This window comes from Zingiber officinale, chromosome 9A (genome assembly GCF_018446385.1).
Source record: "Zingiber officinale cultivar Zhangliang chromosome 9A, Zo_v1.1, whole genome shotgun sequence".
NCBI classification, from domain to species: Eukaryota; Viridiplantae; Streptophyta; class Magnoliopsida; order Zingiberales; family Zingiberaceae; genus Zingiber; species Zingiber officinale.
Window position 1 is genome coordinate 117,637,408 of NC_056002.1, and position 72,089 is coordinate 117,709,496.

The following is a 72,089-nucleotide window of genomic DNA, read 5'->3' on the forward strand; positions in this document are numbered from 1 at the left end:
GTCCTTTTAAATTTTACTAATAAAATTAAATATTTCTAATAATACTTTTAATATTTGTTTTTTAATATTTATTTTCTAAAAAAAATATTAAGATCTTAATTTTTTTTTTTTTTTGCCTCAAGAATAATTAAGACGGCCTACTACTATAGCAAATGCACAATCGATATTAATACGAGGGATATGGTCTGAATGCTGAGAGAATGCTTACGAAAATTCAAACTCATATATTCCGATCTGAGGGTGGTCATCATGTTGAACGACTTAATATAATTTACCTTTATATAAAAAAAAACTCAGTTTGCGCACGATCCAATAATAGAAATAAATTCTTTAATTAGACTTTAATATCCTGTTTATTTACCAGGACGGATTCAAAAAATAAGTAAAATTTTTCACAGGAAAAATTTCCTTCCGTTTATTTCACGTAAAAGGATTGATTTTATATTCCTTTTGTTATTTACTTTATCTAAAATAATGAACGGATATATTTATAAATTCATCAATTGATTCATTTAGGAATAAAATTTTATCCACCCCAAATTTTGAGGACCGAACACTTCATTCCGTCCTTCCTCGTCACGCACTACCCTCATATATGTGCCTCGGTTGCACTGAGTGACAACTAGATCACCATCCAGATCACCGCGCACGGGTTGTCTTCCCTCAACCACTGACTAGATCATCGCCTTCAACCTCCACCACGCCCTCCCCCGGAGCTATCGCTTGCTCGGGGGGCATCGACAGGGCGATCGGCTGCCTGCTTTGGGTGCAAAAAAGATGCTGAAAGCTGTCTCCCGATCGTCCTCCGCCTCCCGCCGCTCTCCCAGCCGATGCAAGGTTGTCACCCCGTTCTTCTGCCGCCCTGAAGTCGATCATGGCTCCTTATGGAGCCACTACCACGACTCGTCCTTCTCCTCGGGCCTGTGACCCGACGACGAGCACGCTTCCTCCGCAACTTCGGCGGTTCACAAGGAGTTGGATTTGTTCTTCAAGTTGGTCCCGCCTAAGATGAGAGATTGTTGGATTCCCAAGATTATTTTTGGTGTGATCAAATAAATTAGGTTAGATCCTGTTTTGTTTTAATCTCTGTGTCTAAGTGTGCAAGAACTTAGGAGCACATAAAGTCGAGCAGAAGACGCGACTAGTGAGAAGGACGGCACGGGAGAGAGCCGACGGGCTCGGTGCGTCTGAGGGACGAGGTGCCGCAGAAGAGTACACCGGTGGACGAGAAGAACGTACGCGGCATTCGAGGGACAAGAAACAAGAGCGGAAGCCTGCTCGAGAAAAAGACCAGAAATTGAGTTTGAGTGAGTCCTATTTCGATTGGCCGCAATCACCTAAGCGAACAGAGTAGCGGAACATTCAAAGGAAAGCTGAAGTAATTTATACGCTGCAGGTAGAAAGCACCCTCTATAGAGGGTGCCCTCCATGATTGAGGGCACCCTCCATAGAGGGCGCTCTCCATGATGTAGAGGGCGCCCTCCATAGCATTGAGGGCGCCCTCCATGCCTATTGAGGGCGCCCTTGACCTGGCCAAAGTGGTCGTTCGCAGTGGATAAAGTTTTATTTGTACTGCCTCGCTGGAGGCACCCTCCAATCCCTTGGGAGGCGCCCTCAAGCTATATATAGAATTTCCATGTATTATAAAAAGACTCCTGGAGCTAGGAAATAATCAATCAACTCAAGTATTCAATTCCTAGCAATAGTCTGAGTGTTCAAAGATTGTAAGAGGCTTCTCCGCCTACACGAAGGAGTTTTTTTAGTGATGTCATTGCCTTGGATTAACAACCACCCCGGTTACAACCAAGTAAAATTCTGAGTCTCTTCTTTCAGTTTTTGTATTATTTATTTTTATTATACTATTGCTGCTAACCCGAGTCCAAAGAACGAGAAAGGTCTTGATTTTTTTTTTCAGGCTATTCAACCCTTTTTTTAGCCGGCCTACCCGGACCTACAAGTGGTATCAGAGCGAAGGACGCTTCAGGAGGACTAACCGCTGAACGAAGCACACGAGATGACCAGATCAAGCATTCACCCACCAAAGTTTGAAGGGGACTTTACCAACTGGAAAAAGAAGATAGAGGTATTTTTTAAGATTGATTTTGATTTATTTTTGATAATGGAGGTTGGTTTTTCAGCACCCAAAGGTAAAGATAAATTCCACTGGACAAAGAAGGAATAAGCCGACATCGTGGCAAATGACAAAACTGAATTTCATCTGATAAGCGTCCTACCGTCACAAGAAGTCAATCAGATCGGAGCTTATGAGTCCACCAAAGAGCTATGGGAAAAATTCCTGGAACTTCACGAAGGGACTTCGGAGGCAAAACTTACGAAACGAGACTTACTTCGCAACCAGATCAACAACCTTCGATTAGAAGGAGACGAGACTGTAGCACATCTTCACTCAAGGATCAAGGAATTAATCAACGGTCTTTCGAATCTTGGAGAATAGGTAAGCAACCGAGATTCGCTAAGGTACACACTTAATGCTTTCCCTAGAAATAAAGAATGGGCATCATTAGTGGATGCCTATTATATCTCTAAGGACCTTTAATTTGTTACTTTAGATGAATTATTCTCTACTTTTGAAGTTCATGAAACAAGATGTGCAGATTCAAAGAAGAAGTCAAAACACAATATTGCTCTTAAAGCAAAAATGGACGAACAAGAGTCAGAATCCTCCTTCGATGATGATGAAACAGCGTTGATGGTATGTAAATTTAAAAAATTATTTAAATCTAAACAATTTAACTGGTATGTAAATTTAAAAAATTATTTAAATCTAAACAATTTAACCAAGTGCAGGGTAGAAGAAGAAGGAAAATAAAATACTATCACTGCGATGAAGAAGGCCATGTAAAAGACAACTACCCTAAATTGAAGAAGAAGGACAAAGGCAAAGACAAGAAGCCCGTCCAAACAAACAAACACAAGACCCTAAAGACGACGTGGGACGAAACGTCGTATGAATCAGAGGTCGAAGCTTTCTCTGGACTTGCGTTATGGCAAGTTACCAAGAAGACAAACACGAAGCAAGCTCGTCCGAAATGAGCATCGAGAGCATCGATGAAGGGGGAGCGTCAATAGAAGAAAGCAGCAGTTCAAGGGGAGCTATGGACAACGAGATCGACAAGGTAAGTAAGGTACGGTCTCTCCCACCTGACAAATTGTTTAAATTTGTGAAGTTATTGACTAAAGAATGTTGCAAGTTAGAAAAAGAAAACATAGATCTGAAAATACAATTGTCCAAAGCATGCCCACTAGATTTATATGACAATATGTAAATAGAAAATGATAAATTAAAAACAAAGATAGAAAATCTAAAAAATCATGCATATTCTGAAAATATTAGTAAATATAGAAATCTAAACTGGTATCTTAGATTTCATAAAAGTCAAATTAGGAAAATTTCAAAAAGTTATATTTCCCATAAATTTCAAATTAACCCAGTAGGAAGGAACCTATATTGGATTCCTAAAGAAGATTTGAATTAAAATTTCCATTAGGCTTTCAGATAGTAGATTAAATGTTTAAATTCATTAAGCGACTTTGTCTAGAAGTGGTTGATGATCCAATAACTAAGAAGACCTAGTGCCTCGCTACAGTTTGGAAGTCAATTTCTGAATTGAATATTTAATTGACAAACTGATAAGTATAAAATAGTTAATTAAATAAAATACTTTCAATTTTTGTCAATGATTCAACATTGATTAAAATATTTTTTACTTAACTTGTTTACTTCACTTAGAATTTTTTTTTTAAAAAATTCCTGTTAAAATTATTTTTTTACCCTTAGATTTTATTGAGTACCCCAATTTTGTGTGATCAAAGGGAGAGAAGGTAATATAAAATCTAGGGGAGATAGTTCAAAATTTTAAATTTTGAAAATCTTTGCACCTTATTGCATAATTGCAACTTTATTTACTTAATATTACAATTATATTTCTTTACCTTATGATTGTTTTACCATAACTTAACTTGGGTTGCTCATATCAAAAAAGGGGGAGATTGTTGGATACCCAAGGTTATTTTTGGTATAATCAACTAAGTTATGTTAAGTTCTGTTTTGATTTAATCTCTGTATCTAAATGTGCAGAAACTTAGGAGTACAGGAAGTCGAGCAGAAGACGCGGCTAGCGAGAAGGACGACACGGGAGAGAACCGACGGACTCGGTGCGTCTGAGGGACAAGGTGCTGCGGAAGAATACACCGGTGGACGAGAAGAACGTACGTGGCGTTTGAGGGACGGGAAGCGAGAGCAGATATCTGCTCGAGGAGAAGGTCAGAAATTGGATTCGGGGGAGCTCTATTTCGGTTGGTCGTAATCACCTAAGTGAACGGAGCAGCGGAAGATCTAAAAGAAAGTTGGAGCCATTTATACGCTGCAAGTAGAGGATGCCCTCCATGATTGAGGGTGCCCTATGATATAGAGGGCGTCCTCCATAGCATTGAGAACACCCTCCATGCCTATTGAGGGCGCCCTCGACCTGGCCAAAGTGGTTGTTCGCAACGGATAAAGTTTTATCTGTACCGCCTCGCTGGCACCCTCCATACCCTTGGGAGGCGCCCTCAAGCTATAGATAGAATTTCTATAAGCTATAAAAAGGTCCCTGGAACTAGGAAATAATCAATCAACTTAAGCATTTAATTCCTAGCAATAATCTAAGTGTTCAAAGATTGTAAGAGGCTTCTCCGCCTACACGAAGGAGTTTTTTTAGTACTGTCATTGTCTAGGATTAACAACCACTCCGGTTGTAACCAAGTAAAATTTTGAGTCTCTTCTTTCAATTTTTGTGTTGCTTATTTTTATTATACTATTGTTGCTAACCCGAGTCCAAAGAACGAGAAAGGTCTTAATTTATTTTTTCAAGCTATTCGAACCTCCTTCTAACCAGCCTATCCGAACCTATAGAGATGTAGTGCGGCACCAAGAGATTTGGAAACTCATTGAGGTGGTTATAGATTTGGGCAAGAAGCCCATCGTGCAGTTCCTGTCAAGGGATTGGATCATGTCCGAACATCTCGTTGTCGTTGGCGTCAAAGGCCTTCGCCAAGCAATTTGTAATTTAATTTTTGCTTTTCCTACTTTCTTCCTTCCTTCCCGAGAGATTTTTTTTCTCTTCCTTTCCATTCTTAGTCTTTTCTTTTCACTCACCATAGGGATTTTTTTTCCCTTGTTGATTTCTATCCTTCCTTAATCAATCCCTTGAGTAAACATAACATAAGGATGTATTTAATTAGAAGTTATTTTTGATAATCTTAATTAATTATCATTCAAAGGTTATTAAGGAAATTTCTATTTAATTTAGGTAATCAGTAATAATCTATACTCAGAAAAGGGACAGGCAATCAGAATAAGAAAATCAGATTTTTTTGGATTTCTAAGTTAATAAAATTTTTTAACCAAAAACATCAGTAAAATTTTTTATAATGAAAATTTCATTTGAATTATAAAAAAAAAATATGTTATATATATATATATAGGAAAGTTAAAAATATACTAAAAAAACGTTAAAATAATGTAAAGTAAAAAAAACAACGTAAAGTTAAAAAAGCCCAAAAAAAATACACTAGAAAAACGTAAACTTCAAACAAATAAACATAAAGTTCAAAAAATAAAAACGTAAAGTAAAAAAAAAATCCTCCTTAAACGTTTCCCTTGCTTTCTGACTCAATCCGCACCCACCAACACGTGTCCGTAGGGCCCCGACTCACGCCGTTTTCGCAGGCCTCGCACGGGGACGGAACCGCTGGGTGTCTTCGCGGAGCCGTGTCACCGAATGCACGGGCGCCACCGGCACCTTCGGCAGCCATGTCACATTAGTATGAATTGTCTAAATTACCCCCCTCTGGGTTTCTCCGATGAGGGCGTTTTGGGGAGTTCGTGAGACACGTGTCGCTTCCCAGTGCGGGAGGAGCAGTTCGCGCGAGAGGCCCATTTAAGGCGGGCGGGCGGAGCGGAGCGCAGTCCCTCGTACCATCGACTGCAAGCGCGAGATAGAGAGCGGGGATTCGAGGAACCAATCTCGATCCATTTTTCCGTTCTCTTTCGATTCATCCAGCGAGCAGGTCCGGATCATTAGGGATTTATCATCGGATCGAGTTGGAAGAATAATGGCGAAGCAGAGGAGCGGCTGCTCCTTCCTCTACCAACTCCTCCTCTTTGCAGGTGCATTCTTCTTCTTCTTCTTCTTCTTCTTCTTCTTCCATATCCTCATATCTATCTCTTAATCGGGTCAACTGTTGAATCCAGATCATTTCATTATTTTTATTTTTTTAAAAACTTCTTGAATCTAGGGGTTTTTTTTTTTCCTGGAAAAATCTCGAATCTAGGTTATTGCTGGTATTGCTGAAGCAGAGAATTACGATGGCAGCGTATTTTTGTGATTCTGTCCAAAAAATGAGCGGAAAAATAGGTTTTGGGGATTTTGAGATTCTTCTTCCGAGTGCATGGAAGGGGTTTCTTTCTAGTTGAGAGAAGAGATTAAATTAATAGGTGAGCAGACAAAAACCACATGGTCTTGGGTGTGCCGACTAACGTAGGCGTGTGTAGACCAGGTTGGCAAGAGTACTTTTAATGAATACCAAATTCTTGGTGGCCCCTTTGTAAGATCCAAGTATGAGATTTAGTTGGTTGGTTTTAGTGTTAGTTTGATTTTGATTTTGATTGTAGTATATCTGCAGCTTTTTGTTTAATGATCCCATGCTTACTGTGGTAGTTGAACATGTATCAACTTTCCGATTGAGGTTAGCATTTTAAATTTGTGGAAGGAGCAGGATGTGTGCTTATATTTAAATTCTACTTCTGTACTCTTGGGCACCGCCCCATTCACATGGCCATGTGGCGGATTCCATGTCACCAATGAACAAGATGAATGATGCTTTCAAAATTTAACTGAAATACTAAATGATTATTGAGAATGGTTTGCTGGAAGAGAGATTAAACAAACCCGATCCGACTTGCACATTGCATGCATAGTAAGTGATTACATTGTAGACGATCTTTGTTTGGAGCTAGAGCATCGTTTTCCGGTTGGTCGTTAAGGGAGAATCTCTTTTCAAGGGTGTAAAGTTATGGCTCTTCACATGGTGGCAAATAGCCCTTTTTCTCTTCATTGGAGGCCGAAAGCAAGAAATTCTGGTATCACATTGTTGATTGGCAGAGGAGAGATATTGCAATAGTCCCATGGTTGACCATGTACACCATAGAAGCTCTTTGTCGTTGGAGTAAACGACAACCCACTGACGGAGCTTAAAAAAACTTTTTTTATTATTATTATTTTGGTAAATATTTCTGAATGTAGTCATATCTGTTTCTTTAGTATTTTTTGCCCTTAGCTCTTGTAAACAGAGCTTTTTCATCATACTGGTGAATGCATAACACAGCTAGATGGAAGCATAGTGTTTGCCTTTTCCTAATAGCTCAAGTTTTCAAATGTTAGTAGCCCTGTCAAGGTTCGGAATGCAACTGAATATTCATCATTTTTTGTTGAGTTTTCTTATGATTTGTAATTCCGTCTTGATTTCTTTATATCACATTGTTAGACTGGGGGGCATGAGCCATTCCTTTCAGCTGGAAATTTTCCTTATTCTCAATACACCAATTGGCATCGTTTCAGAATCTCCTTTCTTGGTTGTCCTTTTCATTATTTATTTTCCCATGAAAAGAAATCTGAAAGATCGATAATTTGCTTTGTTCTCTCTTTATGAACTGTGATATGGAATGGCATTCATCTTTACAGGTCAAGTTATCCAAATTCTTGGCATCACGGTAGGTATCAATTACGGGCAGATCGCCAACAATCTTCCCTCTCCAAATCGAGTTGCAAGCCTACTGCATTCCCTCAGTGTCAGCAGAGTAAAGCTTTATGATGCTGATCAGAATGTTCTTAGCGCATTCATCAATACTGACATCGAGTTTGTAATAGGAATTGGCAACGAGAATGTATCAACAATGACTGATCCCGCAAAAGCACTTGGATGGCTCCAACAGCATGTCCTGCCTTACCTTCCCTATACTAAGATCACCTGTATAACTGTCGGAAATGAAATCTTCAAAGGAAATGACACTGTTCTCATGGCAAATCTTCTGCCAGCCATGCAATCAGTCTATCAAGGCCTGGTTTCCCTTGGATTGGATAAACAAGTGAATGTTACAAGTTCTCATTCCCTCGATATGTTAGGGAACTCCTACCCTCCTTCAGCTGGCTCATTCCGGCAAGACCTAGCAGTGTATATCCAGCCGATCCTTAACTTCCATTCAATGACGAAATCACCCTTCCTCATCAATGCTTATCCTTATTTTGCATACAAAGCAAACCCTGGAACTGTCTCCTTAGACTATGCCCTCTTCGAGCCCAATGAGGGAGTTACTGATCCAGTCACAAATCTGAACTACGACAACATGCTATATGCGCAGATTGATGCGGTTTATTCTGCTGTCAGAGCATTAGGACACTCTGATATAGAAGTCAGGATTTCCGAGACTGGGTGGCCATCTAGAGGGGACTCTGATGAGGTAGGGGCAACACCAGAAAATGCTGCAAAGTACAACGGTAATCTGCTGCAGAGGACAGCGATGAAACAAGGAACTCCGATGAATCCTACTGTTCCTGTAGATATATATGTCTTTGCATTGTTTAATGAAGACTTAAAGCCCGGACCAACTTCAGAAAGAAATTACGGACTATTTTATCCTGATGGAACTCCTGTTTATAACATTGGTTTGAATGGATATCTTCCACCCATGTTGTCTTCAAGCTTCAAGGTAAATAATCTAACCTTTTTGCTTAAGTATTGAAATGTACTAAACTTTCATATAAAAGTCATCAAGCCAATTATTTTCATTCTTCATAAGAATGATAAGATTATGATAATAGTAGCTAAACAGTTGATATATTGCTACTTCATCTGTATCCATATCTCGCCTTGCAGATGGTGCCTGCTTTGAGCATTTTTGGAATTGCCACTGCAATTTCGATCCTAACCTGACAGTAGTCTCTACCGACATCAACCGAAGTGGATCGACAGGTATGTAGCTGAGTTGGTACCGATGGAATACCGATGTGACGCTACAGGATAGAACCACCAATGCACTTCTCGCTGTTCGTCGGTGGATTTTGTTTCAACTCAACTCATTTAACCAAGTATCTTCCATGGCATTGTTCAGCACGATTGCGATTCAACTTGCAGTCACTGGGAGATTGGGATGCACCTTGTTAGCATTTGAGATAAGTGGGAGTTCTCATGGTGCCAAAATGGCATGTGGAGAACGTTGCCATGTGTGCTCCATAGCACCAAAAGATATTCTAATAATCCCAGAAAGCCTGTTGCCTTCATTAATTTCTCCCTTTTTATCAATTTATTCTTCTCCTGATATAATTCAGAATAAGAATGGGTTTTCTAATGATCCTGGAACAATCAGATAGTGCATTGTGAATTTTAATTTAACCCAAATATGCAATATATCTAGCATCTGGCTGCAGCACTCCTTGTCGTTCGTGTTTTTTTTTTAATACCAATGCGATTAATTTTAAGATAGATAGTCTAGCTCCATATTTCACATATAAAATAAATTCAGAAAACACGGCTGGCTCGTAATGTGGCGCTTCACGATCATCATAGTTGTACCCTGCGTCAGAATTAAACTTTGGGGCCAGATATTCAAAGCAACGAATTCAACCTGCTGCCTACTGGGCGGACAAATCATTTTTTTTTTCCGGTTTTTATCGAACCAAGTAGAGGTTTCGAAATTACTAAATCCCATAACATAGTTTATAAATGATCAAATACATACCCATTTCTATTTTTACCTTTTATTTGATAGTATTTTACAATATATAAAAAATTAAACGAACATATAAAAATTAATTTCATATCATTCTAAAATCTCTAAATTATTTCGACTAAAATCATTGATAAACCTAGAGACATTAGAATGATATTAATCAGTTCCTATCTTCGTCTAGTTCTTATAAGTGTAAAAATTCTATCAAATATTAATTTGATCAAATATATTAAAAGCAATGATTTTTTAAATACAGTTTCCGAAAACTAAACTGTGTTCAAAAAATCACCGCTCTTAATATATTGACTCAAATTGATATTTAAGGGCATGAATATAATCATAAAAACTAGACGAACTCATGAGACCTAATTTTACTTCATTAAATTGGTTGATGGGCCTAGAGTAGAATGACGTGAAATTTGGTTATATGAGTTCGTCTAGTTCTTATGATTATATTCATGTCCTTAAATATCAATTTAACTCAATATATTGAGAACAGTGATTTTTTGAACATAAATGTATCAAAAAAATTTAATTCGTGTTCAAAAAATCACTGCTCTCAATATATTAGATAAAGTTAATGTTTGAGGACATTTTTACCATTAGGAGAATAAGACAAACATATAAAAACTGATTTCATATAATTCTGAAGTTTCTAGGTTCATTAGCGATGACAATGAGGCGGGGCGGGGACGAGTTTGTCATCCTCATCCCCACCTCATCCCCACTTTTTCGAGTTCCGGGAATCCTCGAACTCGAATCATCGGGGATCAAATCCTCATCCCCGACCTCATCCCCGCTTTCATCCACAAATTAATTTAATATTATTATTATTTTACTATTAATATTAATATTAATATCAGTATTAATAATAATTTTATTATTAATATTTTAAATTTTTTAAATATTAATATTATTATCAATATTATTATTATTATTTTAAAAATAATAATAATAATAATAATAATAATATATTATTATTATTATTATTTTCGGGACAGGTTCGGGGATGGGGACAATATCCCCATACCCGCTCCAAACCCGTCCCATCCCCGAAAAAAATCCCCGAACTCGTCCCCATCCCCGAATAAATCAGGGATCCCTGTCCCCATTTTAGGTTTTCCCCGCGGAGCCTCGAACCCGCAGGAAATATTACCATCCCTAAGGTCCATTAGCCGATTTTGACCGAAACGTATAATCAAGGGAATAAAACGAATGTATAAAAATTGATTTCACGTCATTTCTAGGTCTATCAACCATTTTCAACCGAAATCGATTGATGAACCTAAAGATTTCATAATGACATAAAATCAATTCCTATATATTCATTTATTTCTTTTGATTGTAAAAATACGTTCAAACATTAATTTGACCTAAGATATTGAAAGTAATGATTTTTTAAACATGAATATGTTCGAAAAATTAATTCGTATTCAAAAAATTATTATTTTTAATAGATTGAGTCAAATTGATATTTGAAGATAGTGATATAATAATAAAAATTAGACAAACTCATAAGACTTAGTTTTATATTATTTCAAGTATTGTAGGTCCATCAACCAATTTTAACTTAATGAATTTAAAGTGTTTCGATCAAAATATGTTAATAGACCTAAAGAGCTCAGAATGAACGTGAAATCAAGTTCTATGAGTTCGTCTAGTTCTTATGATTATATTCATGATTTTAAATATCAATTTGACCTAATATATTAAAAGCGATGATTTTTTAAAGAAGACTTAATTTTTCGAACTCATTCATGTTTAAAAAATTATATTTTTTACTCTTAATATATTTGATCAAATTAACTAATAAACCTAATGACTTCAAAATGATGTAAAACTAATTTTTATATATTCGTCTAGTTCTTCTATTATAAAAATACTATCAAATATTAATTTAATTCAATATATTAAAAGTAATAATTTTTTAAATATAAATAAATCAAAATCAACTAAAAAACCAATTCAATAGGAACACTAACACGGGCCAAAATAAAAATGGATATGTGATTTGATGATTTTGCAGTTTGATGGAAAGCTCTATGTTTTTTAGGTAGTGGGTGAAAGATTTAGGTAGGTTTAGAAGACATTAAGGATACGTTTTGGACAAACAAAAGAGTGTGAACACCAACTTAAAAAACAAAACTCAAAAGTACAATTTAGAAAGTTTGCTTTATTTCTTTCCTCGTCTTTATTCTCCTGTAAAAGGAATTATTATGCGAAAGGAATCACAGACTAAGAGCTAATACGCAACTGTTAGTCCTTCGCCCTGCAACTTCAAATACTGAAATATAGGCTCACATAATCTGAAGAAGTTGAAATGCAGTAACGCCCATTCACACAAAAAAGATCGGATACAATGAGAGTTTGACAGGAGAATTAGGTGCATGGCAAAGGTAATTGGATGATGATCATACATTGATCTTACCAACTGAAATAATAATATAATTCTCTTCCAACAGTGCTTCCTATATAGACAGAGAACAACGAATCTGCTCAATGTACAATGTCAGGTAGAGAAATCTAGGTTTTGCTCAGTCAGATCTTTCAAGCTCTCTAAATCTCTCGTCCCAATCTCTACCCTCGTAATCTTGGTCAACAAAATCTTTCTCAGTGGTATAGACAATCCTATCCGGACTAATTGTGGTTTGCTGTGACATATCTCGAGCATTTAACAACTACAAATTCAAGAGAAGCTATATAAAACATCTGATTCATTAGAAAGTGGGAAGGGTTGAGATAGATAGTTCAAACACAGCAATGATAACGAAGAGTCTGTTGCTACCTTCCTTCTTAGAGATGGATCTGGCCTGTCAAGTATTTGAGCCCGCTGTTTCCTGGCTCGGTTTCTCTTCTCAATACCTTGGTTAGTCCTTAGCAGCAGGAACCATCTGATCAAAGGTATAGTGAAAAAAGATGCAGCATATATCTACACAAAGTTATCCATGATTAGAAAATGTTGTGGGGGAAAGTTTTATAAACAAGCTGAGAGTACAAGTGCAATGAAATTATATAAAGAGCGATTATCCTAGAAGAGACAATAGTAATTAATAATTCACAAATTGCACTTCGTGTTGCCCTTTTTTTTCCAAACAAGTCTCTCCCCGCTGAATGAACAGAAATACCCCCATTTTGGAGTCTTGTCTGCCTCCTTCCCAATCTGCTGCTTAAAACATGTTCTACTGTTGTTCAATCCCTGATGTCTCTCAATTTAGGTCACCTACATGTGGCTAGCAGTGGGACTAAGCCCAGACATCTTGAAACCTTTCCCGATGATTCCTTACAATGAAACAAAGGCCAAACAAGGTGTCGTGAACATAAGCAAATCCAATGCAATAGATCCGTGCTTCTGCCACTTCATCCACAACAAATTCACGCTTTCTGCCTACAGCACCACTGGCAGTTCCACACAAGCTAGAGGATGGTCAGTCCAACAAAGTTAAGCTTGCTAGGTAAGAGACTTAGGGATATTTTCATCCATTCAGAGGGGAGGGGCATCATTTTTGAAAAATTAGCATGGGTGTCTTATTGGAAAATTATTGATTACTAGGGGCACTGCTAGGGTAATGGCTCTTATATATATATATATATATACACACACTGCTAGGGTAATGGCTCTTTTATATATATATATAATGCTTTTGTGGGTGCTCGCAATGCATTCCTTTAACGCAATAGGACATATTTGACTCTGATTTTGTTTGATGATAAAAAAAATGTTTAGATATTTGCTATTTAAGTCTTGTGTTTAAAATGGACATCATCTGTATATCAAAAATGGAAATGTGAAACACTTAATTGAGCTTTAACTATTTAACTAATAATGCCTGTATATAGAAAATTTTAACAAATATCTTCATTAATTTTCTATTATCCCGGCAACAAACTGATTGATCCGGTAAGTTATTCAGTGTTCTTATGCTTATGATCTAATTGATATTATATAGATTGTCTATTACTTGTTCATCTCAATATAGTGATATCTGCTGAACCCCTCTACCAGTTTGAAATACCTTGTGCAATTATTACCTAAAGTTCAATATACCTGTTGGTTTACTGATTTATATACCTGAAGCTAACTGAAAAAAACATCCAATCTGACGTTGATAACTGGTAACTACCAACAATATTTCTCTGACAGTATCTTTCACCAATGCAAAGAGAAGTTCACGGAATGAATGAAGATGTTGGAACCAAGTTAAATGTATGTAAGATAGCAAATAAAGACAAACCTGTAGTAAAGGAAATATCTGGGAAACAAAAGAAACCAGCCCCTGAGGTGCAATCGAAACATCCCTTCATATCAAAAAAGCAACTCTCAAATAAACTCATAAGATTATGAATATTATCACTCTAAGATGAAGGATAAGTTTGGTACTTTAGCATGCTACCAAGGACAATAACTCCAAAAAGGTTAAGGGCTCCCAAACCTATAACCATTGCTTTCTCTGAAGCCCCTATTTCACTGCAAAAAAGACAACATCTCTTGCTGCATCACAATCAGATCTATTTCCCAATGCTTAGTTCTGCCTTAACAAAGAACATGGAGGATACTGATGGCTTTTACATACTGATTTAATAGGATAGAAAAGTTTGATTGTAAGAAAACAAATAAAGAAGAACTGAGAAAAAAATCATGAAGCATGCGCTGGTCATGCCAACGTGTTGAATAGTTAAATATCCATAACAAAAACCAATAGAAAGGAATGCTAGTGTCCCAATATTAGAGAGAAAATGCATCTGCTAGAGCATCTTTTTCCCATGTCTCAATAATAACAATTTAGAATGAAATGTCTGTTGTATTGAAATTATAATTTATCAAGTTAAGAGAGAGAAAAGCAATAGTACCATTATGTCAGCTAACACCAGGGTAATTTGACTCCAGAAAACCTGCTAAGGCCTAAGGTTAAAAGTACTTTGTTGCTTATCCAGATTTCAACAGAATGACTTCCTCAACTTTAATCTATGTCAGGTTCAAATTTCTTAGAAAAATGTGGGACTGAATAATATGATGTAAATAAATTGTTTCAAAGATATATAATTATCATAAATAAGCTTAACAAGATACTATGAGAGCAATAAGATACTTATAGATAACTTCAAGTGACACAAATACAGAGAATAAAATATAATACAGGCAACCTGCTGTCAAACCCTTCTGTGCAGGACTAAATGATTTAATAAATCTAAAGTCATCATAGGATAAAGATGGTTACTGATGGAATATTTGATGCCTCAAATAACACAAAACCTAATGAAATTTCATATGAGAAGACAAACCTGAATTTCCATTTCTTTTCCTCAAAATATTTTTCAACACCATTAATCCACTCAGCCCACTTTTTGCCAACATATTCCTTTTTACCAACCTTTAGAGATGAAGCAGTTCGTTGCAATGATGGAAATCGATAAAGAATATTTCCCTGGTGGAATTGTATACTGATAAGAGAAGAGGAACATTCAAAATAGATAACTTTGTATTATTTTTTCATTCGAACAAAATAAAAGAATGTTTTTCTAACAAAATAGGTATGGTGTATATTCAATTCCAAGTTGCCTTGTCAGCAAAACCAAGATCCTAAAAAAGAATTGCAATATTGTCCATTTTTTCCATAAATTTTAAAAACAGAGTTTTTATTCTTCCAGGAGCACTTGACAAATGTTCAAATATCCTCAATTCTTTTGTTTCAGGGGAGGTTCTCTCTTCCAATTTAGGTAGCTGAGAAACTCTTTCCAAATATCTCACCTTCCTACAATAAGGGAAATCTTTTGCATTAGGAAATTTATCTCCATTTTTTTCTCCCTCCAATTCAAATAGAACAAGTATATATTTTGTTCTGACATGCATATATCATTGTTGTTGTTGTTATCATTATTGTTATTATGCTAATAGTTATTATTGTTATTTATTATTAATTTTAATTATTATTGTTATTATAATTATAATTATTATTGTTGTTTTTGTTGTAATAGAATCATCTTTAACACTATGACACAGTAATTAAAATGAGATTGGGGTATAGGACCTCAGAGATATTAGGTGCAAATATATTTTGTGAGGGCTAATTAAAAGAGTAACATATAAGTACAGTCATCAGGTTTACTGTATTTTCTGAACTTTGCAACTATGCATAACACAATATGCATAATAGTGACATTAACAGAATATACTGTAACATTCATTAATCAGAACAATTGCTAAATAACCTGTTTTTGCATAATGAAACTTATTCCAACAATATAATGCCAATGCATACTGTAAAATGTTTCTTTTTTCCATTCTCCAGAAATTCAAAAAATTCAAGGAACTATTACAAATTAAATATGGAAGATTTGGCTGATGCTTTCTTGCAAATAAGATTTCATCTCATGCCAAGTAAAAGCATAGTAAGTAGGTAAGCTAAGCATGCAACTGTAGTTATGCGAAGACAGAAATGAGCCAACCCTGTAAAAGATCCAGTTGTAACAAAGGGTATAAGCTTGTCTTCTAACCCATAAACTTGATCAAGAAGCATTTTGATATGGTTGGGTCATTACAGAGTTGCATAGGCAAATGCAGACTAACATTGTTTAGCTTGGCATAAGACACAAGCACAAGGTCTTCTAGCATGGCCCTGCTAACTCTAACATCACTATCCCCCTTCCGAATGGTACATTTCGTTTGAACACAGTGTTCTATTCTTTAAGAATTCTCATGCGATAATTATTCTTATGTTTGGTTGCAAAAAGAACTTATAACACCAATTCTCATAAAAGTGTTATTCTCTCATGATACTTCATGGCTGTCATCTCTTTTGAAGAGTTAAGTAGGAACATGGTACCCTAAAAAAGTGTTTTTTCGTTAAACCAAAGTGCTTAAATGCCATTTGAATTTGATTCGTGTTCAATTTGGGGTTAGTTACTTCCATGATTTAAAATGTTATATTGTGTCAAACAGACTGTCCTTTTAAAATGTATCATTTTGATAAATTAAGAAAACTCAATACTACATGGCACAACTAATATATCCTATGTCATCGTGTCAAATATGCCAATGGGTATTGTGTCATTCTAACATTTGACACCCTTGGCACTATATCGATATATCAATCATGTTAATAAATATTGTATCATAGTAACATTTGACACCCTTGATATGCTACAAAATTTATCAAGATAAATTAAAATAATGTTTATTTGTTTGTTTTTTTGTAGTTTGTGTTCACACATTGTAGTACAATGTCAAACCAATACCATTTCGAATAGCACACAAAGTCCAAAGTTACGAATATACTTGTGTTCTCTTCCTGTTTACAATAATCATTCCTTCTTTCTCCTTCAAATCTCCATACCATACATCAAAACACTGTCCAGTATCATTCCGATCAAAGTCCAAAACTTCAGCATGACTCAAAATTTTAACCTTGGTTAAGCCAACAATAGTTGAACCACTTGTAAATTGAACAATGTGTATTGGGATAAACCCAAGCATGATTTGGACTTAGATTGAGGATTTATGATTGCACCAATGTTAACCAACCAAAACCAATTCTGGACTAAGTGAGCAGGTAAGGTAACTTGGTTGGTTAAAAGTCCCTCTCTCCTTCCTTATCCACATGATGTATCCCCCTCCCTATGAACAATGGTGCCCCACTCTCCTCTTCTAATCTTGAAACGCCGCATGCAATTTTCCTGTCCTTGTCTCATGTACTCAGCCACACCTGTTCACAGCCTGTCACCCTTGAGTGACACTACAGTTGCATACAACTTCTTGTTTGCCTATTGGTTGCTTTAACATAGTGTGTTGCCTGTGCATCTTTTACCAAAACACATCTCCTGATGCCTTGCTTGTTCCCTGTTGCTCATACCACATTCCACCTACTAACATCACTTGTTGTCTACTTGCCTATAAGTTGCATGTTTGTAAACTGCTTGCTGCCCTAGGACACCACCTATGCATTCTTCCTGCCTCCTACTCTTATGTGCTGCTTGGTGCCTAGCGCATTGCCCATCACCTGCTTGTTCATTGTCAGTCGCCTACCTCACACCTTGTCTATTGATTGTGCAAATTGCCTGATGCCTATGTTCGCTGGTTGTCCTCGTGCACCACCAGCGTGCACTATCTGCTCATATGTTGCTGTTACCGCCATCATTTACTTTAACAAAACAATGTTATTTTGGATAGCTAATCTCTATATGAAAAGTCCTGATTTACTTCATTATTCTATTTGTTTGGCTTGTTCGGGTGCCATTTTGCTCTTCCACCCTTGTTCATCCTAATGTTGACCTTCATGATTTGCATACATATGGAATTCTATGAATAATATTAAGTAACAAGTTTTAAATTATATGATGTTAGACCCTTTTATGTGTATCCATTTATATGGGTTATCGCTCCCACGGATTGGAGTAGTTGGTAACAATATGGGTGGTTGCTCAAATAAGTCTTGGGGTCAATTCCCAACAGGTACAAAATGCCCCATTGGATACCTGACCTCTGTCATGTAAAAAATAACTATGCTAAGGAAAAATGCCTCCCGTGATTTACCTACCCGTATCTAGCCGGGGAGCCGGTGATACTAGACTGGCTAGGGTGAGCGTTATCACCTTTTGCACCAATTTATATGAGTTATTAAACACTGCTTATATGCTATTTTATATGATTGGATTTATATATTGTGTGGTACTATAGATTAATTTAGTTTTTTTTTTTTGATAATCCAGATATCCAGCTCTTGCGATCCAACTAATCCTAGAGGTGAATGGCCCAGCCCCATGAACCGACCACTAGGTAAATCCGGGAAGCACAGATGGGACCTAGAGGGAACCCCAATTTCACTAGTGGTTCAAACTCCGCAGACATTCGGAAATGCCTAGCATGAGATTCGAACACTCTCTGCATTGGAATTCGAACACTCTCTGCATTGGAATGAGCCCCACCTCTTACCACCGCATCATGCCCCGAGGGGCATTAATTTAGTTATTTTGATCTATAATGTGATGTAGTCATTTTGTTATATTAGTGTTGGTACATTGACATCTATGTTAATGTTAGAGTTCATTGTCTTTGGTTGAAACATGGAGGGCAGTACATGAACTAGTATATCTTGAATGATTTACTTGTGAATGATGAGTTATGAAGGATGATGATCTATTGTGCATGAAGCCTTTAGTGGATGTTGATTATTGTGAATAAGACCTTTACAAAGACCCTATAGTGAATACACAGTTTTGGTCTATTAGATTATATTTGAACTATCTTAGCAGCCAGTGTTATATCCTTGAACACATTGGCCATGTAGGAGAGAGTGATGTGCCAAACACATCTCACACAGGTAACCTTTGGCAGTCATACACATGTTGGAGCATAAGCATGTACCATCACCCATCGCACAATGGGAGTGTTGGAGGTAACACCAAAATAATGGTCCAACCATGCTTGGCTTTAATCAGTTGGCAAATATTATGCTGATAGCAGTGTAGATTACCTTAATAGATGCAAAACTCTTAAAGTTAATTGTTGCATTGTTTGTTCAATGTAGTGTGTTGTTCATGGCGTCAGGGGAACATTGATCAAAATCAATCTGCTGGTGGCATTTAGCAGAATCAAGATGAGACAAAAGCAAAAATGAAGTAGCATAATTTTGACCAGAATAAATTCTAGAATAATACTCTCCTAGTTCTAGAATAGGATAAACCAATTTAATATACAGTATCATCTTAACTACATGACTAAAATATAAAGCAGCATACGGTACAGATTCCCAGACCTGGTCATCCACTTCTGGATACCCCTGAAATCTTATTAGCACAGGTAGAACAAACGACTCGTCATCCTGTGATTCACAAATTGAATCCATCAAGTACAGAAAGGAATACAGGAATACAGAGGTTGAATGCATCCACTAAAAATGTGGTTGTTTGCAAATACTATGCACAGATCTGTCAGATGGTTACATAAGATAAATAATGAAAACTGATAAAAGAATGAATGGAAATAGATCCATAAAACAGATATTTCTACAATCCTTCGTATGGTGGGTATCTAGATTCCAGAATTATTGCAATGCCTTCTAAGTATAACAATGGGATCATGTGTAGTATCAAATGATGGATGACCAAACTTGGGTTTCTGAGGTTCTATTCTCATTGGCAGACAATGAAATAGCTGCATGAAGTTAACCGCATACCTGCGTCTCATCAATCAGAGGTACATCTAGATATGGAGCAAGTTCTTCTGCTGCAACGACACCACCATTTGAGGAGATATATTGTCCTATCTGGCAATGACAGATACCAACTTATGTATAGTTTACCTCTAGATCAATGGATCAGCAAAACATAGAAGCAAGAATATCAGATAGCAGAGACACAATTGTCACCAGAAACAAATTGGTTCTAGTAGCCTATTTCTCAAGTAAATATCTCATAAGTACATATTATTATGTACAAGTGCTTTTTGAACAGGGCACTTTACAGCTTGATTTGTTGATGGTTTATCATAACCTCTTGATGTGAAAAGTGAGCACTGCCTTATTATATTGAAACCATTGGCATAAAAGTGTAGAGAATCAATTTGAATACGAAGCATAATATCAAGTGTTCAACTTAAACAAAAAATAGTAATATAGAAATTTTCAACAAATTTACCAGCTTCCATCTCTCTTCTTCAAGACCCTGATTGGGATCCCCATCACCAAATACAAATGAGAAAACCTACAAGATTGAGAGCATTATTCACAACACCTGGAAGCAACTCGACCATAATAAAGACATAAACATACGATCAACCCTTTCTTATTACAGATTCAACAAAATTCATTCCACCCTCTTGTCTCATCTGCCGCCTTCTGTAGTAATTCATGTCCCAGTACCTGCATAGGTGATTCATGGTTATAAAGGAATCTCCATCACAGATTAGCTATAAGCATCAATAAAGAAAATGTATTAATTAGCCTTCTTTTCTTTTGAACTTGTTTATCAACACAATTGTCCAATTGATTGACAAACAGAGTCAAACTTTTTAGATTTTATCAGAAATGAACCTTCTCACCTATGGCACTTCTTCGCACCTCTTGTTATTTGTTAAATTTTCTTGTTTTCTTCTGAAGTCCAGACTAGCTAATTGGCAAATGATAACAAACCCAGTTTCAGTTAATGAGTAATATTTAGGACTTAATCAAATACATCTTCACCACCTCCACCATCATGAATGATATAACCCCTAGTTTATGTTAATAAGAACAATGACTTATTCAAGGCCATCCTTACAAAAATCACAATGATTAGAAGTGATTATGTTTAACTCTTGTTTTCATTTGCACCTCCTGTATCTAACCCTTCAACTCTTTGTTCCTCTGTAAGTATATGAGTACCAAAATCTTAGCACTGTGCTAATATTTATGATAGAAGTTGCAACCAATGAATGATAATTTACCCATTGAGCAACATAGATATAATAAGTTTTGATGTGAAACCGCAGAAGTAGAATCTGTAGATCCAAAATCAAATATTGGATGCATTAAAGGTGAAGCAAAAAATAATTTGATTTTATAATTCAAATAAAGGGACTAGGTTAATAAGCCACAATATAATATCTTGCAAAAGAATGATCGAGGGTAAACAGAAATTTGTAAAAGATAATTTGGTTGTCCAAAAGATCAGCCATGAAAGTTATTTATTTAACAAGATAACTAATACAAAGAATTCAAGAAAAGAATAAGTTGCAAATGATTTTTAATAACATAGAAATTGTTACTGTTGAAAGAAAAATTAGGGCTTCCTCCTCAAGAAGAGGTAGGTATATATATATTATTGATAAATTAGAATATTTCAATAGAAATTACACATTTGCATAATGCCCCAAAACCCCTTCTTAAGTTGATTTGAATATACAATAGAAATTACAAATATTCATGGATACAATCTATGATACTCATGTGGACGAGAGACTCGAGAAGCACACATAATAAAGCACGTGGAGATAATTCCCAAAATGAACCAAGAAGTCCACAAAATGATGCATGCAGAGACGACAGAATAAGTCCATCCTGAAATGATCATGGAATGATACACGCAAAGAGAAGGGATTTGTCTTGAAATGTCTGTTGAACGACACACATGAAGAAAGGAGACATGAGATTCATGGAATGACGCATATAAAATGATGTGCGGAGTGATCTCACCTGGAGGTTCAATTGGAGACAATATGCACAAAATAGCATAGAGGTTCAATCGAAGACGATGATGCATGAAATGATCTAGTGTTAAGACTTAACCAACGCCAATAATGCTCGAAATAACACAAGTGTCGGGCTTGTAGCCATCTTTTCTAAAATAAATAGTATGATTAATAAAATATTTATAATTGAAGAACTATATTAGTGATAATCTTTAAGTCCTCTTTTTATATTAGTATTGAATGAACTTACCATGACACATATCGGCATATAATGTTGTGCTGATTATGAGTTACAGAATAATTTGTAAATTAAAGTATGGAAATAAATTTTAGAAACTAAAGGTTTTATGCTAAGATGAATTAAAACTACATATATGAAATACAGCTTTAGAGACAACAAAAGAAAATGCAAAAAAAAAAAAAAATTAGAATACTGGGCAGTCAAAACTTCTTTTTTATTTGGATAGAAATTCTTTATATAAATAAAAGTTTCAAATATCAGGAATCAATTATTCCAAAACAAGAAAAGTTCATGAACACATTATTCATAGAACAAATGCTGGATCACATTTGGAGGGGGCTCTCAATTATTGTGCAATTATCTTGTACCCTTTAGGCTAAAAAAGAAATATGATCCAATCATCAATCTTAAATCTAAGTGTTGGACAGTAAAGGAAAAAACACAAAATAATTTAGAAAAGATGAATTTTAAAATGGATACTAGGAGTAAGAAAATATTTTTAAAACTAGGAGATATGTGTGCCTTCTCTAAATGGAAAAATGGGAGACAATAATGATATACCAGTTGAATCAATTGAAGATTGTGAGAGTAAAGGGAGAATTAAACTTTTCTTGAAAACATTAAAAGGATCAAAATTACCGAGTTATTATTAATGATGCGATAATACATGAGCTCAATCACAAGGTAAGGCAGTCAATCCCAAAAAATTGAGAGACAAGTTGTAAAGTTGTCGTAAATTCAGTACACAAACACATCTTCAGCTTGTACCATTTCAATTTATTATTTAGCTGAATTTTGGAAAATGTAACCAGATAGACAATAGAAGCCCATTAATTGTTAAAAGTACTAAACTAATATTGGAGAAACCATTAATTGTTAAAAGTACTAAACTAATATTGGAGAAAATTGGTGATCATAAAAACTAGTTTTTAGACTCATAATTATGTGCAACTTTCCATATCCTTGTGCCTTCATCTCTTCTTCCTCCTATTAAATACTAATCCATTAAGGCATAAACCATAGAAATATCTAACCCTTTATTTTTACAACATGGGGTGACCCCAAGCAGAGAGAGGGCATAATTAATTAGTTTTAAGATGGAGGTTACTGTGAAACCACAACCTAGAAGTCTACTTGACTTGATTTGTAGCCAGAGCATAAATGAAATCTAATTCCATTTTCCCCATATACAATCTCTTCACCAAGTCGGAGATTCAGATGCAAGTTGCTAGAGCAGTCAGAGTCAAATAAGAGCTGAAAAATCAGCATGAAATTGGAGCTCGAGAACTTACCAGAATAAATCGGATGGGCGAAAGAGAAATGTAACACCAGAATCATATGATCTTCCTCGTCTGCCACGACCATTTTCACCTTCACTGGAATGAACAAGAGAATGTAAAATTTTCTCAACATACTGAAAAACTCTCAACAAAGAACTAGTCTAAATGATAAAATTAGTAATAGGAAATCTGAAAGTTGAAGATAAAGATGATTAGATTAATGATAAAAGAATTGGACCTCCGACTAGAAGAAGAAGCAAGGACAATAATTGTTGTGTACACAAGCACTATTGAGGTAATAAGTGCAGTGCCAAATGATACTCTAACTAAATAAGCTGCAGCTGTCTGCAAACAACATCAAACTAGTTGGGTGTACTCAGCACAAACAATTTATAAGACACTGGAGATAATGAATATATTAAGACATTTGAGCAGTGGAATCACAGTACCTTTATTTTGTTAAGAAAAGGTTCAACTTTCATCTTAAAAGACTTTGTCAAAAGCTTAGAACGGTAATCCTTTGGAAACGTGTATAGCACATCACCTTCATCTGAAACCTACATACAGGAACTTTCATCAAGATTAGAATCATAGTTTAACGGAACGGATGTAAAAGGTGATACAACATTGTGAAATAATAATAATAGTAAACACCAAAGTACCCAGATAAAGAATATAGTATGGTACACGAGAGTTCCACTACATGTAAAATAAGTGTTTCTCCTATATAAGACAGGCTGAGAATTTGGACAGATAAGAGGGTCAAGGACTTTAATCACCATGTAATCAAAGAATAATTTGATGATGTCAACAATGGTTATCAAGGTCAGTACCTTCATCGCAGAAATTCCTAGGTCCCAAATACACCCAATGCAAGATAGCCGCCAAGAAACGCAAACCAGAAAACACAATAATATGTGCCCTTGCCACACCTTTATAACTCCAAATACCTAGATTCGTTATAGTTCCCCCTAAAATACTCCAACCACCTCACGAATTGGTTATTCCTAAACGATTCATGAAAGGTATAATGAACTTACCTTGTCTCCACATTGGGTTGAGAGTGGGGTTAGAGTGTTCTATATCTCCGTAAATCTAGGAACTTTTGCTTGCATTGTATTATTTGATCTACATACCGGATCTGATAACATTCGAGACTATGTAGGATCATACACGAAAGATACTTTTTTTGGCTCTCTCCGCAATCCTATTTCTCTAATCCCTAGGGGTCTTCCTCCACTAGCAGATTTTTTCGGAAAACTCCATCTATTCTGGTGTGGATGACAGACAGACCTATATTTCTTAGTTTCAATAGGACTCCTTATGAGCATTATTTCCATCTATTATTATCTAAAAGTAATCAAATTATTAATAATATAACGAAATCAAGAAATAACCCCTTACATGCGAAATCCTCCTTTAACATCAAACAATTCCATCAAATTGAGTATGACTCAATGTTCTAGGCCACCAGCTGCACCGAAAAGGTGGAAGGCGGCCCTAGGCGGCTAGGCGCGTCGTTGTACGTTTTAGGCTTTAAAATCTAAAAGCCTGATATAAAAAAAAGGGGGTTGCCCTACCAATTAAAGCCCTAAATCATCTTTAATAGGTCTGCCTCTTCGTCTTCTCACCGCTATGGAAGGTCTGCATTCGCCTCTTCGTCTCTTCGATCATTCTAGCAACTAGTAAGTTTATTTATTTTAGTTTTCCAACATCCCGGACGTCTCTAGTGGCACCGAACACCTCGCGAGAGGCGTCCACAGCCGCCAAAAGCGTTGCAGGACGCGCCCGCAAATGCTGGAAGGGTCACAGGACGTGCCACAACGCCGGACTCCTCCTGCCATGCGCCCGTAGCCGCCGATGGCATCACGACGTGAACCCCATGCGAGGCACTATGTATAAAATTTTTAATTTAATTAATTCAAACAACTCTCAACTAGGTTAGTTCCAATAAGCTTTCATAAAGCCTAATTAAATTATCCCAATAAAATATATAAAAAATATATTTAAAATTTTAAAAATTCTAATAAATATTAATAATTTATATAAATCAGATTTAAATATATAAAAAATATATTTAAAATTTAAAAAATTCTTTAAAATTTCTATTAAATTTTATTAATTAGATGAAGATATATAAAAAATATTACTTGTTAATACTATTTTGTACCATATAATTATATCTTAATATTTTACATCTTATTATTATATATATATTTATATCTTAATTATTTTATATTTTTTTCAGACTTGTTAATGATTCCAAAATTCCAAAGTTTATTCTTAAATCACTTTTTAGGTTATCACAATGGCAAACAATTCATTTTCGACAGCATCTGTCACTCAACCCAAATCCGGGATTCGTAGGAGAGTCAAATGAATCCGGATGGGAGTTTGAGATGTTAATTGATCCTAAAAACCTTGACAAAATTAAATGTAAGTTGTGTGAAAAAACGATGTCGGGAAGTGTATAGGATCAAGGAGCACATGGGAAATATATTTAGAAATATATCTGGTTGTTGAAAAGCATCTCAAGAAGATAAAAATAAGTGCAAACATGCTATTTTAAAAGGGAGAAATAGAAAGAAGAATAAAAGAATGAAAGAAGAGAGTTGTAGAGCACCTCTAGATGAAGGTAATAAACTTGAAGGGATAAATGGACTTAAAAAAACCTCTTCCACTTAGCCCCATGGATAGATATGCATCGATAAGTGCTCCAGATAATGTAGGTTCAAGTGGGAGTAAAGTGCTTCACCAAAAAAAATAAAATAAATGAGACTCTTTTCAAAAGAGAACTCAACAAGTTCAACAATACGTTGGGAGATGGATTTATGAAAATAGAATCTCGTTCATTGTTGTTGATAATGATAGCTTTAAGCAACAAATGGAGGCAAGTTAATTTTAGTGTTCTAAAAGGCGTCGCCCCGCCTTTTGCAAAGGCAGCGCCGATTGGCGTTGTCGCTCTAATTGACTGCCTAGGCGGCTAGGTGCCGCTTAGGCGCGGGGCGTCTATTTTTTCTCAAACAAAAGTCTTTCGAATTGATTGGTCGATCGATTGGACACTTCCAATCAATTGGCCAATCGATTAGCATGAGTTTCGCAAGAAACAAAAGCTTGCCGAATCGATTGGCCGATCGATTGAACATTTTCAATCGATTGGGATGAGTTTTGCGAGAAACAAAAACTTTTCGAATCGATTGGTCAATCGATTGAATACTTCCAATTGATTGAGATGAGTTTTGCGAGAAACATAAGCTTTCCGAATCGATTGACCGATCAATTGAACACTTCCAATAGATTAGGATGAGTTTCGCAAGAAACAAAAGCTTCTCAATGAATTCATAAGTTGCTACCAATCGATTGACGACAACAAAAGGGTTTATATTTTGATTTTTGAATCGTTTAAAAGGACTTTTTCCTCTTCGAATAACACCCACCTCGTCATCTTCTCCCTCCCCTTCTCCATCAAAGAGTGGCATCTTTGCTGCCATTTTCTTCTCCAATAGCCACAGCATTAGAGCCATGTTTCTTCATCATCCCCGTTTCTTCATCAGTCCTAGCTCCAACACACCCTGCCCTAAACCCTAAACCCTAAACCCTAGCATCTGCCTTTATCCCGGCCAATAACCACTAGCACCCTACCCTGTTTCTTGACAATAGCCGCCGGAGCTCGTCGTAGCTAGCCAATGACGAAGGGAAAACAACCCTAACTGCTAGGCCAGAGCGCAACACCTTGTTCCCTCATTTCCGACCTTCGACAACCTCCTTTTCTTCCCAATAGCTTTTTCTTCTGCCAGGTTAGTAACAACATCCCTTAGTTTAAGTTGGTTAATAAAATTCAATTGGATGTTATTAAATCTTGTATGTTATTGTTTGGCTTGAATTGATCAATTGATAATTGATTTTTTGAATCCTTGATAACCATTGCTTGATTCAAATGATTTTTTTTTTAATTGATATTGATAATTTTTTGACTTGTCTAATAAAATATCAGGTACTATATCTTCTGAAGCATCTAATTCAATGTTGGAGATTGATGCCCCTTTGAAGCGTAATTCAAATGATGTTGGATGGGAATTTGCAGACTTGATGGATCCTAAAAATTTGAATAAGTTGAAATGTGAGTTGTGTGAAACAATTACTAGTGGTGTGATATATAGGATCAAACATGTTGCCAATATCAAAGGAAATGTTGCCTCGTGTAAGAAGAATTCGGGTGAGGATAATGTGATGTGTAAGAATGTCATTGAAGAAGCAAGAACAAAAAAAGAAACAAAAGAATATGAATAAAATAGGGGTGAGAGAAGAAGTTATTCTTGCAGAATATGAGGAAGAAGGGAGTCTAGGGACAAGAAGAAACCTACTTACTCTAGGCCCTATTGACCAATTTACATTCGTCATTGATCCTGAATCTTCATTGAGTGAAAGTAAGAAAACAAAACAACAACAAAATATTATTGATGCACGTTGGAAACAAAGGACACACGGTGTGCACTAATATTTAGCTCAATGGGTGTATGAGTCCGGTATTCCTTTTCATGCCATTGACAATGGTAGCTTCAAGAGATTTGCGAAAGTGGTTGGTCAATTTGGCTCGGGTTATTGCCCTCCAACTCAATATCTATTAAGGGAGCCCTTATTAAAGGAAGAGGCAGATAGAACTAAAAGTCTATTAAAGAAGAAAGAAGAAGAATGGGCTTTAAATGATTGCTCAATTTTGACCTATACTTGAACAAACCGGAAAAGAAGAAGTATCATGAATTTGTGTCAATTGTAAAGAAGGCACAACTTTCCTTTCTTCTAGGGAAGCATCGGATGAAGCACATACCGAGAATTATATATTTGAATATGTAGATAAATGCATTGAAGAAGTTGGACCCCAAAATATAGTTCAAGTGGCAACGGACAATGCTTCGAATAATATAACGACAAAAGATTTGTTGAAGGAGAAGATGCCACATATACTTTGGACTTCATGTACAACTCACACCGTGAATCTTATGCTTCAATGAATTGGGAGCCAACCTAAGTTCAAAAGAATGACTGAGAAGGCAAAGAGCTTAACAATATTTATTTATGCACATCAGATCACAAGACATTGTCAATGATGGAGAAAGATAGTGAGGTCGGGAGTAACACAATTTGCAAACGCTTTTCTAACTTTGCAAAGCTTGATGGAGAAGAAAAGTGAACTTTGAGCTACGGTTGCTAGGAAAGAATGGAATGCATGCCAACATTCAAAGAGTGTAAAGGGGAAGGTGGCATATACACCTATGCTTCTTTTTGGAATGGGGTAAGTTTTTGCTTGAAGGTATTTGCCCCTTTAGTTAAGTTGCTTCGTCTTGTTGATGGGGATAAGAAGTCATCTATGGGTTTTGTGTATGGAGAATTATTTAGAGAGAGAGAGGAGATTAATGGCATTCAAAACTCAAGAGTTTCACTATCGCCCGGTTATTGATATTATTGATGAGAAAAGTCATAATCGACTTGATAGTCCACTACATTTGGCGGTCCACTTGTTAAATCCTTATTACTCCTTCAATGATTGGAGCATAGGAAGTGAAGAAGTGGTAATGAATGGATTTTTCACTTGTGTTGAAGCATTCTTTCCCGATGATATTGATAGCCAAAGTGAGGTAGTAAATGTGGAGTTGTTGAAGTATATTAACAAAGCGGGGGGATTTGGATTAGCATTGGCTATAATTCGGTGCAAAACAAATAATGAGAAATATGATTCGAGTAAGAGCTAAGTAATAATTGCTTATTTTATTTTGTAATTTTTATTGCTCGTTTCTTGATTTTGCTTATAATTATTGTTTGATTTGTTTTATTTAGTTGGATGGTGGCATCTTTTTGGAAATGGTGTACCTAAATTGCAAAAGATGACTAAAAGGATCCTTTCTTTAACTACATATTCTTCCGATTGTGAGAGAAATTGGAGTACTTATCAGGGCGTAAGTACCTAATTACTTATTGTGTACTAACTACTAATTAGTAAATACTAAATGTCTAAATATGTATTCAATATTAATATTTTTCTTTAATGTAGATCCATACAAAGAAAAGAAATAGACTAGATACAGGAAGGTTGAACAATTTAGTCTATATGCAATTCAATACCAAGATCATAAACAAAAAGAGAAGACAAGAAGAAAAAGAAGTTGATGTTCTACTTGCTAGTGAAGCAACTATGGCACACGGATAGATTGTTGATGGTGGATATGAAGATGTTGAGACAAATATTGAAGATGTAAGAGAACTTCACGAAGAAGAATTTGTATCGGATGAAGAAGAGGAAGATGTCATGGATTTTGAGTTTAAATCCGACACAAAGGAAGTGTTGAAGAAATATGAAGATGAACTAGAAGAAGAATTAAGGATATAGGATTATATGAGTTATTTTGTGCACTTTTGCTATTTTCATTGTATGTTGAAGTTGAATAAATTAATATTTTGAATTTTGATTAATATTTCGCTCCTTATTAGTTTGTGTATTTGAAGTTGAAGGTGAAAAAAAAAATCCACCTAGGAGTTGGGTAGCGGGTGATCACCCGCCTACCGCCTAGCGCTAGAACATTGGTCAATTTGTACCAAGATTCAAGCCTCCAACTCAAATATCAACTTAGGGAGCCATTATTGAAAGTCGAAGTTGAAAAAACAAAACAACTGCTGAAGAAACATGAAGAAGAATTGGCAAAGAATGGGTGCTCGATCATGATAGATGCATGGAGTGATAGAAAAAAAAGAAGTATCTTAAATTTGTCTGTTAATTGCAAGGAGAGTACTACATTTATAAAATCTAAGGAGTTTTCAGACGAGGCAGCTGAACTTATTTTTGAGTATGTTGACAAGTGTATTGAATAAGTAGGAGCTCATAATATTGTTCATATTATAACAGACAATGCCACCAACAATATAGTTGTCGCTAAATTGATGAGAGAAAAACGGCTTGGGATCTTTTAGAGTTCAAGTGCAACTCAAACTGTTAATCTCATACTTGAAAGTATTGAAAAATTTCAACAATATAAAAAGGTTATTAAGCAATCCAAGTCTTTTACCATTTTTATTTATCCTCACCATAAGAATTTGTCATTGATGAGAAGTTTTATAAAGAAGAGAGACATAGTCTAGCTAGAAGTTACCAGGTTTGTAGCAAATTTCCTCACTTTGCAAAATTTGATTGAAAAAAAATCAAGTTTAAGCGTTATATTTACAAGTGATATGTAGGAGAAATGCAAATGGTCAAAAAAAAAAAAAAGAAGGAAATTAGCTTACTCTATCGTAATGAGTATGAGTTTTTGGAATAGTGTGACACTTTGTTTGAAAATATTTATTCCTTTGGTAAGAGTTCTTCGATTGGTAGATGGAGATAGAAAGTCATCCATAGGGTTTCCATATGGAGAGTTTCTTCAAGCTAAAAAAGATATCAAGGTGGCCCTGAACAGCGTGGACTGTTAATCTCATACTTGAAAGTATTGAAAAATTTCAACAATATAAAAAGGTTATTAAGCAATCCAAGTCTTTTACCATTTTTATTTATCCTCACCATAAGAATTTGTCATTGATGAGAAGTTTTATAAAGAAGAGAGACATAGTCTAGCTAGAAGTTACCAGGTTTGCAGCAAATTTCCTCACTTTGCAAAATTTGATTGAAAAAAAAATCAAGTTTAAGCGTTATATTTACAAGTGATATGTAGGAGAAATGCAAATGGTCAAAAAAAAAAAAGAACGAAATTAGCTTACTCTATCGTAATGAGTATGAGTTTTTGGAATAGTGTGACACTTTGTTTGAAAATATTTATTCCTTTGGTAAGAGTTCTTCGATTGGTAGATGGAGATAGAAAGTCATCCATAGGGTTTCTATATGGAGAGTTTCTTCAAGCTAAAAAAGATATCAAGGTGGCCCTGAACAGCGTGGAATCAAATTATCAACTAATCATAGTGATTATTAAGTCAAAAATGAAGGATATACTTGATACATCATTGCATAGTTGAATCCCTATTTTTACTATAAAGACTTGATACATCAAATTGCTCTTTATGAGAGGTCGCAATGGGAATTTTGGATGCATGGAAATTTTGCATGTCAATGAATTAAATCTATAGATATAATTATTAACAAGGAATTTGCAAAATACATAGACAAGACTAGGTTGTTTGGAAAAATATTAGCAACCAAAGCATGTGAAAAAAATGATAATACATTTGATTCATGTGCATGGTGGAGTATATGCAATGCTCATACATCCAACTTGTTAGGAGTGGTATTGAGGATACTTTATCAACTACAAGCTCATCTGGATGTGAAAGAAATTGAAGTGTATTTTAAGGAATAAGCTTTAAACTTTTAGTCTTTAATTAAAGTAAAGTACTAATTTTTAAAGTTTATATTCATGTTACCAACTATAATATTTACTCTCTTTTTTTTTTTTTGTTAAGATTCATACAAAGAAAAGAAATAGGTTGGATGTCAATGAACAATCTAGTATTTGTCCAATTTAATGCTAGATTATTGAACAAACAAAAAAAAAAGAAAAAGAAAGGAACATTGATGTCCTTCTTGTAAAAGATGCTTCAAATGCACAAGATTGGATTGTGGATGGTGGGGAAGATTATGAACTTGAACTAGGTTCTGAGCTCACATAGCAAATGGTTGATGAAATAATTGGAGCAAATGAAAATCTATAACCCCGAAGAAGCTCTAGAGTGAGAGAACTTCACAAGGATAATTTTGCATCTGAAGAAGAGAATGATCACAATGATGATACTGAGTTTGTGTCCGATGAAGAACAAATTGTTGAAAATTATGGAGAAAAAGAAGTAGAATAAACATGTGATATTTTATTGGTTGTGTAATTTTGAATTCATTTTAAATTTAATGTTATTATGTTAGAGTTATAGTATGTGATCTATTATGTAATTTATATTGATACCGTCTAGCGACGTCTAGTCCCCGCTTAGGTAGCCCAGGAGTTGGTTTGGCGCCCGACTAGCACCTAGAAAATTTTAGAACCTTGGTATGACTATATGTGTGATAGCATCTACTATACTAGGAATATCATGGAGCTCAAAATGTCCGAAAGCATAGGCGAACATTTGTTTGCTTATGTTGATATTATCACCGATATTCGATACTGGGGTCATTCATAGCATTATTATACCTTCCCTATTTCATTGGTCAGAATCAAATGGTCAAAAAACCTAAAATATAGATAGGATTGGAAGAAAAGGTGGAACCATAATTGTTAAGGAAAAAAAAGGCTTTATATAATAGTGTTCAATCATAATAAGCGCGTACATAATATTTCATCAAATATCATATACTTAACAGCATATATTATATAAATAATTCATATTAAAACAAATGAAGTTGGATTAGTAGTAGATAATATATTATCACTACTACAATATCATGGCATATTGTTATCATCATCAAGTTAATAGTATCATATTAGTGTTACTATTTGATAAAATTATATTTTAAAACTATTGGATAATAGTAGATCACTAGTATAAATATATAAGTACATATCGTTAATAGATATAAACCATATCTATTACTATGTAAAAAATAAATTAAAAAATGCATTATAAACTATCATAAAAATAGAAAATCAAAATGTATTAGAATTGTTATGGACAAAGGGTCCATGTGTAAATATGTATTGGGTACAAGACTCTCTTGTAATATACCATATTCGTTTTAATACATATATGAGGTATTGCGGGGATCCTTAGATTCTTATGTGGAACAATTCCCCACGACATGGAATCAAAACTGCTTGTGCCTTCATGATCATCAGCCCATCCCAACATTCAGAATTTTCATTTCTCGTCTCAGTCATCAAATGTGTCATTTCAATGTCTATTTAAGCACCAACATTGTCTAGGTTACATCCACATTGCTGGAGCTTCAAATCAGTGGGCAATTCTTCTACACAATCCAATTGAGGTTTCTCTCCATGTGGGTCTCTCTCCCTCTAGATAAGATGGCCTTGTCTCCATCGCATGCAGCAACCAAAATTGCCTACCTTTGGAAAAGAACCTTAATCAGTTCATCATTCACCCAGTCACTTTCCAAGTACCTTCAAATAATATCACTCAGCATAGATCAACCTTAACACACACAAATTTCAGTATATGAATAGGCTGACACTTTGCTTGTTTGGAATTGTAAAATTTCACAATATCTGGAAATCTAATTCCACTAAATTCTTTTGTTTGGAAAATAGAACAAACAAATTGGCTGAAATGTATTGAGAATCTTTGTATTATAGGATTATATAATGCAATACTAAATGTGTCCAAAATTCCACCATTCCAAGTGTGAGTAACAGGATAATTGTTATTTTCGTACTTAAATCCAAACATAGGAATTAGTATCTTTCTAAGATGGGTTTAGAATATTTTCAACAGGAATTGATTGCCAACAGACTGGCAATAAATTCCCAACACGTTGTATGATTAAAATGCAATGCATGCGTAAATATCAGCAACGCCACTATGTAAAAGGATGTACTACTATTGGAGTGACTTTAAGTATACAATTGGGAACACGTAGAATATTCTCTAAGAAAGTCTCTTATAGGGGAAATTGGATCGTAAGAAACGAACAAAGCAAACCCAAATCGAATCGTGACAGCTTAGAATGATAGTTATCATGAGAAAGAGAAGTGCGCTCACCTCCAAGAATCCCCCAGTATCTGCGGCAAGTGCCTGCAGTGCTCTCTCAGCTTCATTTAGCTTAAGCCCGGCCTTGCTAACCACGTCGCCAATCGTGACCCGCCCACCATAAGAATCCACTGCCTCCATGGCGAGGTTGCGCACGCCGGATGGGAGCTTGTCCGTCTCCACGATGCTGCCAGGACGGATTCCCGCCGGCACCTGGAAGCTGGCTCGGATGGATGGAGTCGGGATCCGGGAGGTTGGGCATCTGAGAGCGATGCGGAAATGAACCGACGAGTGGAAGGAAGAAGAAGAAGAGAGGGCGGTGCGGCGGGTGGAGGCTCGGAGGAGGAGGAGAAAGGGTTTGGTCGGGAGGAGTTTGGAGCAGAGGCAGCGCGACGTGGAGGTGGTGGAGGAGGAGATGGAGATGGAAGCCATGGAATGGAAGAGGATTAGGTCAGATTTTGGCCTCAAAACCTCTTATCATTTCCATCTTCCCAACGTCGAACAGAATTAGTGGTGAAAAATGACGTTAAGAATCTATCGACTTTTTTATTAAAAAAAGAGTCAACTTTATTCATTTAATATGAAAATAAATCGTTTATAGGATAAGAATTTATGAGAAAATGATATCAGGATTCATAAAATCATCTAAAAAAGACAAGCTAATCAGGAAAAATACAAGAACAATATTATTACTTTGTCATTATTTATTAAAAAAAATGTACAATTGAGTGCATATGAATTAAACGTACGGACCTTTATCAAGTTTAATTACAAAAAGTCTATGGATGTCTAGCACTATTGAAAGTACGATGATAGATGGATAATGTTGAATCGGATTGATCGATAAGAAGAGGAGTTGAATACTTTAAAGTTTTAATTTGATTACAATCGAGCATGTTGTTAATCTAAGAAATGAACTTTAATAATATCTCCTTCAGGTGGAAAAGTCTTTTACAACAATAACATACAAAAAAAAGTAGAAGCTAAATTAAAAATGAAAGCGCACAAGTATTGGTTTGCTAATTGCTTGAATGAATTAAAAAGATTCTGGACCAAAATTGTATTTATAATTTTGGTCGGGACGTTTGGAGGGTTTCAGGCGCCTGAGAAGGAGATAAAACTTTATCCCTTTCGTATAGATCGTGTTTGACCACGATCTGGATGAAATCCCGGTCCGGACACCCGGAAGGGTTCCGGGTGCCCCCGACTGGTGTGAGCGCTCGGAATGGTTCCGGACGCCCTGACCAAGAAAGTCAACAATGTTGACTTTTTCGGTTCGAGCCCTCTGCTCCGGTTCAGCTTGCCTCGATTCGAGTCTTTCGCTCCGACTCCGGCTCCATTTGCTTGGGTGATCTCGGCCATCCAGAATAGGGCTCACCCGAACCCAACTTGCGGCTTTCTCGAGCAACCTTCCGCTCCGACTTCTCGTCCCTCGGAAACGCCGCAGGCCTCCTTCTCGTCCGCCCGCGTACTCTTCCGCAGCACCTCGTCCCTCGGACGCACCGAGCCTGTCGGCTCTCTCTCGTGTCGTCCTTCTCGCTAGCTGCGTCTTTTGCTCGACCCCTTATGCTCCTAAACTCTTGCACAATTAGACACAAGGTTAAAACACCACAAGACATAACTTAACTTGTTGATCACATCAAAACAACCTTGAGGTTCCAACAATCTCCCCCTTTTTGATGTGAGCAACCTAAGTTAAGTTAGGGTAAATAGACATAAACCAAAAACAAATAATATTGCAATAAAGTGCAAAAAATAAAGAAATTATAATCTATCTCCCCCTCGACTTAACCTTTTCCTTCTCCCCCTTTGTTCACATAAAAAAATGGGGTACCAAGAAAAACTCTAAGGATAATAATTTTGAAAACTTTGGAATTTTTGAAAATTATCGATATCATCAAAAAATTTGCAATAACTTATTTCAATACTTAAAAAAAAATTCTAAGAATTTTTTAAAAAAAAAAGTTCTAAGTTAAAAAACTCTAAGTTTAGATAATTTTGCAAAAAAAAAATATTCTAGAAAAAATTTTGCAAGCATAAATATTTTTTAGAACTTAAAAAAAAAAATTAAAGGAGGAAAATTTTCTAAGTTAAAAATTATACGGTTAAAAAAAAATTTAAGTCATTTTTAGAAAAAAAATGTTTGAAAAAACTTTTTAAAGTATTATTTAATTTCAATTTTAATGTTTTATCAGTAAGTTAATTAAACATTTTATTTCAATATTTTAGCTTCGAGGCAGTGGCGAGACACTAGATCTTCTTGGTTATTGGAGCAACAATCACTTTCTTAGACAAAGCCTCATAAAGAAATTTAACGTCTAATTTTCTCGCTGAAAGCGCTAAGTCTAATTCAAAGTTTTAGATTAAGCAAGACTTTGGAACCCAATATAGGTTCCTGCTAACTGGATTAACTAAGAATTTCTTAGGGACATATCTCTTTGAAATATTCCTAATTTATCCCTTGTGATATCTATAATACCAATTTAAATGAGTGAATTTTTTATAGCTTGTATTTGATGAACATGTATAATTTTTCAAGTTATCTACTTGTATTTTCAAATTTTCATTTTCTAATTTTACTTTGTCCAATTCTTCTAATGGGCAAGATTTAGCTAGAATTACTTTAAAATTTTTAATCTTTTTTTCTAACTTACAACAATCCTTAGTTAATAATTTAACAAACTTAAATAATTTATCGGGAGAAAGAGATCGTACCTAACTTACCTTGTCAATCTCGTTATCCATGTCTCCCCCTGAACTTTGCTTTCTTCCGACGTAGCTGTTGGGACCGATTATGGAGCTAGAGGGTGAATAGCTCAGCGTAATCTCGTGCTCGTCGTTGCTTGTTTCTTCAAAGATATGCAGCGGAAAATACAAAGAGACAAACACACAACGCTAACTCTAGGATTTACTTGGTATCCACCTCAACAAGAGGTGACTAATTCAAGGATCCACACACTCACGCACCCTCCACTATGAAAACACTCCTTCTCAGTAACTACCGAAAGCGGAGAAACCTTACAACCTCACAATACAACAATGAGAAAGAAAACAGCAAAATACAAATGAATCTTACAAGATTACAATGAAAACCCTATCTTCTTCTTCTTCTTGTTGCAACTCGCCTCTTGACTTGGATGAGCCTCCAAGAACCTTCAAGAACTGGCAGTGAGGAAGAAAAGATCGTTGTGGAGGTTTTCTATGATCGCCTGTGGAGAAGAGAGGAAGTCGTGCGCAGAAAAACGCTCGCCAATGGCTTTATCCGCACCAACGGTCGAATCCCAATCGATTGGATTGCTCCCAATCGATTGGGGAGGCTATGGATCGATCGGTTGATCGATCCAGAGCGCCTCTGTGCTCTTGAAATCACCCTAAATCGATTACCCGATCGATTCAAGGCTTCTCAAGCGATTTCCAGCGCTCCAATCGATCGACCGATCGATTGGAGGTTTCAATCGATCAACTGATCGATTCAAAAGTTCACTGTTTGCTCAAAAACTCTCCCAATCGATTGACCGATCGATTGGGGAAGTTTTAATCGATTCAGCCCATTTCTGCACAAAATCACGTCGCCCAATCGATTGACCAATCGATTGAACCCCCCAATCGATTAACCAATCGATTGGAAAGCAGAAAACTGGATAGATCTTGAAATTAGCTTCGTTTCGCATCCAAGATCACCTCATTCCGATATCCGAGTCAAAAGTTATGGCCTTCGAAAGCTCATTACGTCCGAACTTCCTAGTTCCATGCCAACTCCCTATTGGACTTACGACCGCTAAGAATTCGATCAACTTTTGACCTATCTAGACTTTCTCCTTGTGCCAAGTGTTCAGTCAACCTTGACCCACTTGGACTTATCATCTCGTGTCAAGTGTTCGGCCCTCCATGACCCACTTGGACTTCCTTCTACCAGATGTCCGGTCACCTTTGACCCATCTGAATTTCCTCGTGTCTAGCTTCACTCACCAGGTCTTTCCATTGCCCGCCTTCACTCACCGGGACTTTCCCCTGCCTGGCTTCACTCACCAGGACTTTCACTTGCCTGGCTTCACTCACTAGGACTTTCCCAACTGCCTGGCTTTACTCATCGGGACTTTCACCTAGCTTCACTCACTAGGATTTCTCAACTGCCCAGCTTCACTCACCGGGACTTGCACCTAGCTTCACTCACTAGGATTTTCATCTGCCTGACTTCACTCACCAGGACTTCCCACACAGATGATTACACCTGCAATCTCCACGACCTGTCAGTCTCCATGTATTGTCTCAATATATTGTCAAACATCGAAGCCCAAATATCAAGACTTAAGTTTGAGCCAACTCAAGCTTAGTCAACCAGGTCAACCTTGATCCAGGGAATATTGCACCAACAATCTCCCCCTTTTTGATGTTTGACAATACCTTTAAGTTAGGCTAATCTCATGCCAATGTATGAATGAGGGTTCCCTTCATTCTTCCCCTTTCCAAGAGGGCACAAACTTCCTCTTTAGGTAATGAAGGCCTAACTTAACCACACATTCTCCCCCTATTAGCATACATCAAAAACTCTCCCCCTGAAGAGTTACCCAACGTTGTTCACAACTCAATAACGAAAGTCTCATACCCTTCATTATTCTTAATGCTCATCCTTGAGCATATACCACTTGGTATGTTCACACACGATTCAAATAAAAGTCTCATACCCTTCATTTTCATCAAATGCTCATCCTTGAGCATATACCACTTGAATAATGAAGATATCCACTCTCCATTGTATTCAAATGCCCAACCTTGAACTTTTCTGAAAGAAGGTTAACCACCTTCCAAGGTGTATGAAAAATAAATTTTCATGTCCTTAAAGAGTAACTCCCCCTAAAGACATGCACGTAACTTCTGTCATTGCACCAACAATAACTTGGAATCCCTAAACATATAGGAAATTCAAATTTGGAAGTTTTGAGGTTCAAAAATTCAATATTGAAACCAAACCTCTGTTGGTGCAATATCCCTCAGGTCAAGGTTGACCTGGGTGACCAAGCTGAGTCTTGGTTTGAGTTTAGATGTTTGACAATAAGAAATTGATTGAAGAAGAGTCAAGTAGGTCAAGGTTGATTGGATACTTGACAGGGAAGTCCTGGTGAGTGAAGCCAGGCAGAGTGAAAGTCCTGGTGAGTAAAACCAGGTGAAAACCCTAGTGAGTGAAGCTAGGTGAAAGTCCTGGTGAGTGAAGCCAGGCAGAAGGAAAACACTAGTGAGTGAAGCTAGGTGAAAGTCCTGGTGAGTGAAGCCAGGCAGAAGGAAAATACTAGTGAGTGAAGCTAGGTGAAAGTCCTAGTGAGTGAAGCTAGGTGAAAGTCCTGGTGAGTGAAACCAGGTGAAAATCCTAGTGAGTGAAGCTAGGTGAAAGTCCTGGTGAGTGAAACCAGGTGAAAACCCTAGTGAGTGAAGCTAGGTGAAAGTCCTGGTGAGTGAAGCCAGGCAGAAGGAAAATCCTAGTGAGTGAAGGTAGGTGAAAGTCCTGGTGAGTGAAGCCAGGTGAAAGCCCTAGTGAGTGAAGCTAGGCAGATGGAAAACCCTAGTGAGTGAAGCTAGGTGAAAGTCCTGGTGAATGAAGCCAGGCAGAAGGAAAACCCTAGTGAGTGAAGCTAGGTGAAAGTCCTAGTGAGTGAAGCTAGGTGAAAGTCCTGGTGAGTGAAGCCAGGCAAGGGAAAATCCAGATGGATCAAGGATGATCGGACATCTGGTGTTGGGAAGTCCAAGTAGGTCAAAGGATTGATTGGATACTTGGCACGAGGAAATACAGATAGGTCAAAGGGATTGACCAGACATCTGATGGAAGTCCAAGTAGGTCAAGGGAGTGACCAGATACTTGACATGAATAGAAAAGTCTAAGTGGGTCAAAGGGATTGACCAGACACTTGGTGTGAAGTCCTAGCAGGTCAAAGGAGTGACCAGATGCTAGGCATGATGTACCAACAGGTCAAGGTTGACCGGATGTTGGTTTGAGAGGCTTGGAACTTGGTTTGGGCAAAACCAATGTTGATCGATCGGATCGATTCAGAGCCGGATCGATCGGATCGATCCGTGCTTCTCCTAAGCAGAGAGCCTCCGGATCGATCCGTGGATCGATCAGATGTTCCAATCGATCGCTGGATCGATTGGGACGCGGCCGCTTCGATAAGCGCCGGATCGATCCGTGGATCGATCCGTGCTTCGAGGAAAGGCGCTCTGGATCGATCCGTGGATCGATCCAAAGCCTCCCCGATCGATTGGGAACATTCGAATCGATCGGGATCCGACCGTTGGCGTCGATAAAGGCCGCATGCGTTCATTTCCTTCGGCATCCCTTCTCCGATTCACTCCAGATTTCTCGCCAGCTCCTCCACAGCACTCACAAAGCTCAGATCGCCAGTTCTTGAAGGATCTTGGAAGGTTTCCAAGTCAAGAGGCGGATCAAAGTCAAAGAAGAGAAGCTAGGGTTAGGGTTTGTACTCATTGTAAGCTTGTAAGCTTGTATTTCTTGTATCCTTTCCTTCTCTTCTTGTATTGAGTCTTGTAGGGCTTCTCCGCCCTTGGTAGTTACCATAAAGGAGAGTTTTATTTAGTGGAGGGTGTGTGTGTTGGTGTGGATCCTTGGATTAGTCACCTCTTGTGAGGTGGATACCAAGTAAACCAACCGTGTTAGCGTTGTGTGATTGTTTCTGTATTTTCCGCTGCACATCTTTGAAGAAACAAGCAACGCCAAGCACCGAGCGAACGCGACGAGCTATTCACCCCCCCTCTAGCTACTTTTGGTCCTAACAAGTGGTATCAGAGCGAGGCCGCTCTTCACCGGAATCATCCCCGGAAGGGTCAAGCATAACAAGAAGAGCTAGAGGGTGAAGAAGTTGAAGCAAAGTTGTCAAAGTCAAAGAAATTTTATCAAGCTCAACTTCAAGATGCAATTCCAAGATGGGCTTGGATTTGACACAAGGGTGGCTCCACCATACACTTCTACGAGTTTCGATTCTTGGAAATCAAGAATCGAAAATTTTCTTATGATAGAGATAGAGCAATGGTTTGCTCTCATGGAAGGTTTTGAAGCTCCCACAAATTCCAAGGGCAAAGTACTCAAAAGGAGCAAATGGAGCAAAGACCAAATCCAAAGATGTGAGGCCAATGACAAAGTGACCAAGCTTTTGGTCAATTTATTGCCAAGCAACATCTTGGAACAAATTGGAGAGTTTGAAGATGCCAAGGAGCTTTGGAGCAAATTGGCAAGAATTCATGAGATCCCCTCCACTGTACCAAATCAAGGAGAATCCAAAGAGGGTGACTCATTGGATCAAGACCAAGAGGAGGACTCCGAGGTTGAGAGATGCTCAACCTCCGAAGAAGAAGTTCAAGAAGAAGCTTCATCTTCAAGGGAATGCAACGAAGGGAACAAGGAGGGAGCATACTCCTTGTTTCATATTCAAGATGATGAAGCCTCCACCTCTAGGATTGAGGGGGATCAATCCTTGGTGACACCGGATCAAGAAGAAGGAGAAGCTTCTACATCCGGGTCAAGAGATGAAGAGATTGAAGAAGCTTCTACCTCCACGAGTCAAGAAAAATCAAATGGAGGAGAATCAAGATCGGATCAAGAGGAAGCTTCTATCTCCGGATCCAAAGGAAAAGATGCCACCCCTACAAGCAAAGGTATAAATATTTCAATTAAAAATAAAAATCATATTATATGCTTTGAGTGTAGGGAACATGGGCACTACAAGAGCAAGTGCCCTAAATTGGCCAAGAAGAAGGGCCAAGTGGCACAAAAGGGCAAGGCGAAGCCCAAGGAGACCATCCCCGAAACAAAGAAGAGCAAGGAGCACATTGTGTGCTTCTCTTGCAATCAAAAAGGGCATTAGGTCTAGTGGTCAAGCCAAAAATGCTAGGGAAGTCATCCCTAAGAGTATTTTTGCAATAAATGTGACTAAGACTTCTAAGAAGTCTAAGAAAGTCACAAACAAGGTCACAAGGGAGGTTATCCCTAGAGTTGACCTAGAAACTGTGACCAAGGCTTCTAAGAAGCCCAACAAGGTCACTAGGAAGGTATCTAGGGAAGTTATCCCTAGTGAGTACCTAGAGCATCCAAGGAGCACCAATAGGTGTTGGGTTCCTAGGAGCATCTTCTCTACCCCATAGATGGGTTAGAGAGTGTCAACTCCGATTAGAAGGGTAGTTAACCCAACTTTGAGGAAATTGACACTCAAGGAGCATTTTCAAGGTTTTAGTTAACCTTTGAAAATGAAATGGAATTATTGATTACTCCTTGAAAGAGTAAAATGTGTCTAATGGTGAAAAATTGATTTTATATTAAAATGGCATAAATTGGGAAAACCTTGAGAAATACCAAGTTGGGATTTTGGTATTCTCTTGGAAATTTAAGGCAATCCGGGCCTTGATTTATGTAATCACTCTTGAGGAAAAATGGAATATGCCAACATTTGAGGACATGTTTATTTTCAATTGGCATACATTAAATCAAGGAAATTAGAAATGCCAATTTAGGTTTTGGCATTCTCTTGAAGCACTTTAGGGCAATCTAGGTTTAAGTTGTAAGTTTAGCTAAGACTTTAAGGATACTTAGATAGTTAATCTAAGTATATTTTATTTATGCAAAATCTTGCCATGATTGTTTGCCCATCATATGCCATGACATCATGTCTATTTTTGAATTCATTGTTTTAGTATGAAAACTCCAAAAAAAAAATACCATGTCATGACATTCATACATCATGTAGAAATAGGATATTTTCTGTTGAAAATTATTTTCTTTTGATGTATGCCATAACATAATCATGCATTAAGTTTAATTCCTTGTAATTAAGGACAAATGACATTTAACGACACTTATTGACAAGTGACATCCTAGGTGGATGTCTAATATCTCTAGAATGCCTAGATAGATATGCATGATCCCTAGATTAGGGCAAAAAAAAAAAAAACCAAAATCTACATCTCACAAGGACTATAAGGTGACTTGTCCGTGTTTTAGTGTACATTAGATACAAGTGAGATGTTAGGAAGATGAACAAAACTCAAGATGTTGATTTAGTGCATTCTTTTGAGTTTTAGGTTCATCAAAGCACATAGTTATGTGTTTTCCCATCATTGGGAAAGCTAATGTACAAGTCATGTGCATTAAGCCCAAGGAACATGGTGGGATATTAGTTTGAAAATATTTTCAAAATGATTTTGGAAAACCTTGGTGAAGGCTATCTTTTGATAGTAATCACCATTGAATAGTTAGACACAATCTTGAAGAAAACACTAAAGTTTTTGCAAGTTTTCAAGTTTGTGTCAATCTTTGAAAATATGAAGTATTTTCATAGAAAACTATTTTTCCTTGATATTATATGCCCTAAATAATGCCTACACGAAATTTCATGATTTTTGGATTTTTGTAGAATTTTCTAGGGGTTTCTGAAGTTGACTGAAATGGAATTTCAGCAACTATCAGAGCTCCGATCAATCCATGGATCGATTGGAGTGCCAGAATCGATCCGTGGATCGATTCAGAAGGCAAGACTCCCGCGAGCAGAAGCTCGCTGAATCGATCAGCCGATCGATCCAGGTAGTCTGAATCGATCAATGGATCGATTCAGAAAGGTTCAATCGATTGGAACCCAACTCCAATCGATCCAAGTTGCTGATTTTAGCTGGGAAGGCTTGATTTCAGCATCTTTGAACCTCTTTGAGTCTAGGTAACCATTCCAAACCCCTAAAATACATTTGTATACATACAAAGGGTGTTTTCATGTGAAAACAAGGATGGATTGGTTAAGGAAGGCTTCATTGAAGTTTAGGTTGAGGTTTGTTTCAAATTTTGAGTATTTGAACCTCAAAACTTCTAAATTTGGGTTTCCTAAAGGTTTAGGAATTCCAAGTCATTGTTGGTGCAATGACAGAAGTTACCACCATGTCTTTAGGGGGAGGGACTCTTTAAAGACATGAAAAATTACTTTTCATGAACCTTGGAAGGTGGTTAACCTTCTTTAAAGAAAATGCTCATGTATGAGCTTTTGAACTTGAAATGGGGAGTGGATATCCTCATTATTTCAAGTGGGAACTCAAGTGGTTAGATAATGCTCAAGGTTGGGTATTTGTCTACATTGAGGGAGAAGTTAAGGATAAATAAAGGGTATGTGACCTTCATTATCGTGTTGATCACAACGAGTGATGTTGTGAACAATGATGAGTAACTCTTCAGGGGGAGAGTCGTCAACAAATGGATTTGTTGATGTGTACCCAAAATTGGGGCATGGGTTGATGTGTGCCCAAAGATGGGTTGATGTGTGCCAATAGGGGGAGAATGAAAGGACCTATGAATGGGTGTAAGTTAGGCTTTCATTACCTAGAGGGAGTGTGCCCTCGTAGGGGGAGAATGAAGAGCTTAATTTATATGTTCATTACCTAGTGGCATGAAGATTGAGGCTATAGGATTAGCCTAACTTACATGTGGTATTGTCAAACATCAAAAAGGGGGAGATTGTTGGTGCAATATCCCTCAGGTCAAGGTTGACCTGGGTGACCAAGCTGAGTCTTGGTTTGAGTTTAGATGTTTGACAATAAGAAATTGATTGAAGAAGAGTCAAGTAGGTCAAGGTTGACTGGATACTTGACAGGGAAGTCCTGGTGAGTGAAGCCAGGCAGAGTGAAAGTCCTGGTGAGTAAAACCAGGTGAAAACCCTAGTGAGTGAAGCTAGATGAAAGTCCTGGTGAGTGAAGCCAGGTAGAAGGAAAACACTAGTGAGTGAAGCTAGGTGAAAGTCCTGGTGAGTGAAGCCAGGCAGAAGGAAAACACTAGTGAGTGAAGCTAGGTGAAAGTCCTAGTGAGTGAAGCTAGGTGAAAGTCCTGGTGAATGAAACCAGGTGAAAATCCTAGTGAGTGAAGCTAGGTGAAAGTCCTGGTGAGTGAAACCAGGTGAAAACCCTAGTGAGTGAAGCTAGGTGAAAGTCCTGGTGAGTGAAGCCAGGCAGAAGGAAAATCCTAGTGAGTGAAGGTAGGTGAAAGTCCTGGTGAGTGAAGCCAGGTGAAAGCCCTAGTGAGTGAAGCTAGGCAGATGGAAAACCCTAGTGAGTGAAGCTAGGTGAAAGTCCTGGTGAGTGAAGCCAGGCAGAAGGAAAACCCTAGTGAGTGAAGCTAGGTGAAAGTCCTGGTGAGTGAAGCCAGGCAAGGGAAAATCCAGATGGATCAAGGATGATCGGACATTTGGTGTTGGGAAGTCCAAGTAGGTCAAAGGATTGACTGGATACTTGGCACGAGGAAATACAGATAGGTCAAAGGGATTGACCAGACATCTGATGGAAGTCCAAGTAGGTCAAGGGAGTGACCAGATACTTGGCATGAATAGAAAAGTCTAAGTGGGTCAAAGGGATTGACCAGACACTTGGTGGGAAGTCCTAGCAGGTCAAAGGAGTGACCAGATGCTAGGCATGATGTACCAACAGGTCAAGGTTGACCGGATGTTGGTTTGAGAGGCTTGGAACTTGGTTTTGGGCAAAAACCAAGTGTTGGATCGATCGCGTGGATCGATTCAGGCTGGATCGATCGGTGGATCGATCCGTGCTTCTCTAGCGAACAGAGCCTCGGATCGATCCGTGGATCGATCCAGATGTTCCAATCGATCGGTGGATCGATTGGGACGCGGCCGCTTCGATAAGCGCCGGATCGATCCGTGGATCGATCCGGTGCTTTTCCGGCAGGCGGCCCGGATCCAGATCCGTGGATCGATCCAAAGCCTCCCGATCGATTGGGAACATTCGAATCGATCGGGATTGGCGTCGATAAAGCCGCATGCGTTCATTTCCTTCGGCATCCCTTCTCCGATTCACTCCAGATTCTCGCCACTCCTCCACGGCACTCACAAAGCTCGGATCGCCAAGGATCTTGGAAGGTTTCAAGTCAAGAGGCGGATCAAAGTCAAAGAAGAGAAGCTAGGGTTAGGGTTTGTACTCATTGTAAGCTTGTAAGCTTGTATTTCTTGTATCCTTTCCTTCTCTTCTTGTATTGAGTCTTGTAGGGCTTCTCCGCCCTTGGTAGTTACCATAAAGGAGAGTTTTATTTAGTGGAGGGTGTGTGTGTTGGTGTGGATCCTTGGATTAGTCACCTCTTGTGAGGTGGATACCAAGTAAACCAACCGTGTTAGCGTTGTGTGATTGTTTCTGTATTTTCCGCTGCACATCTTTGAAGAAACAAGCAACGCCAAGCACCGAGCGAACGCGACGAGCTATTCACCCCCCCCCCCCTCTAGCTACTTTTGGTCCTAACAACCTCAATCTAAACCTCTACTTAGTCTTCCTTAACCAATACATCCTTGTTTTCATTATGAAAACTCCCCCTAAATGTATACAAATGTGTATTTGAGGGGTTAGGAGTGGTTTTATAGATTAAAAATGGTTTAGAATGCTGAAAACAAGCTTTCCCAGCCAAAATCAGCATCCCCAATCGATTGGAGTTGGGTCCCAATCGATTGAACCTGCCTGAATCGATCCACTGATCGATTCAGCTAGTGTGGATCGATCGGTGGATCGATCCAGCGAGCTTCTTCTCGCGAGAAATGCCTTCTCAATCGATCAGGCGCGAGCTTCTTCTCGCGAGAAATGCCTTCTCAATCGATCGCCTGATCGATTGAGGCACTCCAATCGATCGGGTGATCGATTGAAGCTCTGAAATTGCTAAAATTTCATTTCAGTCAATTTCAGAAACTCCCCAAAAATTCTACAAAATTCTAAAAATCATGAAAATTCATGTAGACACTACTTAAGGGATATACTATCAAGGAAAAAATACTTTTCTATGAAAATACTTTCTATTTTCCAAGATTGACACAAACTTGAAAACTTGTAAAAATATTAGTGTTTTCTTCTAGTTTGTGTCTAACATTTCAATGATAATTACTATCAAAAGATAGTTTTCATCAAGGTTTTCTAAAAGCATTTTAAAATGATTTTCAAAACCAATATCCAACCATGTTCTTTGGGCTTAATGCACATGACTTGCACATTAGCTTTCCCAATGATTGGAAAACACATAACTATGTGTTTTGATGAACTTAAACTCAAAAGAATGGACTAAACCAACATCTTGAGTTTTGTTTATCATCCTAACATCTCACTTATATTTAATGTGTACGAAACCACATACAAGTCACCTTATAGTTCTTAGTGAGATGTAAACTTTGGTTTTACCCTAATCTAGGGATCATGCATATCTATCTAGGCATTTTGAGGTTATGAACATCCACCAAGGATGTTACTTATTAATGAATGTCATTTGTCTTTAGATTTGTAAGGAATTAAAATAATGCATGATGTGTTATGGCAAACGTAAATAATTTTTGAAAGAAAATTTCCTATGACTATATGATGTATGTATGACATGACATGGTATTTTTGTGTTGTTTTTCATAATAATCATGAGTGCAAAAATAAACATGATGTCATGGCATATGATGGACAAACAAAGCATGACAAATTAGCATGAATAAAATACCTAGATTACCTATCTAAGTATCCTTAAACCTTAGCTAAATTAAGATTTAAAACCTAGATTGCCCACTTTCTCAAGAAAATGCTAATAATCCAACTTTGACATTTTTTTTTTGCTTTTCTTAATTTGTGCCAATTTAAATTAAACATATTCCTCAAATTTTGGCACAATCTACTCTTCCAAGAGTAACCAAATGAGTTAAGGCTTAAATTTACCTTTAACTTCCTAAGAACATACCAAAATCCCAACTTGGTAGTTCTTATGATTTTCTCAAATTGTGTCATTTAAAATTTCATCTAATTTCTTAAAATATGACACCTTTTACTTTTTCCAAGAGTAAACCATTTATCCTTTTCATTTTCAAAGGTTAATAATAACCTTGAAAATGCTCCTTGAGTGTCAACTTCATCATGATTGGGTTAACTACCCTTCCATTTAGAGTTGACACTCTCTAACCCATCTATGGGGTAGAGAAGATGCTCCTAGGAACCCAAAATCTATTGGTGCTCCTTGGATGCTCTAGGTACTCACTAGGGATAACTTCCCTAGATACCTTCCTAGTGACCTTGTTTGGCTTCTTAGAAGCCTTGATCACATTTTCTAGGTCAACCCTAGGGATTGCTTCCCTTGTGACCTTCTTTGTGACTTTATTGGACTTCTTAGAAGTCTTAGTCACATTTGTTGTAAAAATACTCTTAGGAATAACCTCCCTAGTATTTTTGACTTGACCACTAGGCCTAGGGTTAGTTCCATAACTATATGGAACTCTATGGTAAGAAGGCACATCTTCTTTGGTTTAGGTTTGTATCCCAAACCTCTATGACCCTTGGATGACCCTTGTTGTCCTAAATCTAGATTTTGCTCATTTTGCCCTTTTAGGATATTTTCCATCCTTTTTAGGGTCTTTTCTAATTTATCAAGTCTTGACCTCAAGACTTGATTTCCACCATTAAGTCCTTAGTTTTTGGTTTTTCATTAAATCCATGAGCATTTTTGTTTCTAGACGCATACCTAAAATTCTTTGTTTTCTTGTCTAGATTTTCATCTACCTTCCTAACCCTAGGTTTGGTAGTTTTAGCATGTAGAGCCACATGTTTCTCTTTAAGGCTCTCATGCTTTCTATTCTTATGGTAAATAGCATTAAAATGATAAAGACTTGACTTAACATGTTTTTTACCATTGTTCAAGGGAGTAGTCTCAATAAATGATACCTTTCTTTTTACCTTGGAGGCTCCCCCTTGACTCATGCTTCCTCCATGAGCCTTGACCTTCTTCTTCCCATTAGGATATTGACTCCGATAATGTCCTTTTTTATTGCAAGAAAAACACACAATGTGCTCCTTACTCTTCTTTATTTCGGGAGCGGTCTCCTTGGGCTTCACCTTGCCTTTTAGTGCCACCTGGCCCTTCTTCTTGGCCAATTTGGGGCATTTTCTCTTGTAATGCCCATGTTCCCTACACTCAAAACATATAATATGATTTTTATCTTTAATTGAAATGTTTTTACCTCCATGTGTAGGGATGACATCTTCTCCTTTTGATCCGGAGGTAGAGGCTTCCTCTTGATCCAATATCACCAAGAGTTGCTCCCCCTCAATCCTAGAGGTGGAGGCTTCTTCATCCTCTTCTTCTCTTGACCCGGATGTGGAGGCTTCTTCTTGCTCCGGTGTCAATGATCTACACTCCCCCTCAATCCTAGAGGTGGAGACTTCTTCATCTTCATCTTGTACATGGAACAAGGAGTATGCGCTCTCCTTGCCTTCTTCATTGCATTCCTTTGAAGATGAAGCTTCTTGGACTTCTTCTTCAGAAGTTGAGAATCTCTCAACTTCGGAGTCTTCCTCCTCTTGGTCTTGCTCCAATGAGTCACCCTCTTTGGATTCTTCTTGATCTTATACAGTGGAGGGGATCTCATGAATCTTTGCCAATTGCTCCATAGCTCTTTGGCATCCTTGAATTTTCCAACTTGAGCCAAAATATTGCTTGGCAATAAATTGACCAAAAGCTTGGTCACTTTATCATTTGCTTTGCTCCTTTGAACTTGCTCTTGGCTCTATTTGCTTTTCTTGAGTACTTTGCCCTTGGAATTTGTTGGAGATTCAAATCCTTCCATTAGAGCAAACCATTGCTCTATCTCCATCATCAAGAAATTCTCAATTTTTAATTTCCAAGAATTGAAGCTTGTAGATATATATGGTGGAGGCACCCTTGTGTCGAATCCAAGTCCGTCTTAGAATTCCATTGAAGTTGAGCTTCTTGTGATGAAGTCTTTGACTTGTAGAATTGCTCCAACTTCTTCACCCTCTAGCTCTTTGCCCCTTCCGGCGATGATTCCGGTGAAGAACAACCTTGCTCTGATACCACTTGTTGGGATCGATTATGGAGCTAGAGGGGGGGGGGGGTAAATAGCTCAGCGCAATCTTGTGCTCGTCGTTGCTTGTTTCTTCAAAGATATGCAGCGGAAAATACAAAGAAACAAACACACAACGCTAACTCTAGGATTTACTGGGTATCCACCTCAACAAGAGGTGACTAATCCAAGGATCCACACACTCACGCACCCTCCACTATGAAAATACTCCTTCTCAGTAACTACCGAAGGCGGAGAAACCTTACAACCTCATAATACAACAATGAGAAAGAAAGAAGCAAAATACAAATGAATCTTACAAGATTACAATGAAAACCCTAGCTTCTTCTTCTTCTTCTTGCAACTCGCCTCTTGACTTGGATGAGCCTCCAAGAACCTTCAAGAACTGGCAGTGAGGAAGAAAAGATCGCTGTGGAGGTTTTCTGTGATCGCCTGTGGAGAAGAGAGGAAGTCGTGCGCAGGAAAACGCTCGCCAACGGCTTTATCCGCGCCAACGGTCAAATCCCAATCGATTGGATTGCTCCCAATCGATTGGGGAGGCTTTGGATCGATCGGTTGATCTATCCAGAGCGCCTCTGTGCTCTTGGAATCACCCTAAATCGATTACCCGATCGATTCAAGGCTTCTCGAGCGATTTCCAGCACTCCAATCGATCGACCGATCGATTGGAGGTTTCAATCGATCAACTGATCGATTCAGAAGCTCACTGTTTGCTCAAAAACTCTCCCAATCGATTGACCGATAGATTGGGGAAGTTTTAATCAATTACCTAATCGATTCAGCCCATTTCTGCACAAAATCACGTCGCCCAATCGATTGAACCCCCCAATCGATTGGAAAGTAGAAAACTGGATAGATCTTTAAATTAGCTTCGTTTCTCATCCAAGATCACCTCATTCCGATATCCGAGTCAAAAGTTATGGCTTTCGGAAGCTCACTACGCCCGAACTTCCTAGTTCCATGCCAACTCCCTATTGGACTTACGACCGCTAAGAATTCGATCAACTTTTGACCCATCTAGACTTTCTCCTTGTGCCAAGTGTTCGGTCAATCTTGACCCACTTGGACTTATCATCTCGTGCCAAGTGTCTGGTCCTCCATGACCCACTTGGACTTCCTTCTACCAGATGTCCGGTCACCCTTGACTCATCTGGATTTCCTCATGCCTAGCTTCACTCACCAGGTCTTTCCATTGCCCGACTTCACTCACTGGGACTTTCCCCTGCCTGGCTTCACTCACCAGGACTTTCACTTGCCTGGCTTCACTCACCAGGACTTTCCCAACTACCCGGCTTTACTCATCGAGACTTTCACCTAGCTTCACTCACTAGGATTTCTCAACTGCCCAGCTTCACTCACCGGGACTTACACCTAGCTTCACTCACTAGGATTTTCATCTGCATGACTTCACTCACCAGGACTTCCCACACAGACGATTACACCTGCAATCTCTACGACCTGTCAGTCTCCATGTATTGTCAAACATTGAAACCCAAACATCAAGACTTAAGCTTGAGCCAACTCAAGCTTAGTCAACCAGGTCAACCTTGACCTAGGGAATATTGCACCAACAGTAGCTCCCTCTTCATCGATGCTCTCGATGCTCATTTCGGACGAGCTTGAATCATAGTCCTCGTCTTGATGACTTGCCATTAATGCAAGTCCGGAGAAGGCCTTGACTTCCGATTTGGACAACGTATTGTCCCACGTCGCTTTTAGTGTTTTGAATTTGTTCGGTTGGACAGGCTTCTTTCCTTTGTCCTTGTTTCTTAGCTTGGGGCAGTTGTTCTTGACGTGCCCTTTTTCGTTGCAGTGGTAGCATTGGATTGTCCTTTTCTTTCTACCTTGTGGATGGTTAGTTTTCCTAGATTTACATAATTTCTTAAAACACCTTACCATCATTACCAGTTCTTCATCGTCGAGAGAGGATTCTGAGTCTTGTTCGTCTCTCGATGCCTTTAGGGTGATGTTATGCTTTGGCTCCTTAGTATCTACACATCTCGATTCATGCACTTCAAATGTGGAAAATAATTCTTCTAAGAAAATAGTTTCTAAGTCCTTAGATATATAAAAAGCATCTACTAGTGATGCCCATTTAGTATTTCTAGGAAAAGAATTGAGTGTGTATCTTAGCGAATCTCAGTTACTTACCTTTTCTCCGAGATTCGAAAGTTCGGTGATGAGCTCTTTAATTCTCGAGTGTAGATGTGCAATTGTCTCGTCTTCTTCAAGTCGCATGTTGGTGAGTTGGTTGCGAAGTAAGTCCCGTCTTGCGAGTTTGGCTTCGGACGTCCCTTCGTGTAGTTCAAGAAACTTCTCCTAAAGTTTCTTTGCTGAATTGTAGGTGCCGATTCGGTTGACTTCTTTTAGCGGAAGGATGCTAAGCAGATGGAACTCTGCTTTACCGTTTACCACGTAGTCGGTCTGTTCCTTTTTTGTCCACTGGTATTCTTCCTTACCTTCGGGTGCTACAAAATCGAATTTCATAATTAAAAATAACTCAAAATCTGTTTTAAAAATACCTGCATTCGTTTTTTTCAGCTAGCGAATTCCCCTTCAAACTTCGGCGGGTATATGCTTGTTCCGGCCATTGATTCAGTGCTTCAATCGGTGGTTAGTTCTCTTGAAGCGTCTGGCTCTGATACCACTTGTTGGACCGGGTTGGCAGGATAGAAGGGGGGTTGAATAGCCTAAAGTTTTGACTTGGTTACAACCAGGGAGGTTGTTAATCCAAGGAATGAACTGCACTAGTATCTCCTTCTGGTGGAGAAGTCTCTTACAGCAATGACGTAAAAAAAAAATAGAAGCTAAACTAAAAATGAAAGCACACAAGTATTGGTTTGCTAATTGCTTGAATGAATTGAAAAGCTTCTAGACCAAGACTGTATTTATAGCCTTGGTCGGGGCGCCTGGAGGGTTCCAGACGCCTGGGAAGGGGATAAAATTTTATCCCTTTCGTATAGATCGCGTTTGATCATGATCTGGATGAAATCCCGATCCGGGCGCTCGGAAGGGTTCCGGGCGCCTGGACCAAGAAAGTCAATAATGTTGACTTTTTCGGTCCGAACCCTGTGCTCCAGTCCAGCTTGCCTCGGTCCGGGTGTTCTGCTCCGGCTCCGCTTGCTTGGGTGACATCGACCATCTGGAATAGGGCTCACCCGAACCCAACTTCCGACCTTCTTGAGCAACCTTCTGCTCCAGCTTCTCGCCCCTCAGAAACGCCACGTGCCTCCTTCTCGTCCGCCCGCGTACTCTTCCGCAGCACATCGTCTCTCGGACGCACCGATCCCGTTGGCTCTCTCCTGTGTCGTCCTTCTCGCTAGCTGCTTCTTTTGCTCGACCCCCTGTACTCCTAAGCTCCTGCACACTTATACACAAGGTTAAAACACCATATGACCTAACTTAACTTGTTGATCACATCAAAACAACCTTAGGGTTCCAACAGATAAGATATGAAAAATATTAGAGAGAGTAAGTGTTTAAGATATGTATTTATACTTAGATAATTAATTGATATTTTAATTAGATGATATGAAATTATGATAAAAATATATAATCTATTGATAAAGATATTAATTAGTAATAATAAAATAAGGTAAAATTTATTTAAATATAGATAATAATATAATAGGAGATAAAGTCTGATGCTGTAAAAAGATATTGATATGTAGGTAAGGCTTCACATGACAGATCCTTAACATGGTCAGTTGTCAACACAAGAGCCATGTGGCATAATTTGGAACTTGGTTATCATAGACTCCACGTGGCATGTCAACTATTAAGCTGACTCGATTAGCTAAGTCATTAACCTCCTAACTTCTCAAGCAGTTTGACCTGCCGAGCCAACTCGACCAGTTGAGTTGTCGACCTCCCGACTTCTGAGCTTAGTTAGTCGAGCCGAGCACTCCGACTCTTGACTTCCTGAGCTGGTCTAAGCTGCCGAGCGATTCCTGACCTCCCGAGCTGGTCTAAGCTGCCGAGTAGTTCCTGACTTCCCAATCTGTTGACCAATCGTATACCGATGCAGATAAAAGCCATAATTCCCAATGGCTCATGATCTCCTCCCCACTTCTTCGAAGAAGATAGGGGTCGTGAACCCCACTCACTCATGATCTCTTTCCCACCTCTCCATGATCCCTATGGGTACTTCACCCTTATAAAGGATCAAGTATAAGCTCCGCAGGAGAAGGACTCTCTGGCCTTCGAACTCAACCTCTCTTATTACTTTGTCCTTTTTTATTGAAACACTATGATGACTTAAGAATCAGAGTGGTTTCACCGAGGTAACTCCCAGCAAGCCCTTTGATGTTTGTTATTCTCCACAAATTCGGTTCTGCCATGAGAAGAAAGCAAGGATAAGGCCTCATGTCATAGCTCTTAGGTGCAAGGTGGATTTTTGTCACCACGGTGAAATTTATGCACCACATCATTTGATCTTGAACCGAATCAAATATACATAGCCGACCTGTTTAGTAGGATAAAAGTTAGTAGTAGTAGTTGTTGTTCTATTTAAGCATCCTACTCTATTTAATTATTTTAATCACTATAAAAAAATCATGATTTGTGATGAATTTTAAAGCGATGATTATATTTTTGTTGTCAATAGCTCGTCATAGAATTTTTGCAACGAAAAATTTAAATTCATCGCAAAAAATACAACAAATAATCAATTCGTCACTGATGAGGGACGAAATTTGTTTTTGTCCTTAATTATGGATGATTTTTTTTTATCCCTAATCATGGGTGAATGTATTCATCACTGATCAAGGAGACCAATGACGACAAAATTTGCCACTAAATACATGTTTTTGCAAAACCTACTACGATTCTGTGAAAAAAATAAAATTAATTTAAAACGACACTTAAGAAAAATGAGAACAATTTTAAAATAGGATATTTGATGTTCTATCGTGTTCATTCAATTCAGAAAGCACGATCTATTACGATACTTCGGGAGCTAGAAAGCACAATCTATTATGATACTTCGAGAGTTGGAGGAGGATGATTAATTCTAATCACATTTATGATGATTTGCATCAGAAAACTTAAAGTAATGCTAATACTATAATTTACTTGGTATCCACCTCCTTGAGGTGACTAATCCAAGGATCAATACATTGCACACACTCCACAATGAAGAACACTCTTTGAAAATAATCTCGAAGTGGAGAAATCTCGTACAAGCTCACATACAAGGATACAATGAAAACAAGATGAAAATACACAATACAAATGACAACCTTGCTTTCTTGATCTTTTGTTGCTTAAAATGCCTCTTGTAGGCTTGAAAATGCAACAACACTTCTCTCAGAGTTTTCCAAGAACCAGCCGTGAAGAGTGAAGAAGAAGATATTATGATTTGAATCTTTGAATGCCTCTATATCCCACAGATTAAGGTTTCCAATCAATTGACCTTGCCACGTTAGATCAAAACAAATCCAGCGGTTCAAATCTTGCAACGACTCTTTTCTGCTTCTTCCAATCGATTGCCCAATCAATTAACTGGATTCAATCAATCACCTAATCAATTATGAAGCTACTGTGTGTTCACAAATTCCTCCCAATCGATTAAACTCCTCATGAGAAAGCTATTGTGCTTCACGAAAAACTCCACTTCAATCGATTACCCAATAGATTGGCTTTTGACTGAATCGCTTACTGAATCGATTCACCGTGCCTCTTCACAACAACACTCCCAATCGATCCACTACTTGGGCAAATTGATTGCCTAATCGATTGCTCCAACCCTAACTTGCTTAACCCAAGTCTAGGGTTCCCTTACCCCACCTCTGGTCAACCATCACCTGTTGGGGCTTTCTCATCAAGTGTCCAGTTAACTTTTGACCACTTGGACTTTGTCAACTTTTCGTTGGAATTCCGATCACCAAGTGCGATCCTCATTGACCCACTTGGATTTTCTTTTGCCTAACCACAATTAGGACTTTTCTCTTGCCAACGTGCAGTCCTCCTTGACCCACTTGAACTTTCTTTTGCCTAACCCTCGAGTTAAGACTTTCTTTACCAACGTGTGATCCTCCTTGACCCACTTGGCCTTCCTTTTGCCTAACCATAGTTACGACTTTTCTTTGCTAATGTGTGATCCTCCTTGACCCACTTGGATTTTTCTTTATCAAACCACAGTTAGGACTTTCTTTTACTAACGTCCAATCCTCCTTGATTCATTTGGACTTTCATTTACCTAACCATAGTTAGGACTTTACCTTACCTAATCTCCAAGTTAGGATTTTTTCTTTACCTAACCTCTAGTTAGAACTTTGTCAGTCAAGTATCCGATTCTACACAACCTACTTGGCTTTTCTCTCACATATCATCAAGTATCTGGTCAACCTTGACCTACTTGACTTCTTATAGATATTTTCTAAACATATTGTCCAAACATCAAAATTCAAGCTCAAATCCACTCGAGCTTAGTCAAATTGATCAACCTTGATCCAAGGATGATTGCATCAATAATCTCTCAATACAATCTTCTTTATTACAATCATCAATAGAGAATAAACTAATTCAGAATTAGTGTTCATCTACAAACTCTTAGCTAAGAACCAAAAAAAAAATGATTCGACTCATTCACTAAGCATTAACTTCAATGAGCTGAAACTATGGTTAACATATTTGTAGTTGTCCTTCTTTTCCTTATCTTATGTTTGATTAGCCGCAGAAGATATAGGTCCTTCCCTTCCTCTTCAGCGTATAGACAATGCCCATGGCGGTGTAGGTCACGGTGTTAGGGATCACATTCTTGAGGAAGATCTTGAGGATGTCACACGTCTCCTCGTAGATTAGGTTGCCCATCCCACTTCCAAACATCGTTGCCGAATTTAGCGCTTGATCTACTGATTTCTGCCCAAATTCGATGCCATGTTACACAAATCGAACAAGAATTTGAAGCTGGAAAGTTGCGAAACGTTTGATTGAGAAAGAGAAATCAGGGATTTGGTGCATACCTTAAGGCTGCAAGATCTGTGAAACTTGATGTGCGCAAAACCTGGATCCACTCTCTAGGACACAGATTCAGTGGTCTACCGGTGGCTATACCGCCGAAACTACACGACCCCAAAGGGTTGTGTAGGATAGATCTGACGGCAAAGTCGCCTATCCTATAGGACACAAATCCAGCCCTGATCTACGCGGCCCCATAGGGCTTACCTCATTTTGTCCCTGCTCAACACCGCACTCACAGCTTTGCCTCACCTCATGGGGAAATGGAGATCAACCAACAATAGCGTAGAGTTAAGGACAGAGGAGGAAAAGGGGAAAAGGGGAAAAGGGGAAAACGGGGAGTTCAATGGATGGGGAAGCTTATAATGGCAAATTTACGACAAATACATATTCAACCCAAATTAGGGATGAATTTGCAATTCATCACAATATTTAGGGATGAATTAAAAATTCATCTCTAATTTTAGGGACTATTTTAGGACAAATTCAAAATTTGCCCCTAAGAGAAAAAATTTACGATAAATTCATTATTTGTCCCTAAATTTAGGGACGAATTTCTAATTCATCCCAAAATTTATTCGTAATTTTAATATTTTTTTACTGTAAATTAATGTTTTTGCAATATAGGAATTTTAATTTTTGGGACAAAACTTTACGACGAATTCAATATTCTGTAAGTACCCCATGATAGTTTTAATGTAGTCAACCAAGTTAAGTTAGATCATGTTTGTCTTTGATACATTGTGTTTAAGTGTGCAGGAACATATATAGGAGCACAAAAAGTCGAGAGGAAGACGCAGCTAGTGAGAATGATGTCATAGAAAAGGAGTTGATGGGCTCGATGCATCTGAGCGATGAGGTGCTATGGAAGAGTACACTGATGGACAAGAAGGACGTACGCGACGTTCAAGGGACGAGAAGCTGAGAAGGAAGCCTGCTCGAGGAGAAGGTCAGAGCTGACTGAAGCATCACCCACGCGAAGAAGATCAGTTAAAGAGTTGATCTGCCTCAGGAAAGGTGCCTTTAAATGCTTAGAAGGAGCCTTCGACACTGTTCATAGAAGGTGCCTTCCAAGTGATTGAACATGCCTTCAGATGACCGTTAGCTGAAGATAAAGTTTTATATTTGGTAATAAAACTTGTCTTATTAAAGGCACTTTAAACTTAATTAAAGGTGTGTTCAAGCTTCAGATAGAGTTTTTCAGGGGCTATAAAAAGACCCCTGAAGCTAATAAATAAACAACCACTCATGTATTCATTTCCTAATTTATTTCTGAGTTTTCAAAGAGTGTAAGAGGCTTCTCATCTTTCAATGAAAGATATTTTTATTAAGCTTTCAACTATCTTGCATTAACAACCACCTAGATTATAACCAAGTAAAAACATTGTAGCCTTCTTGCTTGTTATCTTCTTTAGTTGTTCAATTTATTTCTGCTTTATTTTAATTGCGCTATCTAATTAAGTTGAAAGATTGAAAAAGGAGTTATTTTATTTTACAAATAATTCACCCCCCTCTTATCGGTTGCATGGGACCAACAAGTAGTATCAGAGCCCAATCGCTTCAGAAGGACTAACCATCAACCGAAGCAAACAAGACAATGGTCAGACTGAGCATCGATCTGTCGAAGTTCGAGGGAGAATTTACGAAATGGAAGAAACACAGAGGTATTTTTTAAAACAAATTTTGAAATATTCTTAATAATTAAATATAGTTTTGTCTCACTTCCTTTTTCTCACTTAGTTACATTTTCACTGCATATACTTGATTTTAAAATCAGGAAGAAAAGCTTTTAAAATCACATGATTCACCCCCCCCCCCCCCTCTCACGTGCTCATCGATCCTTTAGTAGCTTGTGTTAGTTCTATATAGCTAAGTAGACCAAGTAGGGTATGCCTTACCCTACTTGATTTCCTAGACCAAGCTTCCCTGATGTACTATTTTCTCGCTCCACTCTGGTACTATGTTGGACATGAGTTAACTTATATTTTTCAGTCTAGTCCTAATTACCCAAAAGGGTAGGTTATGTTTTTGAGGTGCCAATTAATTTGGTGTCTCCCCCTAAATCATAGAATCTTTATTTTAAATTTAAGTTTTTGATTTAGTTTAGATTTGTTAGTATTTTTATTGATTAGTTTCATAATTAAAAGATACATGATTATAACTTGGTTTGTAGAGTCTAAGTTTTAAATTTGACGTAGACTTATAACCCAAGTCTAGATTTTACATGATAAAATTATTAATAATTTTTGTTGGTGCAGGGTGCACCAGAATTGAACCTGAGTTTTAATGCTGTCAAAGGTTCAAGTTAAGTCTTGTTGTGATCTAACAAGTTAACTGAGTGTGTAGGCTGTTTACTTAATCTGGAAAAAGTCTTAGCAGATCATGGAAGCCAGGCAGAAAGACCAAGTGGGTCGAGAGGATTCGACACTTGGCAGGGAAGCTCGGTAGGTTTGGAGGATCGAAGATCGAGGGAAAGTCCTGGGTGGCTAATCCAATGCTAATCGGTAAAGTCTAAACAGGTCTGGAGGACCAAGGTTTGGTAGGTAGGTTGTGGTAAGCAACTGGAGGAGCGACAGTGAGGTCGTGTTCCAAGAAGAAACAAACCCTAGGTCGCTGATCCAACTGAAGAAACCAGGAAGGTTTCCAAGTTGAGATCAAGACGGTGTTATTGTCTATTACTACTCATGCATCTTACTATTATTCAAATATTACTGTGCTAACTCTGTTTTGTAGGAGCTTTCGTTCTAACTCCGTGTTATAGGAACCGAAGTTTATCGATCGACGAACACCAGGATCGATTGACCGAATCAAGTTGATTCAAACCAGAGATCAATCAAAGTAGAGTTGGTAAAGTAACTGATCAGTCGACCGAACCTTGATGATGTGGCATAGTACAGATTGACTAGAAGCAAAGATGGAAGCTAGCATGATTGTTCGACCGAATGATCATCGCATTAAAGCCGTATTAATGAAGAATCTCGACGAACAGGGAAAGTGCATTGTTCGATCGATCGAACAAGGTGATAGGTCGACTGAACCATTAAATGTCATCCATGCCCGAAGATCAGATCTTAGAGAAGAAGGAAGGGAGCGGGTTTGGTTGATCGAACCCAAGGATCGGTCGACCGAACGTTGATGATTCTTATAAAAAGGAGCTTGAGGTCCGAGGCTCAGTAACGAATCAAGACAATCTATTCTTTTGTTCATCCTATGAACAACTTTTGTTCGTCTACACTTCAATTTGACAAGCAAGCTGCTCCATCCAGAAGAATCGACCGAGCTTCATCTTCTATATATTATTGGTATACCTTTTTAAAGCTTGTATTGTTTTAATTTCTAAAAGATAGTAGTTTGTTACTATCTTACATTCTCCATATTATATGCACTACTTCTTTCTGAAGGTTTTTTAAAAAGAAGAGTTTTAGTGAATTGTCCAATGGTGCGATCAAGGATCGCGGATCTTGGAGTAGGAGTCGACCTAGGCTCCAAACCAAGTAACCAAATTGTGTCATCTGTGTTGCTTTCATTGTGATTTCTACTGCTTATTCTGATTTGTTTTACAAGCAAAAGAAAAGTTTTTAATGTGCGATATTCACCCCCTCTATCGCATTCTTCGATCCTTCAAATTTTTCTAGTTTATCAATTTTTTTCAGAAGATTATTTTGTTTTTCAAATTTTCTAAAAATCGAATATGAATTTTTAAACTTTGATAAATTATTAAATAATTTTGAATTATTCTTATTTAGATTTGAATTAACTTAATTATTTAAATTATTTAAATTAATTGATTTGTTTGAGTGAGCATGCATATCTAAATTTTCAAAAAAAGTCTAAGCTAGAGCAATAATGATTATGCGAATTATTATCACTATCATGCTTTGTAAAAATTAAATTTTTATATAATGTAAACTTGCTAACCTTGATTGCTCCCTCTAGATCCTTGGGTTTTCTTTCTGGACATTAATTTTTATAGTGACCCATCTATTTGCATTTGAAACATTTAATGTGCTCATTCCTTTTCTGAACTTCTAGTATCGGTTTCTCCTTTGCCTCCGATTATGTGGATCAACTCTTATAAGTGAAACACTTGCTCTTGTAATACTCTCTTTCATTACATTTAAAACATATTATATGATCTTTAAATTTTAAATTTACAAGTTTATAAGTTTATCTTTCAACCCCTCGTTTGGATTAACCCCCTTGACTATTGTTATCTCATATTCGGACTCTGACTTTTGTTCTGACTCAGATTCATATCTTTCTACCTCTCCTTAGCCATTAACACCATGAAGCTAGTCCGATCTAATTCTCCTGAGTCTGATTTTAAGGATGACTCTAGGGATTCGGACTCAAATTCGATCTCGAATTTGACTTGATATTCTAGCTTCGACGAGATCTCGTGAAGCTCATTCAAATGGGTCCAAAGCTCGTATGCATTCTTAGACTTTTCTAATCAGCATAATACATTTTAAAGTAAAATACTACAAATTAACTCAATGACCTTTTTGATCATTTCTGAGTTTCGAGAAGGTTTTTTCAATATCAATACATTGTCAAAATTTCCACTTCCTAAAAATCATTCCATTTCTTGCCTCCAGTAGTTGAAATCTTCTTTATTGTATAGTGGTGGTTCGTGAATGTTTCTGCAGGATTGGTGTGCACGTGAAGGGAGGGGTGTGAATCACATGATTTTTGAAACCTTTCTTTTTTTTGTTTTGAAAATGAGTATGCAGCGGAATAAAACAAAATAGAATTGAAAAAACACAAGTACACGAGAAGTTACTTGGTTTAGAGCTTTTAGCAACTCCTACTCCAAGACCTATGATCCTTCGGACTGTATCGACGGATAATCCACTATAAACCTCTTCCAGAACTGCCGGAAGAGGAAATCAAATACAGAAAATCAAAAGAAGGAAAGTGTAATAGTCTACACTGTTAGATCGTGATGCACGTGAGAGGGAGGGGGGATGAATCACGTGGTTTTTTAAAACACTTCTTTTTCAATTTTTGAAAACACGAGTACGCAGCGGAAAGTAAATAAGAAACCACCAGAAAAAACACAAGCAGTTTTTACTTGGTTCGAAACCTTCAACGACTCCTACTCCAAGACCTAGGTCCTGTGGACCTATCGATGAGAAATTCACTAAAAACCTCTTTCGGCACCCCAGAAGAGAGAATCGAGTACAAAAGATTAGGTCAAGTGCAACACATTACACTTGCCCTTTTATAGTAATTAAGTATAAAAAGTTACCAACACTCTTGTAGATCGAAATGAGAGCTCTTCTTGTGTTGATGTCTGTCTGCCGGGCGCAACCGAAACTCCTTAGATCAGTTGTCAGGCTCAACAGCTTCATAGTAGAGTCGTAGCAGCAATCGGGAGCAGTCGGAAGCTTGAATAGACGCACAGTAGCTCGTATTTAGTTGTTGTAGCAAAGCCTCCTTGAAACTGCCTTATAAAGGGCTTGGAGGGCGCCTTCCAAAGGCCTTGAAGGCGCCTCCAATGGGATAAAATCTATCCCGACTTCGCTACACCTTATATGTGAATCGGTCAAATTTTATCCATAGAAAGCGCCTTCTATGAACAGTACCAAGGCACCTTCCATAGCCATGGAAGGCGCCTTCGGGTACTATTCACCCGAAGGCAGATTTGCTTTCTTGCTTGCTTTCTTACCCTGTAAGCATGTGTTAGTCCAAATACCCTACAAGACAAGTATTAGCATAAATATAGACAAATAATAAAAAGAGTAATTAGTTCCTATCCTCCCAAGACCAGGAACTAGTCAAGGTCTCAGCTTAGGGATTCCAAATGGATATAAATTGGACCAACGCCTACTGTCCCTCAATTGGGATGCGTCCTCACAGTCACTCTCCTCCAGTGACTTACCTTTACTTACCTTTTGCCAGACATCTAGTAAGTCCATCGACCAGTCTGAACTTTGTGCCAACTATCCGATCGATCCGTCGACCTAGCTGAGCTTCCCTGCAATACTGAGTTAGCACAATAGATAAAATGGTAAGGTAAAATAGTGTTAACAAAATTCAAGATTCGCTAGTCCGGTCGACCATATAACCTAGGGTTATCTCCCCCTAGGGTTGCCTAGCTTCACTCACTAGGACTTCCATTGCCTGACTTCACTCACCAAGACCTCCACCTAGGTTCACTCACTAGGGCTCGGCTTCACTCACCAGGACTTCCACTACCTAAATTCACTCACTAGGGTCTGGCTTCACTCATCAGGACTTCTACTATCTAGCTTCACTCACTATGGTCTAGCTTCATTCACCGGGACTTCCATCACCTAGCTTCACTCACCAGGACTTCCACTACCTAGCTTCACTCACTAGGGCTTGACTTCACTCACCAGGACTTTCATGAACTACCTAGCTTCACTCACTAGGGCCTAACTTCACTTACCAGGACTTTCACTTTGCCAAATCTCTAATTAGAACTTCTCCTTGCTAGTCATCTAGTCATGACTAGACTACTCTCTTCCACTAGGACTTTCATTACCTAGCTTCACTCATAGGGCCTGACTTCACTCACCAGGACTTTCATCCACTACCTAGCTTCACTCACTAGGGTCTGGCTTCACTCACCAGGACTTCCACTTTGCCTAACCTCTAGTTAGGACTTCTCCTTGCTAGTCATCTAGTCCTGACTAGACTACTCTCTTCCAAACATCAAGTCTTGTTTGGATTAACCCTTGGTCAGACTGACCAGACTTGGGTGCATTGTCAAACATCGAAACCCTAGAGGTCAATTGTACCAACATACACTCCCTTTTTGCAAGTAATAATAAAAATAATATTTAACTTCGTTACCAACTAGCAGAAAGAAGATCCGGAAGTGCTCAAGAGTTGGTGTTGGTCTGTTGGTAGCAGTTGGAAATTGTAGAGTAATAGTACAATAGTAGTTGGACATGTTCGTTGCAGCAGAATGGTCTTTACAACTCGTAGAGGAGATGATTCTTGAAGGATGCTTGAATAAAACTTATATAGGCTATTGAGGGTGCCTCCAGCTTCGTCCAAGGCGCCTCCAATAACAAATCTGATTGTCAAAACTACGGTCATGATAAGTCGCACGAACTATGGCTTCTATCCACTCAAGGGTGCCTTCCATGCTCTCTAAGGAGCCTCTGAAGCACTCTGAGGCACTCCAGGGCTCTCCAAGCACCTCCTCATAACAAAACTTTATCTGCAAAGTCTATTCGTGTGAGGGCGCCTTCGCTGGATCCATTGCACCTCCACGCCACTCCGAGGTGCCTCCAAGACCCTTCGAGGAGGCTTGGACACTGTTCATTTAAGGCTTAACTTGGCTTTTTCTCCTGCAAAAACATGTTAGATTTATAGAAAAATATTTAACCTGCAAAACAAAGTTATCATAATTTATAAGCATTATTAATTAGATCCTGTCACTGTCTTCCCGAGACTAGGATCTAGTTACCGTCCCAGTCTAAGTTTCTAAAATGGATCTAAACTGAACCTGCACCTAAAATTCCTAATTGGGATTCATTCTCACTAAACATTTTCCTTCAGTGACTTACCTTACTTACCATGCAGAATCGCCTGACTCCCTTAATTTCAGTTCACCAGGTCTTCTCGCCAGTCGTCAGGTTCACAGACCGAACTGGACTTCGACCAGTTGTCAGGTCCCGTGGACTCAACCAGACTTTCCGCTAGATATTGGGTCACTCCTTAATCTATCTAGACTTCTACACTAGCATCAAGCCCTCTAGACCTAGCTGGATTTTAACCTGGTGTCAGACACATCAAGTCCCGCACACTTGGTAGAAAGGTTAGATCACACAACATCTAACTTTAATCCATTTGTCATTCATCAAAACTTAGGTTTAATCATTGATGCCAACTGTACCAACAATCTTCCCCTTTTTGATGCAATGACAACCAGAGTTAAAGTTAGAAAAAATATGTAAAACTAAATGGCAATATAAAAATAATTTAAGAGAAAAATAAGTAACTTCAATTTCTATTTTATTCTCTTGATCATTTTAAGGTTAAGATTTTTAAATATTTCATATTTGCCTTTATTTTTTATTACTTAACTCTTACCCTCTCCCTTTGACATTTATCAAAAAAATGTAACTTGATAAGAGAAAATATAAGACAGGTAACTAGATCAAGTAAGCACATCAAGTAAAAAAGGAAAACTATTCTATCAACAAAAAATGTAGGTTTATTTTAGGGAGGAGGTTTGCTTTGAATAATTAAAAAATAGTTATCAAAAAACCCCAAAGTAACCGCGAAGAAGTTTCAAAGTAACTTTCAAAATTAAGCTATTTTTAAATAGGTTTTTCAAAGCAATCTTCAAGTATAAACTTTAGCAAGTATTTTGAAAGGTAGTTTTTTCAAAGCATAAGTTTTAACTTATTAAGAAAGTGCTTCAAAAGACTTTCAAAATAGTATTCCAAAGTAATTTTTAAAATAGATATTTGAAAAGTATAACATTATTTTTCAAAGTATGTTTTCCAAAGTAGATATTTGAAAAATATAAGAGTATTTTCAAAGTAAGTTTTGAAAGTCAATTTTGAAAGAATTTCGTAAAATATTTTTCAAAATAATTTCAAGGCAATTTTCAAACATATAATTTTGCAAATTATTTTGTCTAAAACTTTGCAAGAATTTTGTGAAATATTTTCAAAGAAATTAAGCAAAAATAATTTTAGAAATATTTTCAATATATTGTTCAACCAAAGTTTAAAAAAGGTTTTCAAAATACTTTTCAAAATATTTTAAAGTTGTCTAAACATATCCTCCCCTTAACCTGATATTACTTTGAAAATAATATTCATCTAAAAATTATCATTAAATGTCTAACATTTAGTTATTAACTAACTACCATAAAATAACAGTGTTCGCTTAGTTAGTCAAGTTAAGTATGCCAATCTAGCTAAGTATGCACTTAAAAATGGAAGACTTAACTTAATCAATGTATTGTTGATATTTAACGCTCAAACTTATGTTGAACTGATATAAGCATCTGAAGTCCAGGTAAAGTCCTAAGCATCTTACACCATTTTATGTTTTTGAATACACAAGTAAGGTAATCCTAATATGCTTGTGAGATGCTGGCTACTAAAGCTATATAAACATGTTGTCTAAGGGAAAACCTAGGCTAAGTCCATAATAGATTTTTGAAAAATTAGAAAAATAGGGATTTTCAAGTGAAAAGTGAAAATAGGAGTGACCTAGAAGTTGAGGATCGCTTGCAAGTAAAGAACAAAGTAAGAGATTGAGTCCTAACCTATCGTGCACATTCCTAACTGTCAACCTAAGTTACTAAATTCTTATTCAAGAAGAGGTTTGGTGAAGATGTCAACTATATTTGACTTGGACTCAATGTAGCTAAGTTCAATGTCTCCTTTAGCCACATGATCCCTGATAAAATGATGTTTGATTTTAATATGTTGGGTTTTTGAATTATGCACTGAATTCTTTATTTAAATTGATTGAGTTGATTTTATCAATAAATATTTTTACATTTTTATAGTTTAGGTTAAAAAGTGTACATCATCCATAATAACTATGATATACATTCCTCCATAGTTATGTACTCTGCTTTTGTAGTAGATAGAGCAACACAATGTTATTTTCTACTAAACTAGCTAACAAGTGATGGTCAAAGGAGTTGACATCCACCACTTTTACTTTTTTGATCTAATTTACAATCTACATAATCTGAGTTAGAGTAGCCTTTAAGTTAAAACTAGTTATTCTAGGGTACCAAATTCCTACATTGTATATACCTTTTAAGTATCTAAAGATTCTTTTTACCATAGTTAGGTGAGACTCCTTATCCTAGGTTTGGTATTTATCATACATGCTAACTACAAATAAAATATCAGGTCGACTTGCATTTAAGTATAATAGACTATCTATGACACTTCTATAATATTTTGAATATATTGATTTTCCATTTGGATCACTATCTAGAGTTATGCTAGTAGCCATTGGTATTTTTATTTCTTTAGAATTTTCCATTCCAAACTTTTTAAGTAATTCTTTTATGTATTTGTGTTGATAGTATAATTTTCTTCATTTGTTTATTTAACTTGTAGACCTAAGAAATATGTTAGTTTACCTACTAAGCTCATTTAAATTCTTGTTCCATTAAGATAATAAGTTCTTGTAGAAATTCAAAATTTATTGATCTAAAATTATATTGTCTACATATATTTGGGCTATAAAGATGTCTATTTTAAGAGTTTTTACAAATAGGGTTGAGTAAACTCGACCTTGATTAAAACCCTTAGAGATTAAGTAGTTGGGTAATCATTCATACCAGGCTCTAGGAGCTTATTTCAGACCATATAGTGATTTCTTTAACTTAAACACATGGTCAAGGTGGTCTATACTTTTGGTTGACCTACATAGACCTTTTCCTTGATTAGTCCATTTAAAAAGAGTGACTTTACATACATTTAGTAAAGTTTAAATCCTTTATGGGTTGCATAACTTAGTAGCATTTTGATAGACTCAAGTCTAGCTATTGGAACATATGTTTAATCATAGTTGAGTACTTTTACTTGACTAAACCCTTTGGCTACTAACCTAGCTTTATTCCTTACAATTTACCCTTCTTCATTTAGTTTGTTTCTCAAAACTCATTTTGTTTCTATAGACTTTTTGCCTTTGGATAATAGAACTAAGTCCCAGACTTCACTTCTTTCAAATTGAGCTAATTTTTCTTACATGGCTAAGATCCAATCTGGGTCAAGTAAAGATTCTTCAATAGTTTTGGGTTCAATCTTAGAAATTGAGGTAATTTGACTTAGATTTCTAAAGATTGACCTAGTTGAACCCTTAGATCTAGGTCTCTTATTATTTTTTCCATTGGTTGAATCACACAATTAAATAATACTAAGTAAGTTAAATTTAAAATCATCAACAAGTAATACCTTCTTAATAACAAAATCAAATTCAAGTTCAATATTACCTATCCCAATTAACTTAACTTTGTCATTGTTTCCAAAGATAATAGTTTCTAAGCTCTTGAATTTTAATTGAGTGAATTTGATGTAATCCCTAGTCATGTGTCTGGAACAACCACTATCCAATATCTACTTAGATTCCTATAAAAAGTAGGAATCGTTATTAATTTTGAATCATGATTTAGCTTAAGTTAGGGTTTTTATTTATTTTGATTAAGTTTTAATTTAGGTGTGGATTTTAATTTAATTTAAGTTTTAATTTAAGTTCAATTTTTAATTTAATTTAAATTTAAGTTTAAGTTTTAATTTAATTTGAATGTTAGTTTTAGGTTAAATTTGAATTCTATTGATCTAATCATCTCACCCAGTCTAAGTTTTTAGACAAAGAGATCCTATCATTTTGTGAGATAAGTTAATTTAATTTTTAGGAGTTGGTTTAACTTGTGTTAGATTCAAGTTTAGCTTTGGGTCTATTAAGCAAGCATTCTTTGAATAAATTTCTAAGCTATAGTGAGTCACTTGGACATCATTAAAGTAACCACGTACTTCAAGATTTTTCAAATAGTCCTGCCCAAGAAGTTAATATAAAACTTTAGTCTAACCAGTTTAGATTGGTAAGGGGTAGCTTCAGTTAATTTTACTAACTCAAATGCACCAGGTTCAATACATATGATTCTTCCTAGATATGCATAGATAAAGCTTTCCTAACCTACTATCATCCTAAACTTTTCTAGTACTATTTACCAAGTTAAATTAATCCTAATTTTCTAGTCCTAATTACCCTTACCGGGTAAGGTTCATGTTCTTGAGGTACCAACTAATTTAGAGTCTCCCATTACAACAATAACAACAACCAAGTCTTTTCCCACTAAATGGGGTCGGCTGTATGAATCATTTTATGCCATTGAGCTCTATCTCCTATTATATCATCATCTATATTTAAATAAATTTTATCTTATTTTATTGTTGCTAACCAAATATTTTTTGGCCTTCCTCTTCCTCATTTAATATGTATATTTATCATAGTTTCACATCGCCTAACTGGAGCATTTATTAGTCGTCTAAGTACATGTCCGTACCATCTCAAACGTGTCTCTCGGAGTTTTTCCTCAATAGATGCAACTACGACTTTCTCTCTAATGCTCTCATTTCTTATTTTGTCCATCCTCGTATGTCCACACATCCACCTTAACATCCTCATCTCTGCAACTCTTATCTTTTACTCATGTGCTCGAGTCATAGCCCAACATTCAGCTCCATATAACATAGCAGGTCTAACTAAGGTTTTATAGAACTTACCTTTAAGTTTAAGAGGTACTTTATAGTCACATAAAACACTTGATGCTCCCCTCCATTTCACCCATCCTTCTTGTATTCTATGTAAGACATCTCTCTCAATCCCTCCATCGTTTTGTTAAAATGATCCTAAATATTTAAATCTCTCGGTTCCGGGCAACTCGTCCTCTCTTATCTTAATAATTGTTTCATTACTTCTAATATTGCTAAACTTAAATTTCATATATTTTGTCTTTAATCTACTAAGTTTAAAACCTTTCCCTTCTAGTGTTTCCCTCCAAGATTCTAGTTTAGCATTTACTCCTTCACGTGTTTCATCTACCAAAATAATATCATCTATAAATAACATGCACCAAGGTAATGTGTCTTGAATATGCATAGTGAGTTCATCCATAATTAGTGTAAAAAGATAGAGATTTAGAGCTGATCCTTGATGTAATCCTATCTTTATTGGAAATGCTTCAGTCACTCCGCCTGAAGTCTTTACTCTGGTCATTACATCCTCATACATATCCTTAATTAGTTCAATATATGTTACGCTAACACCTCTCTTTTCTAAAATTCTTCATAAAATTTCTCTTGAGACTCTATCATAAGTTTTTTCTAAGTCAATGAATACCATGTGTAAATCTTATTTTTACTCCCGATATTTTTTAATTAATTGTCTAAGAAGATGTATAGCTTCTATTGTCGACCTTTCAGGCATGAACCCAAATTGATTTTTTTTCATTGTGGTCTCATTCCTTAATCTTTTTTCTATTACTTTTTCCTAAAGTTTCATAGTATGACTCATTAGTTTAATACCCCTATAGTTTACACAATTTTGTACATCTCCCTTGTTCTTATATAAGGGAACTAGAGTACTTATCCTCCATTGATCAGACATTTTTTTTATTTTCAATATCATGTTAGATAATTTTATAAACTATTCAATTCCTTGTTTCCCTAAGCACTTCTATACCTCTATCGGAATATCATCTGGTCCAACGACTTTTCTATTGTGCATCTTATTTAAGGTTTGCTTTACTTTTGAAGTTTGAATTCTATGATAAAAATTAAAATTTCTATGCTCATTTGACCTACTTAAATTACCTAAGTTAAGTTGGTCACCTAACCCTTCATTAAAAAGTTAATGAAAATACCTCTTCCACCTCTCTTTTATTTCTCCATCATTTACTAATACCCTATTACATTCATCTTTAATATATTTTATTTGGCTAAGATCTCTTGTTTTCCTTTCTCTCACTTTAGCTATTCTATAAATGTCTCTTTCCCCTTCTTTGGTATCCAATTTTTGATATAATCGTTCAAAATTTTTATTTTTTGCTTCACTCACTACTTGGCTATTGTATATTTTTTTTAAGTTTTACTCGTTCTTACAAATATATAATTCCTTATAAGCTATTCATTTTTTCATTCACTTTTTCTTGTACTTTCTCATTCCACCACCAAGATTCTTTACTTAGTGGTGCATGTCCCTTTGACTCACCGAGTACACTTTTAGCTACTATTTTCAACTTTGATACCATCTTATCCCATGTTGTATTAGAGTCATCGTATATTTCACCTAATGCTTGTACTTCTACCTTGTCCTTAAGTATATTTTGCTTCTTATCCTTTAACTTCCACCACTTAATTCTAGGAATCGTATATATTTTCTTTCTATTGATACTATGTTTGAAGCATATATCTAACACTACTATGTTGGGTAGTTAAGCTTTCTCCAGGGATGACTTTGCAATCTTTACAAATCATTCTATCCTTCTTCCTAACGATAAGAAAGTCAATTTGCGATTTATTATTCCCACTTTTGAATGTAACTAAGTATTCTTCTCTTTTCTTAAAAAACGTATTAGCTAATATAAGGTCATATGCTATCGCAAAATCTAATATAGTTTTTCCTTTCTCATTCCTCGTTCTAAACCCATAACTCCTATATACTCTCTCATATTCCTCATTTTTCACTCCGACATGTCCATTTAGATCACCTCCAATTAAAATCATTTCATTTGGTGGAATATTTTGTAATATTTTATTTAAGTCCTCCCAAAACCTTGATTTAGTAGCTTCATCTAATCCTACCTGTGGTGCATATACGCTAATTATGTTCATAGTTTCATTCGCCACTATTATCTTAAGGGCTATAATTCTATCCCCTTTTCTAACTACTCTTACAACTTTATCTTTTAACAAACTATCTACAATAATACTCACTCCATTTCTTGCTTTACTCTTTCCAGTGTACCATAACTTAAAACCCGAGTTCTCTATCATCTTTGCCTCTTCGCCTGCCCATTTTGTCTCTTGTACACACAAAATACTAATTCTTCTCTTAATCATCATATCTACTACCTCCATTAATTTACCAGTGAGAGTTCCTATGTTCCATGTTCTAAATCTTAGATTATTAGTTTTTCTATCATATTTGTTCTTATCCAACCTATGGTGTGAGAACTCTTGCATATTTAACACTACACCCAAGTTCTCATAGAGATGTAGCGGTCCTTGCTGAGACATTACAGTCAGATCCTGTAACACGAACTCTTGCATATTTAGTACTACACCCGAGTTCTGGAGATGTAGCAGTCCTTACCGAGATGTTACAGTCGGACCCTGCAACGCGTTCCTTCCGTGGAACAATCTAGCACTAACACAATAATTTAATGGATCTATTCATTGAATATTTGCCATAGTTTTGACGCTGGCTAGCAACCTAACGTAACCCTCTTCCTTTATCTAGGCTTGGGACTGACCATGACTGGTCGTCATGGGCAGAGTTGATTTGGAGTCTCCCATTGAATTATAGAATTTTGAGTTGGATTTGTGTCGATTTGTTTTATAATTGTAGTAAACTTGATTGAAGCTTAAGTTTA

At 37.2% G+C, this 72,089-nt stretch overlaps 2 protein-coding genes and 1 long non-coding RNA gene across 4 annotated transcripts; 1 reads left to right on the forward strand and 2 right to left on the reverse strand.

The window, feature by feature from the left end:
- The first annotated feature begins 5,983 nt into the window (after positions 1-5,983).
- LOC122021608 (glucan endo-1,3-beta-glucosidase 14-like) lies at positions 5,984-9,459 on the forward strand. The gene is made up of 3 exons (XM_042579745.1): positions 5,984-6,172; positions 7,746-8,770; positions 8,938-9,459. The coding sequence occupies exons 1-3, from the start codon at positions 6,118-6,120 to the stop codon at positions 8,992-8,994; spliced, it is 1,137 nt and encodes a 378-aa protein (XP_042435679.1). The 5' UTR covers positions 5,984-6,117; the 3' UTR covers positions 8,995-9,459.
- A 2,638-nt stretch (positions 9,460-12,097) lies between these two features.
- On the reverse strand, positions 12,098-34,651 carry LOC122021607 (uncharacterized protein At5g03900, chloroplastic-like). 2 transcript variants are annotated; one of them, XM_042579743.1, is made up of 13 exons: positions 34,155-34,649; positions 23,921-24,028; positions 23,710-23,816; positions 23,484-23,567; positions 20,574-20,643; positions 20,420-20,485; positions 19,960-20,049; positions 19,540-19,605; positions 15,071-15,213; positions 14,169-14,255; positions 14,023-14,086; positions 12,576-12,719; positions 12,098-12,468 (listed from the first exon to the last, which is right to left on the reverse strand). In XM_042579743.1, exons 1-13 carry the CDS (start codon positions 34,572-34,574, stop codon positions 12,325-12,327), a joined length of 1,593 nt encoding a protein of 530 aa, XP_042435677.1. In that variant the 5' UTR covers positions 34,575-34,649; the 3' UTR covers positions 12,098-12,324. The 2 variants fall into 2 exon arrangements, with proteins under 2 accessions (XP_042435677.1, XP_042435678.1); XM_042579744.1 differs by lacking the exon at positions 12,098-12,468 and adding an exon at positions 13,860-13,934 and having other exon boundaries at positions 12,590-12,719; positions 34,155-34,651.
- Positions 34,652-56,439: 21,788 nt separating this feature from the next.
- Positions 56,440-57,427, reverse strand: LOC122020628. Its single transcript, XR_006122267.1, has 2 exons — positions 56,977-57,427; positions 56,440-56,872 (listed from the first exon to the last, which is right to left on the reverse strand). It is a non-coding gene; the product is annotated as an uncharacterized LOC122020628 (long non-coding RNA).
- Between the last annotated feature and the right edge of the window lie 14,662 nt (positions 57,428-72,089).

Excerpts from the sequence above, each read along its gene's own strand:
- LOC122021607 (XM_042579743.1), bottom strand. The coding sequence starts at position 34,574 with ATGGCTTCCATCTCCATCTCCTCCTCCACCACCTCCACGTCGCGCTGC. Across the intron at positions 20,644-23,483 it reads CGCCCATCCGATTTATTCTG|GTACTGGGACATGAATTACT; the intron begins GTAAGTTCTCGA and ends TCACCTATGCAG. Across the intron at positions 15,214-19,539 it reads ATCCAGAAGTGGATGACCAG|GGAAATATTCTTTATCGATT; the intron begins GTCTGGGAATCT and ends CAATTCCACCAG.
- LOC122021608 (XM_042579745.1), top strand. The coding sequence starts at position 6,118 with ATGGCGAAGCAGAGGAGCGGCTGCTCCTTCCTCTACCAACTCCTCCTC. Across the intron at positions 6,173-7,745 it reads CCAACTCCTCCTCTTTGCAG|GTCAAGTTATCCAAATTCTT; the intron begins GTGCATTCTTCT and ends TCATCTTTACAG. Across the intron at positions 8,771-8,937 it reads TGTTGTCTTCAAGCTTCAAG|ATGGTGCCTGCTTTGAGCAT; the intron begins GTAAATAATCTA and ends CTCGCCTTGCAG.